The sequence below is a fragment of the Solanum dulcamara genome, chromosome 2 (assembly GCF_947179165.1).
Source record: "Solanum dulcamara chromosome 2, daSolDulc1.2, whole genome shotgun sequence".
Taxonomy (NCBI): Eukaryota; Viridiplantae; Streptophyta; class Magnoliopsida; order Solanales; family Solanaceae; genus Solanum; species Solanum dulcamara.
The window spans coordinates 72967404-73039492 of record NC_077238.1 but is presented as its reverse complement, the minus strand read 5'-3'; the positions used below and the strand labels follow the sequence as shown (position 1 = coordinate 73039492).

Genomic DNA, 72089 nt, shown 5'->3' with positions numbered 1-72089 from the left:
ATCGCTAACAGAAATCTTAAATCCTAACCAAAGGGTTTTCAAGAAAATAAATCCAAGAATTTCAAGAAAGGGTCTCTTGATTTTTCTTCTTCAAGTTAAGATTTTTTATCAAGATTTGTGAGATTTTAAGGTATGTAAGGCTAACCGTAACTTGGATTGAGTTTATCCACTTGCCCTACATCTTCAATTTTCTTAGTTGAGATGAGTCCAAAGTACCATGAATCGAGTTCTTGAATTATCTATTATTCCTATTTAGTTCGTATATAAATTTCCTTGTATTATTGTACATGTATTATGATATTCTTTGATGAGTTTCTAGAACTGAGTCTTGTTGAGAGTGTGGGTTCATGTTTGTATCCATATGAACCCTAATTGAGATTTCATTGTACATTATGCATTGATGGAGTTTTAAAGAATGAGTTGTGAACGTCTTGCATTAAATATTTTATGCATTTATTTTGAGTTAAAGAATAACAAATGCCATCTTTGATTGAGAAAGAGTTTGAGCATGAGTTAAAAAATCTCCTGAGTAGCATCTTAAGCATGAGTATTTTGAGTATAAACGAGTTGAGCAATATTTTGGTAAACGTCTATTTTGAAATTGAGTTGAGAAGTCACATTATATTTTTATTTTAAATGCATTCTTTGAGTTGAGATGAGTTGAGTTTTGAGCTAAAGTCCGAAAGAGACTAAATGAGTAAATTGAGAAATTTTCTCACTTAATATGAATATGAGCATAATGGAGTATTTTGGAAGTAATATTGAGCATCGATATGGAGTGAGCCTATAAACTACGTAGACAGCATAGGATAGAGGTCAAGCCTCTTTTGTCCCAAAAGAGGACTTTTATATTGGATCCATTGAGTTTAAGCGTCCTTTTCCCTGGTAAGGTATTGGACGGCTGCGACAATGACAACTCTTAAGCATTGTATCATCACTAGCTCGTAAGTGATGATTTTCAGTTGGAGAAACTCCCCAAGAGAAAAATATTAGATTTTTATATATTGAGTTTCATCTCTTACTACATATTATTTAAAGCAGTTGTATTATTTTACTTCATGCTTTATTGAGTTGAGTCATTTCAGAGTGAGTCCCATGAGTTGAGTTGAGTTAATTTGAGTGTCTTTGAGTAAGTTTCCTTTCAGCTATATTACGTACTCATACATTTCATGTACTGACGCCAATTGGCCTGAATCATTTTATGATGCAGATACAGGTATTAAAGATCATCAATAGGCGCACCGTTGAGGATCTACTTCTCCAGTTTTGGTGAGACCTCTTTGCATTCGGAGGAGCTCCTTTCTTTCCAGTCATTCCTTTATTATTTAGTAGTTCTTTGAGGTAGCAGTGGACTTGCCTCGTCACCTTCTTATGAGTCAGTTAGAGGCTTCATAGACAAAGTAGAGTTGACTAGAAGAATTTCTTCAGAGTCTATTTTTAAACCTTAATTTCATTATTGAGTTACATTATACTTTGAGTATTTTCAATCTATTATCTATTTATTAATGATGATGTTTCTAAATGCCCACTTGAGTTAATTATCTATTGAGTTGAGTCTTCCGCTAAGTGACTGAATGAGTGATCAGACCAAGTGGTTTGCTTGAGGCCAGCAATGATCTCCGAGAGCTAACCACGCCTAGGGTACCTTCTCGGGGCGTGACAGGTACCTTTTCATGAAAGGTACATTTTCTTATAAGTTTCCATCATGATTATAAGAAAAGGCTCATGTGTTTTAACTCATCTATAATTAAACCCATACTAATAGATATTTATATTTTAAGCGTATATATATATATATATATAATACTTTATTAGATAAAAATTATGGGTTACTTTAATGATAGAATATATATGTACAAATATCATATATTATTAAAAGTGGAAAGCTCTAAAGTACAAAATTAGATCACCATTTTACTCCTACTTTAAATAAAATATCTAATTAATTAAATATTAAATAATGTCATATATATTATACTAAATACTAAAAGTGGGAAGGTGTTAAGTCAAAAGTTGAAGAATATGATAATGAAAAAGTCATAAACACTTTGTTGCTTATTTTCACCTTCATGGGGGAGAACATACCTATTTCATCTTGTACTCCAGCTTCCTCTACTGCCACATGTCAATTGTTTCAATGTTTTAACCAACTTCTTATCGTAACAAGAGAAATATTTATATTTAAAAGTTATAACTGATATGCCACAGAATGTTCCACCAGTTATCACTTTAGTCCTAGCTCCCTGACCCCGCACCTGATTCTAAGATTTGTGCAAATGGTGTTCCTTATTGTATCTTCACAGCTCGACAGTGCCTTTTATTGGTATATGGCCCATGTTCTAGACAAAGGCCCATGGCCTAATCCTATTTGTAAAAAAATTGGAATAATTCTCCAAATTTGGTTCCCAATCCTATTTGGAAAATGATTGGAATTATAATCCTATTTGGAGTTGGTTTTGACTTTAGAAAAATGTATCACTCTATAAATAGGATGATTTGAGAGAATTATACAATTCCTTATTGGTAGTGTATTTGAGAGACATTAGGCACATAAGAGAGGTTTTGAGAGAGCTTTCAACAAGAGAGAAGAAAGAAGAAAATGGTGTTTTTCGCAGCAGTTCTGCCTCTTCGACTAGCAACCTTCAAATTGCATTTGCCGATTCAATAATTGTTGGATCGAGATGAAATATTTTTATTAAGTGTTCCTAACATCTTAGTGTTTGATTTAAATGGTGGAGATTGGATTTGGAAGTTAGAAACATCCCATTTTAGGTATCGAATAGTAGCTCTATTTTGGGTGGTTTTCTTTCTATTACTTTTGTTGGTGTAGCTTTTGCTTCTCCTTGCTTGACAATTGTTATGTAGCCATTTAAGAGAATATTTGTAACTATCTTATTGTTATAGTGGAGCAATTCGAATCTCGACTATTTTGTGGTTATTACCTTCGATTTGAAGGGTTTGTCCAAGTTAAATTTGGTGTTCTTTATTTTCTCTATTTTTGAGTTTGCGTCCTTCCGTCATAACAAGTGATATTAGAGCGAGGTAAAAAATGGGTGTTCATCTTGGCGGGTTCAGTTCTAGCACCACACTTTTTGACAGTAATAAAGATTTTTGTTGGAGAAATTTTTCAAGGAAGTTCTCTGTGTCGAGATATAGATTTTGTTGAGGAGATTTTGAAGATGGAGATTTAACCTATTGAATATTATGTAAAGAAGTGGAACAAATTTATTTTGTCATAAATTCAGGCTATGGGGGAGAATTGTTGGGATTTTGCCCTGAATGTTTTAGTATAATTGAGTTTTCTTTTTTTCTAAAAGGAAAACATAAAGTCTCCATATTTGGCTAGTCCTTTTTCTTGTAGGAAATTTTTTATGACTCTATAAATAGAGGCTCAATCCTTCAAACATAGTAGCATTCACAATGTAGTCCAATTGACTTTGAGAGTTTTGTATAGGAGGAGTTTGTAGACACAAGTATTACGTCAATACTTGTGTGAAACTCTTTTTATTCTGAGTGAATTTTGTGAGGTTATTTCTCTCGATATTTTGTACTCTCATATTTATATAGTGGATTGCTCATCTCTTCTTGTGGATATAGGTCGGTTGACCAAACCACGTTAAATATTTGTGTCTTTTTTGTATATTTTTTATTTGTCTTCTTACTCATGGTCTTTCGAGATTTGCTTTACTAGTTTTCACATGAAACTTAATTATTTTCGATCATAACAAGTGGTATCAGAGCCTTAGTAGTTTATCAAGGATTGTCGATGGAGAAAAATATGAGCAAGATGGTGTGTTTAAATGGGAGTAACTACAATATGGAAAAGTAAGATGAAAGATCTACTATTCGTGAAAAAGATGCATCTTCCCGTTTTTGCTTCTCATAAATCTGAGAATGTGGATGAAAATTGGAATTTTGAGCACCAAAAAGTATGTGGATATATATGGCAATGTGTTAACGATAATGTTCGCAACCATATTGTGAATAAGATACATGATAGAACATCGTGGAAAAGTTGGAGACGCATTACGCTTCAAAAACTGGAAATAACAAGTTGGTTTTGCTAAAACAATTGATGACCTTTAAATACAAGAAGGGCAGTCCTATTCTTGATCATATCAATGATTTTCAAGGTGTTCTTGCTCAGCTGTTAAGATTGAGTGTCAATTTTGATGATGAACTACAAGGACTTTAGCTTCTTAATACTCTACCAAATTCTTGGGAAACTCTTAGAGTTTCTTTAATAAATTCTGCTCCCCGTGGTAAGGTTACTATGAAATATGCAAAAAGTGGTGTGTTGAATGAAGAAGTTAGAAGAATATCTCTGTCACGACCCAAGCCTAGGTCCTAGATGTGACACAGCGAATGAGACACCCGGAGGTACCTCACCCAAGCCTCTTAGCATTCATTAAGCATTTCATTGCTAATGGTAAATAATAACAAGTGAAAATTAAAAATATTTTTCATTTTTGTGTCCAAACATACCTCTACTAATAGACTTGTCGGGGGCTAAGACATGTCCCTAGCTCACCCTCAAAATAAGTATCAAGAAATTTCTTAATAAAAGTCTTATTATTCTACATAACATAAGCTTAGAATAAAAAAGATGTTGTTCCCAAAACATGGGGACTCACTACAAGCAATTTTCAACTAACTCAAATTAGCCACGTGAAGGAGGTCGAGGTGCGACGTCGGTTCCTACATGGTGATATTATGTAGGTAAAAATATGCGTTCGTACTTTGAATGTACTAAGTATGTGAGTATGCTATGAAATGAAGAACATAAGAGAGACATGAGTAAGCAATATGCATAATGAATGCATGCATTGAATATAAAAAAAACTACCTTAACCGACATTTAAGACCATGCGAGGTATTACATGGAATCCGACATAACCCTCTACGTTGGCACGGGGAGTCTACTTGCCGGGTAGGACTCCATCAACTTTAACGTTCTTTAACTTTAACTTTATTGGCTAATTGTGGATCTACTAGCCTAAATAGCCTAAAATGGCTCCTATGTTGGTGCATAGTTAATGCAACACCAGACTTTACTTAAGGACCCCTTAGGTCAAGATCCCATCTACATGCTACATTCGGTGCTACGTCAATCCCACAGAATAACATTTAAGTATCATAATGACATAGGCATTGTATAATTTTAGACATCACATCTTCATCGGTGGAATAACTCATTAAAATATTTCATTTGATTCAAATATGTGAGAATTGTCCCTTTATATTGAATCCTTTCTTTGACTAAAAGACCTTTCTTCATCATTCAATAATTTCACAAGACTCCTTTAAACCTAGGCATTTGCTTCCTAAACTTTCAATTCAACTTCATTCAATTTGAGAAGACTAGGTGAGTTCAATTCATAAAGACCTTCAAATACATTTAAAGAATACTTGCATGCATAAGGGTGATGGAAATGCATCAAAATACACATCGTAAAACAACCCACTATATATGCCTTAAACCCTTTTCAAACTTTCATAGAGACATTTTAACAAATCATTCATTTGATGAAATTAAGAGTTAATATACATCAATATATGACAATAAGAATAAAATATATCATAATATATGCATTAAGAGTCATTGTGTAAAAGCCCATGAAGGTTCACCATTAGAATTTGAAATATCAAGTTGAGAAAATATTTGGGCTCCATGGGTGGAAGAAACCATGGATGAAAACCCACATACCTTGAGGAGTCAACTCTTGAATGAAAAACTTGAAAAGAAATGGAGGCTTGATCTACTTGGAGATGGAGGAAGAAAGCTTAAGAAGAACTTGAGAGGTTAGGTTTTTTTTTGTGTTTTTTGAGTGTGAGTGAGAGTGAATGAGTGTAGAAAGACTTAGGAGTCTCTTAGATAGGTGAAAATATACCTTCAAAATGATCTCACTTTGGATTAAACACAAGAAGAGACTCAAATGACCCTAAAATATGGAAAACGGGCTAAAAACCCCACAGGCGCGATAGCTGGTGCACCGCGCCAGCCCCCAAACTACTTAGGCTGGTTTCGAGCGCTATAGTGGCGCGTCGCGCCATTGGAGCACCAAGCCTAAAATTTCTGTAGTGATAGTTTTTAGTAAAATGATCTTAACTTTTTACTCCGAACTCGGAATAAGAAAATCCCAGTGGCGTTGGAGAGAGGATTCAAAGACCTTTAATTTGATAGGTACACACCTAATTCCTTATATAATACAAAATATGTGCATTTAAAGTTGACCCTATTCCGGACTCATATAAAAACTTAGCCATTGGAAATCCTTTGGACTTGGCTTGGTGTTAGAGATGTCTTATGACTCTAAACCACACCTAATATCCTTAAAATACTTAGAAATTGATCCCAACTCATATCTGAAATTATAAGTCATCGGGTTCAAGCCTATACACCTATAAAGAATGGTTTGGGTCTTGACATGGAAATTTTCAAGGCGTTACAAGATCTTCACCTTGGGAACATTCATCCTCGAATGAGATTCATTAGCATAGAAGGGGACGTGGCACGAGGACTAGTAGCCCAACATATATACAATGACACTTGTAATGCATCAAATATGAAATTATTAAATTTAAGCATAAATCATAGCTTTAAAATTAAACTTCATGAACATGCATGCATATGAGGACTTAAGAGAACCGAAACATAGGAGTCTTAAACATTGAGTGTGAGTAACTTAGTACCTTAGACTTGAGTAGAATGGGAAAGGTGAGGATAACGTTTCATCATATCCGTTTCCGCTTCTCATGTAGCACTTTCAACTTGTTGATTCCTCCGAAGGACTTTAATAGATGCAACCTCTTCGTTCCTCAACCTCTTAATTTGCCGATCCAAAATTTCAACCGGGACCTCTTCATAGGTCAAGTTTTCTTCAACATTCGCTACTTCCAAATGAACAATGGAATTAGGATCACCTACACATTTTCTCAACATAGACACATGAAATACTGGGTGAACCATGGCCATTTACAATGGTAACTCCAACTCATAAGCAACTTTGCCAACATGTCTTAAGATTTTATACGACCCTACATACCTAGGGCTCAATTTTCCTTTCTTACTAAATCGAAGCACATCCTTCATGGGTGAAACCTTCAAATACACCCAATCATCCACATTAAACTCAAGATCCCTTCTTCTAGTGTCGGAATATGACTTTTGACGACTTTGAGCCGTCTTTAACCTTTCTTTAATGAGCTTCACCTTCTCTAATGCATCAAGTACCAAATCAGGGCCCAACAAGGTCATCTCACCTACTTCAAACCAACCAACCGGGAATCTATATCATATCCCATACAAAGCCTCAAACGGCCCATTCCAATACTTGAGTGGTAACTATTATTATAGGAAAACTCGATGAGCGGTAGATGATCATCCCAATTTCCTTTAAACTCCAACACACAAGCCCTTAACATATCTTCTAGTGTTTGAATTGTCCTTCCGCCTTGTCCATTAGTTTGAGGATGGAATGAGGTGCTCAAATTTACCTTAGTACCGAGGCCTTTTTAAAACGATCTCCAAAAGTGAGAAGTGAATTGGGTACCACGATCCAAAATAATGGACAATGGCACACCATGCAACCTCACCAACTCCCGAATATACAACTTGGCATAGTCTTCAGTACTATAGGAAGTCTTAATCGGTAGAAAGTAAGCCGACTTAGTCATTCTATCAACAATTAGCCAAATTGAATCATGACGCTTCTGGGTATGAGACAAACCCACTACAAAATCCATATTCACATCTTTCCACTTCCAAGTAGGGATTTCAATGTCTTGGTCTAGGCCATCCGGCCTTTGATGTTTGGCCTTCACTTGTTGGTAATTCGGACATTCAGACACGAACCTCGCTATATCCTTCTTCATTCCACCCCACCAATAGAACTCTTTTAAGTCTCGGTACATTTTTGTTGAACCGAGGTAAATAGAGTATGAAGAATTGTGGGCCTTCTTCAAAATCAAGCTCCTTATGCCATCCACATCTGGAACACATAATCGACCTTGGTAGTATAGAACCCCACCCTCCCTTGGGAAAAGACCCCTACCTTCTTCTCCTTCACCAACTTCTTTAATTCAACAAACGTCGGGTCAAGATCTTGGGTTGAATTAACATCCATCACCAAAGAGGATTCGGACCCATTTTGAACAACCATGCCACCATTATCGGTACCACACAACTTCATCCGTAATCTAGCCAACCGGTGAACATCTCTCGCCAACTCCCTCTTTCCTTCATCAATATGGGACACACTCTCTATAGACACTCTACTAAGTTCATCGACAACTACATTGGCTTTATCTGGATGATAATGCACACTCATGTCATAGTCCTTGAGGAGTTCTATCCCCTACTTTGTCTTAGATTAAGGTCCTTTTGGGTGAACACATATTGAAGACTCTTATGATCGGTATACACATCCATATGCACCCCATAGAGGTAATGCCACCACATCTTGAAAGCAAAAACAACGGCCGCCAATTCAAGATCATGGGTAGGGTAGTTACGCTCATGTGCCTTCAGTTGCCTAGAAGCATAGGCTATGACCTTGCCATTTTTCATTAAGACACAACCCAAATGAATTTTTGAAGCATCACAATAAACCACAAAGCCTTCTAATCCTTCTGATAGAGTCAAAATAGGAGTGGAGGTAAGTCGATCCTTCAAGGTTTGGAAACTCTTTTCACACTCATTCGTCCATATGAATTTTGCTTTCTTTTGGGTTAGTTTCGTCATAGGAGACGAGATGCAAGAAAACCCTTTGATGAAACTTCTATAGTACCCGACTAGACCCAAGAAACTCCTAATGTCTGAAGGAGACAACATTCTAGGCCAATTCTTGACTGGCTCCATTTTCTTAGGATCAACCTTGATCCCATCACCTGACACTACGTGACCAAGAAATGCCACCTCCTTCAACCAAAATTCACACTTACTAAATTTTGTAAATAATTGTCTATTCCCTCAAGGTTTGAAGCACAACTCTTAAGTGATTTTTATGTTCTCCCTCACCATGAGAGTAAACCAAGATATCATCAATGAAGACCACCACAAAACTATCAAGGTAAGGTTTGAACACCCTATTCATCAAGTCCATGAACACCGTCAGCGCATTCGTCAACCCAAAACTCATCACCACAAACTCAAAGTGACCACACCTTATTTGGAAAGCTGTTTTGGGGTCATCACACTCCCTCACCCATAGTTGGTGATAGCCGGACCGAAGGTCGATCTTAGAGAAGTAACTTGCCCCTTGTAATTGATCAAACAAGTCATCTATTCTAGGGAGTGGGTATTTGTTCTTAATGGTCATCTTATTTAATTATCGATAGTCTATGGACATACGAAGCGACCCATCCTTCTTTCTCACAAATAACACGGTAGCACCCCATGGCAAAGTACATGGTCTTATGAACCCCTTTTCTAACAAGTCCTCTAATTGTTCTTTCAACTCTTTCAATTTTTCCAGGGTTATCCGATATGGAGGAATAGAGATAGGTTGGGTATCGAGGAGATCGATACCAAAATCAACTTCCCTTTTGAGAGAGACACCAGGAAGGTCATCGGGAAAGACATCAAAGAACTCATTGACTATGGGAATCGACTCAAGAGGAGGACTTTTAGAGTCGACATCTCTAACCCTCACAATGTGTTACATACAACCCTTAGAAATTAATTTTTGGGCCTTAATATAAGAAATGAACTTACCCTTCACCATCGAATCACGACCTTCCCATTCAATAAAAGACTCATTTGGAAATTCGAACTTGACTCGACGAGTTCTACAATCTATAGAAGCATAAGATGCATGTAACTAATCCATCCCAAGAATGACATAGAAATCTACCATGTCAAGCTCAATGAGATCACAAGGAATAACTTTATGTGAGATAAACACGGGACAACCCCTATAATACCTTTCTAGCAATAAAAGATTAACCATGGGAGTTGACACCAAATAAGGATCTAATAACATTTTGGGTGACACATCAAACTATTCGCTAAGAATGGGGTAACAAATGAAAAGTTTGCACCGGGATCCAACAATGCATATACATCAAAATTAAAGACCTTTAACATACCGGTAACAACATTTGGTGCTTCCTCAACCTCTTGCCTCCCTTGCAATACATAGAAACGATTGGTGCGTTGGCCACCTCCTTGAACTTGTTGGCCATGAGCAACTTGTCCTTGAGGCCTACCACCACCACCACTTCTACAATCCCGAGCATGGTGACCCAGCTTGCCACATTTGAAGCATGCATTTGAGCCCGCCAAGCACGCCCTTTGTGGGTCTTCCCACACTTCCCACATGAGGAAAAAGCTTGGGTACCAATGTTATCTCTTGGGACCAGTAAGTTAGGACCCTTGTCTTTGTTGAATTTGAGAGTAGGAGAATTTATAAAACCTTTCCCCATGAACCGTTGACCATCTTGGCCCTTGCTAATGCCACCATAACCGAACCTTTGAGGGTTGAACCCTCCACCATCCACTCTAACCTTTTTGAACCCTCTACACCTTTCCCTCAACTTCTCTTCTTCGATTTGTTTGGCATAAGTCATTAACCGAGAGATGTCCATCTCCTTGACCAACATGGCCGTTTTTCACTCTTTGGACACCAAGCTTGAAACACCAGAAACAAACTTACTCATACTTGCCCGAGAGCTGGAGACCATAAAGGGAGCATACTTGGACAACCTTGTAAATTTGAGGGCATATTCCCTTACACTCATGATTCTTTATCGGAGGTTGATGAACTCTTGGACCTTGGCCTCCCTTAACTACAATGGAAAGAAATGGTCTAAGAAAGCACTTTTGAACTCTTCCTATTCAATCGCCCCCCCTTCCTCACCCCTCTCCATAACCCATTACTTGTGCCACACTCGAGCCATACCTTTGAGTTAATAGGCCGCTAGTTCGGTCTTTTCATTTGATGGAACACCCAAGATTGCCATAATTCGATACACCTCCTCGATGAACTCCATAGGGTCCTCATCTAGTTTAAAACTATCAAAATTCAGTGGATTCATCCTTTGAAACTCCTGAATCCTAGTGGCCGGATTTTGCACTTGGGGAGGGGAAACATATTGACGCCCTTGGTTGGCCACATCTTGAGCCACCAATGTGATGACATTTCAGAACTCGGCATGGGTTACCCTTTCCTCGTAATGTGGGATATCCCAAAAAGGAGGGGGTTGGTCCTCATCGTCAACCCTTGCCCTTCAAAGTAGTACCCTTTCCCTTCAAGGTGGTCTTCCATGAGGCATAATCTAAGGAAAAACAAAACAAGTCATTAGTTAGAGGAAGACTTGGGACACTCTGAGGCACGATATAAATTTGAAATAAGTGAAAAGCTTTCCTAAACGTCTCATAGTTTCCTATTCATAATTGTGGCGCACTTCACAAACATGAACAAAACCCTATTTGACGTGTTATGTTGGACTTCGAGGACCATTTCAAAACCTTGTTCTCTGATACCAAGTTTATCACAATCCAAGCCTAGGTTCTAGACGTGACACGGCGAATGAGACACTCGAAGGTACCTCACCCAAGCCTCTTAGCATTCATTAAACATTTCATTGGTAATGGTAAATAATAACAAGTGGAAATTAAAAACATTTTTCATTTTTGTATCCAAATATACCTCTACTAATAGACTTTGCGGGGGCTAAGACATGTCCCTAGCTCACTCTCAAAATAAGTATCAAGAAATTTCTTAATAAAAGTCTTATTATTCTACATAACATAAGCTTAGAATAAAAAAGATGTTATTCCCAAAACATAAGAACTCACTACAAGCAATCTTCAACTAACTCGAATTAGCCACGTGAAGGAGGTTGAGGTGCGACGTTGGTTCCTACATGGTGATATCATGTAGGCAAAAGTATGCGTTAGTGCTTTGAATGTACTAAGTATGTAAGTATGCTATGAAATAAAGAACATAAGAGACACATGAGTAAGCAATATGCATAATGAATGCATGCATTGAACATAAAAAAAACAACCTTAAAACATTCATTTTTGTGGGGAAGTGACCTTAATTGACATTTAAGACCATGTGAGGTACATGGAATCCAACATAACCCCCTACATTGGCACGGGGAGTCTACTTGCCGGGTAGGACTCCGTCAACTTTAACGTTCTTTAACTTTAACTTTATTGGCTAATTGTGGATCCACTAGCCTAAATAGCCTACAAGGGCTCATATGTTGGCACCTAGTTAATGCAACACGAGACTTTACTTAAGGACCCCTTAGGTCGAGTTCCCATCTACATACTACATTCGGTGCTAGGTCAATCCACGGAATAACATTTAAGTATCATAATAACATAGACATTGTATAATTTTAGACATCACATCTTCATCGGTGAAATAGCTCATTAAAACTTTTCATTTGATTCAAATATGTGAGAATTGTCCCTTCACATTGAATTCTTTCTTTGACTAAATGCCCTTTCTTCATCATTCAATTATTCCACAAGACTCCTTTAAACCTAGGCATTTTCTTCCTAAACTTTCAATTCAACTTCATTCAATATGAGAAGACTAGGTGAGTTCAATTCATAAAGACCTTCAAATACATTTAAAGAATACTTGCATGCATAAGGGTGATGAAAATGCATCAAAATACACATCTTAAAACAACCCACCATATATGCCTTAAACCCTTTTCAAACTTTTATATAGGCATTTTAATAAATCATTCATTTGATGAAATTAAGAGTCAATATACTTCAATATATGTCAATAACTATAAAATATATCATAATATATATATTAAGAGTCATTGTGTAAAAGCCCATAAAGGTTCACCATTAGAATTTGAAATATCAAGTTGAGAAAATATTTGGGCTCCATGGGTGGAAGAAACCATGGATGAAAATCCACATACCTTGAAGAGTCAACTCTTGAATGAAAAACTTGAAAAGAAATGGAGGCTTGATCTTCTTGGAAATGGAGAAGAAAGCTTGAGAAGAACTTGAGAGGTTAGGGCTTTTTTGTGTTTTTTGTGTGTGAGTGAGAGTGAATGAGTGTAGAAAGACTTAGGGGTCTCTTAGATAGGTGAAAATATACCTTCAAAATAACCTCACTTTGGGTTAAACACAAGAAGAGACTAAAATGACCCTAAAATATGGAAAATGGGCTAAAAACCCTGCAGGCACGATAGCTGGCGCGCCGCACTATCCCCCAAACTACTGAGGCTGGTTTCGGGTGCTATAGTGGCGCGTCACACCTAGCCTAAAATTTCTGTAGAGATAGTTTGTAGTAAAATGATCATAACTTTTTACTACGAACTCGAAATGAGGAAATTTTGGTGGCGTTGGAAAGAGGATTCAATGAACTTTAATTTGATAGGTCATGGAACACCTAATTCCTTATATAATACGAAATATGATCATTTGAAGTTGACCATCTTCTAGCCTCATATAAAAACTTAGCCATTGGAAATCCTTTGGACTTGGCTTGGTGTTAGAGATGCCTTATGACCCTAAACCACACCTAATACCCTTAAAATACTTAGGAATTGATCCTAACTCATATATGAAATTAGAAGTCGTCAGGTTCAAGCCTATAGGCCTATGAAGAATGGTTTGGGTCTTGACATGGAAATTTTTAAGGCGTTAAAATTTTAAGGCATATCCTCACATTCAGACGTTCTCTATATAAAATATCGAGGGAGAGGTAAAACAAGAGGTTCGAGAAGTAGAGGTAAAATTAGAAGCAAGTCAAGATTCAAGTATCAAAATGTTTCATGTCATCATTGTGGAAAGAGAGAACATATTAAAAGGTTTTGCAACAAGTTGAAGCAAGACCTTAGAGAAGGAAAGAAAGAAGAAAATAATGGAGATAATGTTGTTGCTGTTGTTCGATATGACCTTGTCTTTACTTGTGATAAAAATGTCATCAATTTTGTATCTCAAGATACAAGTTGGATAGTAAATTCTGGAGCTACATCGCATGTCACACCGAGGAAAGACTTCTTTTCATCTTATACTCTTGTAAATTCCGGCATGTTAAAGATGGGTAATGCTAGTGAGGTTGAGGTGCTTGGTGTTGGCACAGTTTGTTTGAAGACAATCTTGGTACAACATTAGTCCTTTAGAATGTCAAGCATGCTCCATACATTCCTTTGAATTTGATCTCTATAGGACAACTACATTATGATGGCTACCATAATGACTTGTTCAATAGCCATTGTAAGCTCACCAAAGGCTCATTGATTATAGCTTGAGTAAGAAAGCATTCAAATTTATACATGACACAAGGATCAATTCTTGGTGACTCTATAAATTTGGATGAAAGTGAGACTTTGTTAGAATTGTGGCACAAGGCACACAGTCATATGAATGAGAGGGGGATCACATGTTTGGCTAAGAAGAATTTGCTTGCTGGTGTGAAACAAGCAAAGATGAAAAGATATGTTCATTTCTTAGCTGAAAAATAGAAAAGAGTTTCTTTACACAGTCATCCTCCTTCAAGAAAGTCTGAACTATTGGAGCTAGTACACTCTGACTTGTGTGGTCCTTTTAAAGTGAAGTCAAAACTGATGCACTTTACTTTGCAACTTTCATTGATGATCATTCTCACAAGTTGTGGGTATATCATTTAAAATCCAAAGATCAAGTACTTGATATGTTTAAGGAGTTTCAAGCCTTATCTGAAACTGGAAAGAAATTAAAATGAATTCACACCGATAGTGGCGGTGAGTATATTGGTCCATTTGATAACTACTGCAAAGCAAAAGGAATTCATCATCAGAAGACTCCTCCCAAGATGTCTCAATTGAATGGCTTGGAGGAAAGGATGAATAGAACTCTTATTGAGAAATTTAGATGCGTGCTTTCAGAGGCTAAACTTCCAAATTCCTTTTAGGCGGAAGCACTTAACACTGTTGCTTATTTTATCAATTTGTCTTCTATTATCTCTTTGGATGGTGATGTTCCAAATAGAGTTTGGTTTGCAAATGATGTTTCCTATGATCACTTGAAAGTCTTTTGGTATATAATTTGTGTGCATGTTCCAAAAGATGAGAGATCAATACTGGATGTTAAAACTAAGCAGTGCATCTTCATTGGTTATGGTCATGATGAGTTTGGATATCACTTTTATGATCCAATTGATAAGAATCTTATCAAAAGTAGTGATGCTGTGTTCTTTCAAGAACAAACAATTGAAGATATTAATAAGACTGAGAAAATACATTCTTAAATTGATGAGAGCTTGGTTGATATTGATCCAGTTCCTAGTACTGACATATCTTTTGCACATCAAGGAATCCAAGATACTAATGTCAATAGGGATAAAGATCAGAATGATCATCAGCATGTAGAACTTGAAGATGCTCCTAATAATGATGTTATGGTTGATCATCCACCAACTTATATTCAATTGACTACTCCAGATGCTCCAAAAATCTCTTATAGAAGATCTAATAGGGAGAAACTAAAGTCAACATGTTATTCTCCTAATAATTATATACTTTTGACTGACATGTGAAAACTTGAAGATTATGATGAAGTCATGTTAGATACTCATAGAGATAAGTGGATAGAAGCCATGGAAGATGAAATAAAGTCACTTCATGAGAATGACACATATGAGTTAGTGAAGTTACCAAAAGTTTAGAAAGCTTTGACAAATAAATGGATCTTCAGAGTAAAGCAAGAGCAACATACATTTGCATCTAGATATAAAACGAGGATAGTTGTCCAAAGTTTTGGCCAAAGAAAGGGAGTTGGCTTTGATGAGATTTTCTCTCTTGATGTGAAAATGTCTTCTATTCGCATGGTTCTAGTCTTAGCCGCAAGTCTAGATTTAGAGGTTGAGCAGATGGATGTCAAGATTGCTTTTCTTCATGGTGATTTAGAAGAAGAGATTTACATGGAGCAGCCTGAAGGTTTCATGGTTAAAGGAAAAGAAACCTATGTCAGCAAATTGAGAAATAACTTGTATGGCTTGAAACAATATCCAAGGCAGTGGTACTTAAAGTTTGAATCTATCATCGAAAAACAAGGATACAAAAAAACTTCTTCAGATCATTGTGTATTGTTTTAGAAGTTTTTTGGTGATAAATTTATTATCTTACTACTTTATGTGGATGATATGCTAATTGTTGGTAGAAATAAATCAAGAATTGTAGTCCTTAAGAAGAAGTTGAGCAAATAATTTGCAATGAAGGACTTCGGGCCAGCAAAGAAAATTTTAGGCATACAAATTCATAGAGACAAAAAGAAGGATTTATTATTATCCCAAAAGTAGTACATTGAGAAGGTACTCAAATGATTCAATAGACAGAAGCAAAAGTGGTTAGTACTCCTCTTGTTAAACACTTTAAGTTGAGTATGATCCAGAGTCCATATACTAATGAAGAGAAGAAGGAGATGTCATGTATTCCATACTCTTTTGCAGTTGGTAGCTTGATGTATGCTATGATTTGCACTAGACCAGATATTGCCCATACTGTTGGTATTGTTAGGAGATTTCTTTCTAATCCTAGAAAGGAACACTGGAATGCAATGAAATGGATACTAAGATATTTGAAGGGCACTTCAGATATGGAGTTGTGCTTTGGTAGAGGCAAGCCTGAACTTGTATGCTACATAGACTCTGATTTGGGAGGAAATATTGAAAATTCAAAATCCACTTTTGGTTATTTGATCACTTTTGCAGGGGGAGCTATTTCCTGGCAATCTAGACTACAGAAGTGCATAGCTCTATCCTTCACAGAAACCGAATATATTTCTATCACTGAAGATTCCAATGAATTACTTTAGATGAGGAAATTTATTAAAGATCTTGACATTGAGCAGTTAAGGTTCGTCTTATTCTGTGATAATCAGAGTGCTATTTATCTCACCAATCACTCCACCATTCATTCTAAGTCCAAGCATATTAGTAGAAGTATCATTGGATTAGAATGGCCGTGGAAGAGAAATTATTTATGGTTGAGAAGATATACATTGATGACAATCCTTCAGATATGCTTACAAAAGTAGTGATCGCAGAAAAACAAGAGTTTTGTAGAATTGCGACAGGCATGAAGCTTGTCAAGAGTTCCTCCACTTGAAGTCAATTTGGCCCCTTGGCTAGAGGGGGATTTTGTTGGTCTATGGCCCATGTTCCAGCCAAAGGCCCATGTCCTAATCCTATTTGTAAAAGGATTGGAATAATTCTCCAAATTTGGTTCCCAATCCTATTTGAAAAAGGATTGGAATTATAATACTATTTGGAGTTGATTTTGACTTTAGGAAAAAGTACCACTCTATAAATAGGATGATTTGAAAGAATTATGCAATTTCTCATTGGTAGTGTCTTTGAGAGACATTAGGCACATAAGAGAGGTTTTTGAGAGAGCTTTTAACAAGAGAGAAGAGAGAAGAAAAGGGTGTTTTCCGCAGCAGTTTTGCCTCTCCGACCAGCAATCTTCAAATTGAGCTTGCTGATTAATTAACTGTTGGATCGAGTTAAAATTTATACTGAGTATTACTGACATCGTAGTGTTTGATTGGAATGGTGGAGATTGGATTTGCGATCAGAAATATCCCATTTTAGGTCCCGAACAGTAGTTTTATTATGGGTGGTTTTCTTCCTATTACTTTTGTTGGTGTAACTATTGCTTCTCCTTGATTGAAAATTGTTGTGTATCCATTTATGAGAATATTTGTAACCCTCTTATTTTTATAGTGGAGAAATTCAGATCTCGACGATCTAGTGGTTGTTACCTTCGATTTGAAGAGATTTTCCACGTTAAGTTTGGTGTTTTTTTATTTTTTCTATTTTTTGGTTTGCGTCCTTCCGTCATAACACCTTTCTCGTTGATAGAATCCACAACCACAACACATCTCAAGAAAGAAAAACATATAATAATACATGCTTGTTAAATACTAGATCTTCTGACAAAAGAAAATATTATGTCATGCAAGTGCTGCTGCTGAACTAGATTGAGTTGCACAATGATGATTTATGTGACCTAATCCAAAGTTACATGAGAAATAAGAAACTTTGATATCTCTCACTTTTCTCCATCAAAAGTGTATTGCTATAGTTAGTGCATGATCATTACCTTTCGACAAGAAATTGTTTTTATGCAGAAGTGTCTAAAGTGAGTCATTCCACCTTTTGACAAGAAACTTCGGATTTTTCCTCAACATCTTCAAACTCTTGCCCTGTTGATCAAACCGTGAGAACTTCTGCATAAAATCCTCAGCATATGCACTGGCCTGAAAACACCACTGAATTTTATTTCATGGAGGAAAACTAGCTCTGTAACTAATGCAACACACCATTAAACGAAGAACTCACCTTAATGGTTAAGTAATAGTTGATTTATGAGTACTTTTAAGTACTAATGGAACTAGTATCGCATGATTCCAGGATTTGATCTGATCATTGAAAATGAAAATTTAAACTTGTTGTTAGCCTTAAACTCATAAGTCGAGATAAGAAGGAGAATCAATAGACGAAACTCATTGATGATACGTACCTCACCCATTGATGAGCTCCTGTCAATAGAGGAAACAAGAAAGACCACAAAAAGAAAAAAAGAAGAAAGAATGAGAAGAAAAAAAAAAATTAGATTTGGAATAAGACTTTATAGCTAATAGGAGATACTAGCGCACCAACAGATTATTTTCATTTTTAAAGTCTCCGATGGGGTGCTTGGGATTCATTTGGAACCCCTGCGCGTAAATGAACTATGCTAACCCACCAAATTCGATGTTCTGGACTCAATGATGTAATCAAAATTTCCATCTGAGGTAGTTACGACTGAATGTGGGTCCCACTCCTATGACCACTTTAACCAAAAGCCATAGAAGGGCTCGGAATGAGTCCGGAAGCCTTGAGAATCGAACATAAGGTTGTTCTAGACCAAACTCGATATTATGGAGCTAACCGCGCTATCAGAATTTTCATTCGAGCGAGTTTTCCCAAAATGTTGACCAAAGTCAACCGCTGGCCAGTTTTCAATGCTAAAATGCTAAAAATGCTTTAAACTCGCATCAAAAACCCGAGACTCGAGTCAACCACTATCCTAGCCTAATTTGTCCATTTTGGAGCTGCTGGAACTGTTAGAAATACATTTTGAGGCCGTTTTCCCACACTTTAACTCAAAAATCACTTTTCAAGTTATAAAGGCCTTCTAACACGAAAACTTGCACAAACTCCAAATGAACAACTAGGCAACCGAGCTACCGGTGCCAGCAGGTCCTAAATGACCTGGGGTCGCTATAGGAGTGTTCTAAATGATGAAATAGAAACACTATAAGGAAAATGACCTGGAGGGCCATTACACTTACACATATGATTCTGTACATTGGTATCTTTAGAAGGAACTAATATAAAATACCTTTTTTATTCGAAGAAACATGTCTTTACATATGTTTTAATCAACTAGTTGATCCTAAAACAAATGTAAGTGTTTATACATGTTCGAAATATCTATATTCTAGTATGTTTGGAACTGACTCTCATGTTAACTTGTAATATTCATAAGAAGTTTTATTTTAAACTTCCATTTCATGTCCTACCTATTAGGTTCAAGGACGTAATAAGATTGTAAAAATCCTTAATTGTTTGTCTCGTAAGTAATATTTGTTTTGTCGAGCTACTTGATAGAGTAATGAATTACGCCTTTTAATCCTTGTTATATAAGATTAACAGATGAAGGGTCTACTTTGTTAAAAGGATTAGATGAAACTATAACTTAAATTTGAGAAAGTTAAGAATATTTTAGAATGTTATTTTGCTCCTATTTGGAAACCATGTCTGTTGGACCTTACTAGAAAATGGATTGTTTTCGATAAATGCATGTTATGTGATATCTAGTGACTCTATTCTCATTAATAAAAATAGTGATATTAAAGAGGTGTAAAAGATGTATTTATCTGCTTATAGATGAAAAATGGGAACACTATTATAGAATGTTTCGTAAGTGATTTTAAGATTAGTTTGGTTTCAAATATTATACTTGGTAACATGATTACTTTTCTTGTGTTTGGAGACTACATGAAATTCTCTGAAAGTCATTTCTTTGCTGCACAAAATTAAAAAGTGATCTCTTTATTGTTTTATATATATCTCATTCTTATCCATTATTAAGAACTACATCTCTTTTCTAATTCTTATATTTTCTTCTCTTTGCATATGTATTCGGCGCAAACGAATTTGGAGTCTTAAGGATAGACTCTCCATATGGAGTCTCGAAATGAGACTCGACGCTACCTCTCATCCTAGCAAGTATTCATCGCTCTATATTCTTAAGTCACACCCGATAGCGAGAAAAGCAAGTGAAATGCTTGGGGTGCCTATGCCGTCCTCTTTCCTTTCCTTCCTTATTTGCTTAACTTCTTTATGATCTTTGATTTATTGGTTTGTTTGGATTTATTTCATGAACTTGGACAACATTTCGACCTATTTGTAACTAAGAGCTAGTAGTAAAATGTTAGTTAATCATGAAACACCTTGTTTAGCTAAATACATGATTTAATAGCCGAAATCTGATTTTGCAAATATTCGCTTTAACCTCGGATAAGGATTTTTAATGACTTATTATTTATTCCTATATTTAAATAAGCATATTTTAAATAAGACAAATTTATTATTAAATCGCAAAAGCACTTGATTAAAGAATGATACTCTATCTTATTTAAATATTAGTAAGTGTCACGACTCGATTTTTCAAGTCATGATGACGCCTACTATGATCCACCAGTAGACAAGCCGACTCATATCCCGAAACTGTGAGTAATAAGATGTCAGGGTAGAAATCCAACTATACAACTAAAAGCAACAATGAAATAATAAGAACATAACCGAACGATGGAAGCTAAACAAAATACCAATAAAAAGATCCCTCCTAAAACTTGGAAATCACCTCTACAGAGTTACTACAAAGAGAGTACATATCCCAAAAGTGGACCACAGAAATAAGGCTGTCTCAAAAAGTAAAAGACAGGCAAAATATATGTACAGAGGGAGATGGGTAACTCCAGAACTCTATGTGATCACCCTCACCTCCGATCAAGACATTAGATGGCTCGAATCAACATCGATAGCTAATACTAGGACCTGCATCATGAAAATAGATGCAAAGTATAGTATGAGTACCAAAATAATAGGTACCCAGTAGGCATCATAGGCTGAATGAGAAAGATAAACGAAAGTAAACTAAAATTCAAGAAAATAACCACAACCAGAGGCAAAGTAAGAAGTAAATGTAGGTATGAAAACGAGGTACTCAACACACAAAGAGAAAGAAAGAAACTAAATTCGCCGGGCTCCCATAAACCCGACGGGTACGCTCGTGCACAAGTCTAAGGTAAAAACCTAAACGAACTCCCATAAGCCAGACAGGAGAAAGGATAATTGAAGTAGAATGAATGGATTCAACAAAGTTCCAATAGCGCCACCAATTTCCCAGACTTGAACTAAACCATCCCGAAGACCTGAAGCCTTAACTCAAGCTGAGACTAGATAAGGACTTGAACCCAAGATTCATCAGAGGATCAGGTACCTGAATTGAGAATTTAAAGCAACCAAGGACTTGAACCTCGATGATAGATAAGCGTGGATTTGAACCATGTGTAAGAGAGACCATGGACTTGAACTGGGTAATAGTAGCTAAGGAGTCGAACCAAAGAAAGTAAGGAGCGATGGACTTGAACTAAGGTTATGTAAAGGCAGTGGGCTCAAACCACAGCAAAGTAAGGAGCGACAGACTTGAATCGAGGCATTAATACAAAGGCAAGGGTTAGAACACTGCCTGACAGAGTGAATTGGGGACTTGAACCACGAATAGAGGTGAGTCAGTAAGAATTAGGATCAATGAATAACTGAGCCTCATGGGGAGTACCCCCTAATCGAGCGCCATTAATGAATCACTCTAGCCGAACCATATCTAACTAGAACCGTTGAAAATACTTCCAGAACCAAGAACCAGGTGATACACGATCGATAGAAGAATAGGATATTATGGAGGTAAGGTGTTCAAGCTGTGTTACTGCCTAGCTAAAGCCTAGACTATCAAACCTAAGTTTGCTATATCAGTCTATAGGGAGCTAAGTTGTACGAAATGACGTCAGGGAAGTTCTAAGGCCCAACGACACCAAAATTGTGCAAGTCTAAGTCAACACTAGTCTAAGGACTAAGGCCAAACAAACTTCCTAATATATAAACAAAAGGCACAACACACACCACAAAGTAGGGATAACCACAACAACTAGAGTCATGCTTTAACAGCCTAGCAATTTCCCAAAAGTAATGCCTAGGACATGAGTTCTAGGAATTTAGCATGCTCGATGCCCAAACCCCTCTAAGCTCATACAATTCAATATACAAGTGCCAAAACATGCTTAGTCTAAAGGGAGGAAAACTGTAGCCTACCTATAGGCCGACCATGCGTGCTCCAACTCATGGAACCAGAGGTTTTCCCTTTCGAACGGCCTTCGAATAATGCCACGAAATCATTAATAGAATCACAATTTTAATACGATTATTATGACACCAAAATTGTCGAATTTAGAGACGGGCCAATTTCGGAGTTAAAAATTGGGAATTGTGGGACACGCACCGTAACTCACGTAATTAACTCCAAAATGGGGTCCAATCACTACCCCCAGCTCATGTTCCAAAAAGGAACACAATTCACTCACAACACCAGCTATAATCCAAGCATGCATCAACATTGGTATTTTAGCTTCAAGAGCACTAAACTTGCAGGGAGAAAAGGGAAATTTACCTCAAAGGAAGCCCTAAATCTTAATTATGATCACACCGCTAGAATCCCCTCGAACAATCACACAGAATAGCCCTTTGAATCGCCCAACTTACCCAAGAATTGAAGGAGAATTCATAGTTCAAAGTTATAAGAATTATGCTGGAAATTGGACTTAAACGGGCCCAAGGTTTCGCAAAAGTGAACATCCATTGGTTGCCTAAGAAACTACCTCAAAGACTCGGGCATTGATTTAGCGACACCAGGTCGCTTATCAGTTGCTTTAGTGAGAGGTCTATCGCTGAAGCAACACCCTCCCAAGAGGGTTGGTTGCTTTAGCGACCTTCTAGCCATTTTAGCGGCACTCGCTTTAGCAACCAGGAGTCCTTTTAGTGACGACACCAGACCGACTGGTGCAAAAATGAACTTAGTATGTAAAATCCTCCAATGGGGTACTCGAAATTCAATCGAAAACTAGTGCGAGAAAATGAGATATGCTACCCCACTGAATTAGACGTTACGTACTCAATGGCACATTCAAAATTTCCATACGTGGTTATTTTAACAAAAAGTGGGTTCCACACCTAAGTGCCATTTTGAGCCTAATTCCACAACGGGCCTCTGGATTAGATCAGAAGCCTCGAGAAGCGAATAAAGGGTCATTCTAGATCAAACTTGATGTTTCAGAACTAACCGCATTTTAAAAATTTTCATTTGAGCAAAATTTCCAAAGATGTTGACTAAAGTCAACCATGGGCCAAATTTCCAAAGCAAAAGCGCTAAATGGCCCCAAACTCATATTGATTGCTTCGATACTTGTGCTGACCATTCTAGTAGCCTAAGTTTTCCATTTTAGAACTGATGGAATCCTCAAAATTCTATTCTGAGGTCGTTTTCCTGAAGTTATGAACGAAGTCAACTTTTCAAGTTATAAAAGCTCCAAAGTAGGGAAACGGGCCTAAAACCCAAACAAATGACCAGGCGACCGAACAATTAATACCAGCAAGTCATAAATGACTTGGGATTGCCATAGGAATGGTCTAAATGATGAAATGAATGCTTTAATTAAAAAATGACCTGGAGGGTCATTACAACATCCACTACCAAAGGAATTTTTATCCGTGAAAGTAAGAGTCAAGATGTACCTGAAGGCTCAAATAAGTAGCGGAACTATATCCGCATCTCCTTCTCGGTCTCCTAGGTTTCCTTCTCGACTGGACGATGCCTCCAACAGAATTTAACCATAAGAATGGATCTAAATCATAACTACCTGGCATCTCAGGCCAAAATAGCAACTGACTCCTCAATATAGCTCAAACGATCATCCAAGTTAACTGCATCATACTAAAGCACATGGGACTCGTATGGCACATATCGGCTAAGTATTAAAATATGAAAGACCGAATGAATAGCTGAAAAGGTCAGAGGTAAAACTAACTCATATGCAACCTCGCCAACGGTCCTCAATATCTCCAAAGGGAAAATATACCTGGGTAAGCTTGCCCCGCCTCCCAAATCTAATCATGCCCTTCAAGGGTGATACATAGAGGAATACTCTCTCACCAATAGCAAATCTCAACGGACGACACCTACGATCCGTATAACTCTTGTGCCTACTATGAGATGCCCTATGCCTATCTTGAATCACCCTCACATTCTTTAAGGCCTCTTGCAACAAGTCTGTATAGCGTGGCCTAGGATCTGTTGACTCAAACTAATCAATCAAAGAGCGACAACGCCTACTATATAAGGCCTCAAATGGGGCCATTTGAATAATTTAGTGGTAGCTGTTGTTATATGCAAACTTTGCCAAGGGCAAAAACTGATCCCACAAACCCCTAAAATCCATAACACAAGCCCGCAACATATCTTCAAGAACTTGAATAGTGCACTCTGACTGGTCATCAGTCTATAAGTGGAAAGTTATGCTAAGTTCGACACGGGTATCCAACTATTCCTAAATATTCCTCTAAAAGCTAGATATCAATTGTGAGCCCCGGTTTGAGATGAAAGAAATAGGCAGCCCATGAAGGAAGTGTGCTGCCTTGGTCAATCGATCTACAATGACCTAAATACTATCAAGACCACAAGAAGTGCGAGGCAACCCCACAATGAAATCCATGGTGATTCGCACCCACTTCCACTTAGGAATGGGTAATATCTGAAGTTCGTCACCAAGCCTCAAATGCTCGGTTATAACTTGCTAACAACTTTAACAATGTGACACATAATTGGTAATATCTCTCCTAATGTCACTGCACCAATAATACTACCTCAAGTCACGATACATCTTAGAGGTGCCCAGATGGATAGAATATGTGGAATCATGGGGCTCGCTAAGGATAAACTGAATCAAATCTCCAAAACTTGGAACACAGAGATGATCACTAAACCACAATACCCCATCTGAATCTAAAGTATCTAGGCGGCGTCATCTCCCAAAAATCAATCTTGAAGTGCAACTAAGTCCTCATTCTCAAACTAACGTTTGCGAATCCAATCCAATAGAGATGAATGAGCTCCCATATAAGCTAACACACACTGGGAATCAAAGATGTCAAGTTGAATCATCTAGTTAGCTAAGGTCTGCATGTCCAAAGATAATAGTCGCTCTACAGTAGAAAGGAAGGATAGACTATCCATACTCATCTCCTTCCGACTCAAGGCATTTACTACTATATTCGCCTTGCCTGGATGGTAGAGAATAGAGAGGTTGTAGTCCTTGAGGAACTCAATCCAGTGGCACTGCCTCAAATTTAGATCCCTTAGAATAAAATATACCAAAGGTTCCTGTCTCGTATTGAACTCCATAAAGGTAGTGCCTCAAAATCTTAAGAGCAAAAACTATCATCGCCAACTGCAAGTCATGAGTGGGATAGTTGCACTCATGTAGCTTAAGCTACCGTGGCGCATAAATAATAACCTGACCCTGCTATATCAGTACACAACCCAAATCAACGTTGGATGCATCACAATAAATAAGGAATCCCTCGCCATCAACTAGAAGGGTCAATATAGGATCGGTGGTAAGCGACTCCTTAAGCCTCAAAAATCTCTTCTCACACTCCTCCAACCACAAAAAAGAAACATCTTGGTGAGCCAATCGATTCAGAGGTGGCTCTATAGTAGAGAACCCCTCAATAAAGTGCCTATAGTGCCCTGCCAATCCGTCGAAGCTACGAATCTCAGTCAAAGAGGTGGGCCTAGCCAAATCACGAATAGGCTCAATGTTCGCCGGATCTGCCTTAATGCTATCTTAGATACCACGTGCCCCAAGATTGCTATGGACTCAAGATAAAACTCATACTTTGAGAACTTGGCATATAGCCGCTGATCTCTCAAAGACAGGATCAAATGTTGCTCATGCTCATCCCCACTCCGCGACTATACCAGAATGTCATCGATGAAGACTAGGAAAAATTAGTCCAAGTATGGCCTAAATACTTGAGTGATCAAATCCATGAAGGCCGAAGGGGCATTAGTCAACCCAAAAGACATCACTAAGAAATCACAGTGGTCATAACGAGTCCTAAATGCGGTCTTAGGAATGTCCACTATCCTAATCCTCAACTGGTGGTAGCTGAATCTCAAATCAATCTTAGAAAATACCATGACACCCTAAAGCTGGTCAAATAGATCATCAATTCTAGGCATGGGGTAACTGTTCTTCACTGTAACTTTGTTCAAATGCCTGTAATCAATACATTTTAGCACAGTACAATCCTTCTTCTTAATGAACAAGATTGGGGCACCCCAAGGTGATACACTAGGCAGAATGAATCCCTTATCCAAGAGATCTTGAAGCTGAACACTGAGCTCCTTTAGCTTTGCAGGGGCCATACATTACGATGGGATGGAAAGAGGATGAGTACCCAGCTCTACATCAATGACAAAGTGAATATCGCGATTAGGAGTAAGGCTAGGCAGATTAGCAGGAAACAAATCTACAAACTATCAGACCATAGGTACTGAGTCAACCGTAGGGCCCTACCTACTCATATCTCTAACACAAGCTAAGTATACCAAAAAACCGCTAGCCACTGATCTTTGAGCCTGAACAAAAGAAATCATCCCAACTGGCGTGCAACTACAAAACCCTTCCATACCATCAATGGGATACTAGGCATGACTAATGTAACAGTCTTGGCATAAAAATCTTAGACCACACGGTGAATAGATAACTAGTCCATGCCCAAAAACAAATCAAAATCCACTATATCAAATAAAATGAGATCGACCCCAGTGTCTCACCTCGGAATAGACACCATAGAAGATCTAAAGACCTGATCCATTACTACAGAATCATCTACCAGGGTTAGAACACGCAATGACTCAACTAAAGTCTCCAGACTCATACTCAGTTGAGGGGAACAATATATAAATATATAGGAATAGGTGGAGCCTAGATCAGATAAAGTGGACGCAGGATAATGACATAATAAAATTGTACCTATGATCACATTGTCCAAGGCCTCAGCCTCTGCTCTAGATGGAGTTGCATAAAAGTGGGCTGGATCCTCTACTCTACTCATCAACCCTGCCTTCTGCCTCGCTTCCTCGGGAACCTCCCTGTGCACCTTGATGACCACCCTTGCTGTCCTAGCCCTAGCCTCTTCCTGTAACTGGAGGTGCTGCTACTGGTGCAGGTCTAGCAGCTTGTGGAGCTGGTAAGGCTGGCTTACAGTAAGGGCACTCACGGAACCAATGATCTAGCTCCCTACATTTATTGCACCCCTGTGATTGTCGGCTCCAAGCTGGAGGTCGACCACCTCGGCCGAAAGAACCCGTGTGTGTGCCACCTCGATTGTGACTCAAATCAAAACTAAAGCCCCCTAAAAGTGCTAGTAACCCTCTGAAGTGTGAGGGGAGGCCTGGAAAGGACGGCTGGACTGACCTAACTGATCTCAGAGCTGATCTCTAATGGTCTTGGGAATAAACCAGGCTAAAATGCTTCTGAAAACTCAGCCTATGACACTGGTGGAGACCCAACTAGCCTAGTCTACAAATATGAATTCCACTACTGTCGGGCAGGACCATTTAGCTTATAAACAGTGAAGTTGGCTCTTCTTAACTCTATTAGATGCAAAGTCTGTAGCCGTTCTCGGCAAGTAAGTAGAAACTCGTAGGCATCCTCACCCACAGCCCCATAAAACCTCAGCAATGATAGTCTAAGAGCACCCCTAGCATCTTCTGCTACCGAAGTGGCATAACGCCCTCCAGATCATCAGGCAGAGCGATAGGTGTTGGTGGCTTTTGAACAAATAGTACCTTTGGTGCATGTTGGTCCTATGGTACTCGAACAGCTGGAAATGATTCCTACTGTGTATCCCCAATAGCCGATAGTATCTGAAAAAGCATAGCCTAGAGGTCAAGAGTTGTAACTAGCATGGGAGATGGATGGGCTAGTCCCGGCTCCATCGTCTGTTAGTGTACTAGAGCTACTTATGGATCCACCTCTAGTTTAAGAGTCTTCTCTTTACCTCGGGCTGGAGCTTTAGTCTTGGTACGACCTCGGGGTCGGCCTCTACCCCTAATTTGGGCTATCACGTGTGCGAGCCATCTTTATAAAGAGTGGAGCAAGTGAGATTTCCAAAAAATGATAAGACATACTCTGTATGACAGCGATACAAAAGGGACAAGTTCCTAAAGACATCCTATAGCCTCTCGAAGATAAGTCACGGAAATCTCCGTACTATTTCTCAAGACTCTACTAGACATTAGCTTTGTATTAGTGAGCCCGGTGAACCTGGGCTTAATACCAACTTGACACGACCCAATTTCTCAGAAACGAATACATGATCATACAAGCTTACATAAAGGTTTAGAAATTTACTTGCCTTCATTTCAATCCCGAACTAAGGATTAGAAATTCACTTACCTCAATTTTAATCCCGAATAACTCCGGAATCTAAGCTTCAACCTTATGCCAATGTTCTGAATCAATATAATCTGTTCAAATATGCAATTACAATGAGAAAATGAGTGTAACTATACCCAATTCAACATTTTTGATAACCAGTCCAACCTGACCCGAACAACCTAAAATACCCACTTTTGAAATGAATAGAAAATCCAGAAATTTTTACATGAAAATGATCCTTGATGTTTTTGGATTCTATTAGTGAAAGCAGAAATGAATTTGGACCTAAAACCACTTCAAAATCATCAAAACACTAAAATATTTGGTTGTTGAAAACCCCAAGCTTCCTCAATTTAAAATCCTCAATTAGAGCTAAGAAATTCAGAAACTATCAATGTTCAAAGATGAATTCGTGATAAAGAAACTCATGCTGATGATTTCCACCAAAAAATCATCAAACGTTTGTCTCTCAAAAGCTTCCCAAGCTCCCAAAATGGTGAAATGGGGTCTAAATCACGATATGGGGTTTAAAGACAGTTCAGGGGTTTATTACCCTCTATGAATGTGGCCCATTACTATGCGAATGTGGAGGAAAACTAGTTACCCTTCACGAACGTGTTCTCTACTCTGCAAACGTGAAGAAGGAAGACCTACACTCCATGAACGCGACCAAGAGTGGCCCATGAACATGGAGACTACCCGCTCTACCCCTCGAAAATGCGGTCACCATCTCCATGAACGCAAAGGGTTAATACACAGGCACCCAGACAACAGACAAAACACAACAACACAAGAAATTCACGTCCTAGAATCGACCCTCGAGATTTGTTCGGATTCTCGAGCACATAAAATTTATATACCTCCATACTAATTTCAATGTTTTAAACTTAATGGACCCATCAGAATTCGAATTCAAATTCAAAGTCTCCTTGACCCAAAACTCAAAAAGTCACAACGAAACTAACTTAGGCACCCAAAATACCAAAACAAGCTCGGGAACTCTACAAATTCAATTAATGCTTCTCCTAGAGAAAAATCCATCCCCCAAATCCTAAGGAGTCTTCGGATTATATTCTGAGCATCAAAAACTCCAAAAGCTGAACAATGTCAAACCTTGGCTTAAAATTCATCAAATTTCCAACTCAAGACCTTAAATCTTCCTTACAACTCTAATTCCGAATCCGTAAACTCTCGTAAACCAATTTAACTATTTCGGAGCTTCTGAAATCAATAGAATTCTGTTCTGAGACTCATTGCTTTGGTGGCCCAAATACCACTTTTGAACTCTTAAAGCTTATGAAAACTCAAAATTTCCAAAACCCAATTTTTTCATAGATTCCCAAAACCAATACTCAATACTAATCAGAAACGACTCAGGGCAACTATAGGGAGGGGTAAAATGATCATTTTATGAAAAATTCCAAAAATGACCTTTAGGATCATTACATGTCACCACTCTCTAGCTGGACCATGTAGTTGAATTGTAGTGTAGAGACCCCATGTTAATCAACCAAGCCAACCATCTCAAGTAACTCTCAACACTTAGACAAGAAATTATGTGCTTCCTCACCTATTCCACCCTGAAACCGAGGTAGATCCATATTTCTAACCTTTACATAACGACGCTTATCCTTATCAGATAATACTAGCAAAGGTGCACTCTGGGCTCCATCCCCCGATAAAGGATCGCTATTATCTCTATGACCTACTGGTGGTTGTCCCACTGTACTATGAACAACTGGGACTTGATGATGATCTAGCAATCTAAGCCCTCGCTCTAGTTTGAGAACCATATGGTATGCCTGTCATACCCAACTCAGAGAAAAATACTCAAGTACACCTAAACCCCTCGGCAAGGTGTCCCATAGAAAAAGTCCAGTAGCATACTCTAAAAGGATCTAATCCCTTCTAGAATCCATGTCTAGCTTAGGAAGACACCTATGACATGGTCTTTAGTCAGTTCTTCTCATCGGGCATGTCCTCTCACCCTCACACGAGCTTCACCTTTGTCACGACCCAATTTTTCAAGCAGTGATGGCACCTGCTGACACCACCAGCTGGTAAGCCAAACCATTAACCTTTAGCCCAAAACCAGAGGCTATGGACTATCAAGTAGAAGATAAATAAATAAAGTGGAAAGTAAGAAATAATGATAAGGAAGAGAATGACTTAAACAAACACAAGAAACCACCCCAAGACATGGCATCATTCAGTAATCGAGCATCTAAATCAAAATATAAGTACAAGGCTTCTATGAATATAATATGAGTACAGACAATTTTCGAAAGCAAGTAAAGACTAGTCGTAATTCAGCATGGATGGAATTCGTCAACTCTGAACGCTAGGAGCTCACCAAATCTCTAATTAGAAGCTTTTCCGTACCAATCCAAATAAACCACAATAACCTGTACTATGATCTACAGGGGTAGATGTGTAGAATTAGTAGCAAATGAATGGTACTTAGTAGGTGTAGGCCGAGTAAGATCCATAGATAAAGCAAGTATAATTAACATATAATCAGGTAAATACTACAGAAGTAACTAATCAGGAATTATAATAATAATGACAAGAAATAAGACAAAGAGACTAGAGACGTAGATAAAGGAACAGAGTCATAGAACGCGCCTGAACTTCAATCCAACAACCTGTTAACAGGAAGAATACATCATACGAGTCTACTAATAAACATACAGTGCTAGCTGAAAACTCTAACCACATAATTACCTAGGAACTATTCTGACTGAGCCTAGCAGGAAGGACTAACCATCATCCAACTCAAATACCACGTAGACCAACTACCGAAACAACCAAAGGTACCAACAAGAGGTACAAAAAAAGATAAAAATAAGCATAATCAGACAATAACCAACCAGACGCCCATACCCCCAGAAGGTGCAAACAATGACAAACATACCTCGACCCCCATAAAACAGGGGGACCACACTATACAAGTATACTAGTGATAGGCAATGCTAATGAATGCAAGTTTGTAGTAAAATCCGCTGACATCATCGATGGCTCTCAAAGATCAGCAACAATGAGTATATAGACCCATCCAGATCCCCTTCCTGCCAAGTGGGACCCATGTGGCTCCCTCATCTAGTTTAAAAGTATACTAGCCAGAGGGGCCCAGAGGGGATGCGGGAAGTCTCTATACAATCCCTGGGCCCAAACTAGGTCTTATATAGGTATATAGAATCCCCGTAGTGGTACTAGAGAGTGAACAACCAAGTCGATATAGAAAGGGCGACGTCGTGCCAGATAATGAAGTATAGGCTAAGGCATCCTAGATACAGCCAATCATATAATAGGGCAACGCCGCGCAGGATATAATAAAAATTGAGCGCACCCTAGATGCCTCTGAAACTATCAGTATAAAAGGAGTACATCATTGATGCCTCGTAGATCTCAAAACTAGTATCCAATATCCAAGTGGTACGTCTCCCTCTAAAACCAGTTTAAAAATGGTAAAAGTGTGAGAAATCCTTCCCAAAAACACTAGTTAAAAATCAATGAAATACCAGGATCATACCACAAAATGAGTGAATATGCTAAATCAATGCAAGCATGCCATCACCAGCATCTAAATAAAAAACACACAATAAAAGAAGTAACATCAAGCTAAACTACACTATTAGGGCAAAAAGGGACTAACCCGGGATCCAATCACTCCGAGAGCATGCCCTCGATCCCAATCAACAAGTAATAGATAAAGAGGCATTCTAAGCCTATCGCTAAACAAAAGCAAATCAATCGAGACATGGCTCAAAATCAGTTAGGGGGAGAAATATCTCTAGGATTGACGTCTTACCCCAAAATATGCCACCTTAGCTCCCAATAAGCATAGCTAAGACAAACCTATAACTACGATGAGCCCCAAAGGTCTCAGGCACCAGCATAAAGGGTATTATATCCATAATAAGCCCTACAGAAAGCTATGCCTAGCTTAGAGGGCAATAATATCTGATAAAGCACCTAAGGCTCAAACCTAGTCTAAGGTCACCAATATAACTCCTAAATGGGATAATAATGCTAAGTCCAAGCCATAACTAAGGCCCACAATCTAATCTAAGGGACTATTCTAACCTAAAGCTTACTCGGGAACAAGAAAATAGAATTAGATGAAAAGAATACTAATCTCAGAAAATACTCACCTAAGTCATATGTAAAAAATACTACACAATATCTAATAGCGTTCAGTCAAAAAGGGGAGACTGTATCCTACCTTGTAGTTGAACACGCATGCTCTGAATCCTTCTATTTGAAGTTCCCCACCTACAAAACACCTCCAATTTCCACCACACTAACAAAATAGTAACCAGCTTGTCAATATAGATGTTTTGACACCAAGAACATAATTTTTAGAGTTAGACCAAAATTGGGTCTAAAATGAGATTATGGGACCCGCATCGAGAATCCTGAATTCGACTATTTGAAAAGGTATGTTTGAGCTTAATCAACTTGTGTTCCAATTCACAACACATTTCAATGCTCAAGACTAAGGAAAACAACCCATGCCTAATTTTCACCATAAATTGAGAATTCAAGAAAGAAGACAGTCCCGCAGGGACAGAATTTACCTCAAATTGCTTCAACAGATGAAACTAATCACACAATGACGTTCCATGCAAAAACCCCACAACTTAGCCCCAAGAATTGATAAAAACGAAGTTAAAACAATCAAAAAATTAAACTCCAAATTTCATAGGAAATCTTGCTCGAAAATGATAACAACTGATAAATTCATGATTTTACCTCACACGAAATTAGGCATTGGCCAATGGATTCCTCACAAAACTCTCTTGAAGTTAGACTCTTAAGTCACCTAATTTAAGCTAGGAATGAGTGATATAAAGCCCTATGAATTTTTGTACAAAGCTGAAAAAGTGAGGTCTTTTTTATCAAAGTGACAAGCCACCATTGGCCTTCGCAAATGCAGCCCAAGTGGCCTGCGAATGCGGAGATCAACAAAATTGACCATTGCGAATGCAACCATAGGTCTACGAATGTGGAGGAAAATGATACAAAGCTCCGAGAATGGGGCCCCTAGCCCGCGAACGCAGAGGATTACTCCCTTGAACCCCGCAAACACAACCCTATGCCCATGAACACGAAGGGTAAAATTCCCCTCCACCAGCAAGGTGTTGCATCAGCTGTTTTGGCAAGTGCCAAATATCGTACAGAGTGCTCCTAATTCATTCAAAATCCTGTGGACGCAAATGAGATATGCTACCCCATGATGTTTAAGACTCTACGACATAGTCAAAATTTCCATAGGAGGTCATTACAAATGAAAATGGATCCCACACGTAAGTGTCAATTTGAGCCTAGTTCAACAATAAGCCTCATGAAGAAAATGAAGGATTGTTCTAGACCAAACTCGACATTTTGGAGCTAATTGTGCTGAAGAATTTCAGTTTGAGTACGTTTTTCAAGAATGTTGACCAAAGTCAACCATAGGCAAAATTTCGAAGGCAAAAGTATCAAATGGTCCCAAACTTGTATCAATTGCTTCGATACTCATGCCGACCATGCTAATAGCCTAATTTAGATATTTCAAAGATGATGGATCCGTCAAAAAATCGTTCAAAGGTCATTTAGCAGAAGTTATGATCGAAGTCAACTTTTCAAGTTATAAAAGCTCTAAAACATAAAAATGGGCTTAAAACTCAAACTAGCGACTAGACAATCGAACTGTTAGTGCCAGCAAGTCATAAATGACTTGTGGTCGCTGTAGAAAATCTCTAAGTGTTGAAAGATTAGAGAATAAAGAAAATGATCTAGAGGATCATTACAACATCCACTACTAAAAAAACTTTTGTTCGCAAAAATAAAAGTACTGTCATAGTCTGGAGGCACGAAATAACGATGGTACCGGAACCACATGTTCCACCAGATCATTAGACATCCTTTTGGATCAAACAACGCCATCATAGAACTCGGGTTAAGAGGAAAATCCTCAAATTCCATTCAAACTCCTAAAACTCTCCAAATCTCTTTATGGGCTCCAACTCTCACTCGCTTAGCCCAAACTTGAGCAAAACACCGAGTTTTAAGTAAAGTCTACCAAACTAAATCGAAACCACCGATATGAGCAATATAGGGCCATGGAAGATACAACTTACTCAAAATTCCAAATGCTCGTCATATACTTCCATAGCCCTTTCTCCAAGCCACCAAGGGCATCCTGCCAATCCTTAACTATCCTGAGTACTACCAATATCATTTGAAACTTGCTTACCAAACCACACCACATAACCTCAGGGAAGTCACATAACTCACCTAGACCTCAAGGGATGACAACAACAAAAACAAGGAAACTCCGGGGGAAAGCCTAAAATTCCAATCTCAACTTTCAAATCCAAAACCCCAACTAAAACTCACCTTCTAAAACTGAACACTCCACTCTAAAAGACCAATTAACCTCACGAAGGGCAAGGCTATGCTGAGTCCAGCTCCTCCGACTTACTCCTATTATAGGAACTTTCAGAACACCGACACTAGGTGTCCACAAACCACTCTACCACCTCAAGTCTGAGCCAACCATCCTAGTCCAAGGATACCAAGCCGATAGCCGACGTGCAAACATGGACAACCGATCGGTAATGGTCCAAGGGCATCTACCCTCACTCAAAAACCCGCAATGTAATGAATATGCTGAAATCAAGCCTTTCATCCTGAACCAATTCAAAATTCCACACTCCACGAATTACTTTGACTCCATCATGAGGAGATTCATTTGAGAATTCCATTCCCCCATGGAAGCAAGGGTCTGAGTTAGTCAAAACACGCCACAATAGAAGACTCAATTCAATAATCTGACTCTTTGAACTATCGAGTCACCCACTGTAGCTTATCGGTAGAACCAAGACATGACTTGGAATCACCGAAATTGATGGTAGTCCTAGTTGTAACGTACAACAATCCTGTGACTCAGATTTTCAGAATAGATTGACTAATCACCTAAAAGTCTAATAATCATAATAGTACAATAAGGCAATTCTAATAAACTACGGATCATCAATATGAATTCTCTCGCTTGTTGGTCGGTCACCAAAGTAATTAACTAAGCTCAACATCCACAATGTATAACTCTACAGCTACTGCAGCATAACTGTAAAACCAAAATAATCCACTGCTAAAAGAAATAAAGTACAGAGCTAAAAGATAGAGATAGAGCACCCAAAATAGTTAGAAGGCAACTATCAAGACAAATAGACACGTACGAGTGTAAAAACCCCAAACCCACTCCAAATGAACAATATAAAGAAAAATAAGGAAATCAAGTGAATATCACTGATACCTGGATCCTCAACCTTAGAATGACTCGTGGAAGCATGGAATGGATTATGACCGACCTCGTCCCGAATAATTAAAGCATCACAAACAACCCTCTGAGCTCTACCTCTAAATTGAGGTGGCATAAAACCCTGATACTGACCTGGCTAAGAAAATAGGGCATAGGTCCCATGCTAGGGATAATCTCTAGGTCAATGGCCAAGCACTCCACAAGTATAACAAGACCTAACAACTCTGTTCTGTGAGTACGAGGAGTTTGAAATATCAAATCTCGCCTAATACAAATAATGACAAACATACCTCTGCCCTCATAAAACTGGGTGACTACACCATACAAGTATACTGGTGATAGGCGATGCTAATGAATGCAAGTTTGTAGTAAAATTCAGTGATATCATTGGTGGGTCTTAGAGATCAACAAAAACAATAAGTTTATAGACCCACCCCGACCCTCGGCCTACTAGGTGGGACTTATGCGGATCCTTCATCTAATTTAAAGGTGTGTTGGCCAGAGGGACCTATAAGGGATGCGGGAAGTTCGTATACACTGCTTGGGTCCTAACCAGGTCTTATATAGACATATATAATCCTCATAGTAGTACTAGAGAGTGATTAACCAAGTTGATACAGAAAGGGCAACGCCACGCCGGATAATTAAGTACAGGCTAAGGCATCCCGAATGCAGCCAATAGTATAATAGGGCGATGCTTCACTAGATATCAATAAAAACTGAGTGCATCCTCGATGCCTCTGAAACTGTCTGTATAAAAAGAGCACGTCCTCGATGCCTTGTAGATCTCAAAAATAGTAACCAATATCTCAGGTGGTACGACTCCCTCTAAAACCAGTTTAAAAGTGGTAAAAGTATGAGAAATCCTTTCCAAAAATAGTAGTTAAAAAGCAATGAAATACAAGTATCGTACCATAAAATGAGTGAATATGCTCAGTGAATACAAGCATGCCATCACCAGCATCCAAATAAGCAAACACACAATAAAAGCAGTAACATCGAGCTAAACCACACTGTCAGGGCAAAAAAGGACTAACCTGGGATCTAATCGCTCGTCGAGCATGGTCTCAGGCCCAATCAATTGGTAATAGATAAAGAGGCATCCTCAGCCTACCATTAAACAAAAGTAAAACAATCAAGACATGGATCAAAATCGGTTAGGGGGAGAAATATTGCTACGATCGATGCCTTACCCCAAAATATGCCACCACAGTTCCCAACAAGAACAACTAAGCCAAACCTATGGCTACAACGATCCCCAGACATCTCAGGCACCAGTATAAAAGATATTATATCCATAATAAGCCCTATCAAAAGCTACGCCTAGCACAAAGTTAAACACCTCATAAAGCACATAAGGCTCAAACTTAGTCTAAAGATACCAATATCACTCCTAAAGAGGATAATAATGCTAAGTCAACGCCACAGCCAAGGCCCACAACCTAATCTAAGGATTTCATGGGACTATTCTAGCTTAAAGCTCACTCAGGAATAAGAAATGGGAATAGGATAAGAAGAATACTATCTCGGAAAATACTCACCTAAGTCAAATGTAAAATATACTACACAATATATAATAGAGTTTAATAAAAAATGGGAGACCATAACCTACCTCAAAGCTGAACATGTGCACTCTGAATCCTCTAATTTGAAGTTCCCGACCTCCAAAACACCTCCAATTTCCAGCACACTAATAAAATATTAACCACCTCATCAATATGGACATTTTGACACCACGAACATAATTTTAAGAGTCAAACCCAACATTGGGTCTAAAATGGGATTGTGGACTAGCATTGGAAATCCTAAATTTGACTCCGTGCAAAGGTGTATTTGAGATTAACAAACTTGTGTTCCAAATCACACCACATTTCAATGCTCAAAACAAAGAAAAACAGCCCATGCCTAATTTCCACCATAAATGGCGAATTCAAGAAAGAGGGCAGTCCCATAAGGACAAAATTTACCTCAAATGATGCTTCAATGGACAAAACTAATCACACTACAACGTTCCTTGCAAAAATCCCCAAAACTTAGCCCCAACAACAACGGATAAATTTGATATTTTACCTCACACAAAAATCTCCCCTCAAGATTATGAGCTCAACAACGGATTCCTTATGAAAATATCTTGAAGTTATACGCTTAAATAACCTAACTTGAGCTAGGAATGAATGATATAAAGTCCTTTGAATTTTGGTACAAAGATAAAAATGTGAGGTTTTTTTAATCAAAGTGATAGGCCACCAGTGGCCTTCGCGAATGCAGCCGACTCAAGTGGCTGCGAATGCGGTGGAAAGAAAAATTGACCATCGTGAATGCGACCAGAGGTACGCAAACTTAGAGGGAAAGGATAAAAGCTCCGCGAATGTGGCCCCTGGCATGCGAATACAAAGGCTTACTCCCTTGAACCCCGCAAAAGTGGCAAGGGTCCCGGGAATGTGAAGACTAGTTTATTTGGCCTCTGCGAATACGGAGATATGCCTATGAATGCAAAGAGTAAAATACCCTTGCACCAGCAAGGTGCTGCATCTACTATTTTGGCAAGTTTAAAATCCCGTACGAGGTTTTTGGAATTCATTCGGAATCCCATGCACGCAAATAAGATATGTTACCCCACCAAATTCAATATTTTGGACTCTACGAAGCAGTCAAAATTTCCATATGAGGTCATTAAGACTGAAAGTTGTTCCCACACCCAAGTGCCAATTTGAGTCTAGTTCCATAACAGGCCTCGTGATTATCCTAGAAGCCGCGGGAAGTAAACATAGGGTCGTTCTAGGCCAAACTCGATATTTTGGAGCTAACCGCACTGACAAAATTTCAATTTGAGCATATTTTCCAAGAATATTGACCAAAGTCAACCATTGGCCAAATTTTGAAGGAAAAAGAGTCAAATTGTCCCAAACTCATACTGATTACCTCGATACTCCTGCTGACCATGCTACTTGCCTAATTTGATATTTTAGAGATGATGGAACCGTTAGAAATTGGTTCTGAGGTTGTTTACATGAAGTTATGACCGAAGTCAACTTTTTAAGTTATAAAAGATCCAAAATAGGAAATGGGCATAAAACCCAAACGAGCAATCAGGTGACCGAAATGTGAATGCCAGTAAGTCATAAATGACATAAGGTCACTGCAGGAAAGCTCTAAACTCTGAAAGATCGAAGAATGATGAAAATGACCTGTAGGGTCATTACTACCTTTACACCTAGCTTGGGTCTCAACAACACGCTCGAGGACTGCCTCCCCTTTTCTACCATCAGCATCAACTCTCATTCTAGCCATCCGACAAAAGAATATGCGATAACTCAATCCTCACGGAAGTAATCACGCACAATGAGTATGAATGAACAAAATGGAGATTTTTTAACATTCCTCGTAGCCTCTCGATGATAAGAAACAGACGACTCCACATCAATCATCCAAACTCTACTAGACTTGGCTTATAAATATATGAGACCTAAGAACCTACGTATCTAATACTAATTTGTCACGATCAAAAAAACTGGGTGTGGTAGCACTTGTCTTATCCCACCTAAATAGGTAAGCCTAAACAACACTCAACAAGGGTAAATGTAGAATAAGAAGAGTAAGTAAAGAACTGATAAAACACTACACAAAGTTTATAATATATATAGATATAAAACCTTCTCCAGAACCTGGTGTCACTTGTAGAAGCCACTAGATAATAATACAGATTCAAAGAAAATACATGTCTGTATGTTTCATCTTCTAGAATAGAATAAATACATAAATAAAGGGTATTTGACATCTGCTGAAGAAACTAGTAGCTACCTCACATACTCAAAAGTGCAAGCCTCAAACACTAATATGGGAAGGAGATCCGGATGTACCGGGCACGTGACCTATACAAGAGTAGAAAGTCAAGAGAATAAGCACCAAAATAACAACGGGTACTCAGCAATATTCCTAGATGACCCTTACCAAAGGAAAACAAATCATCAATCAAGACATCATAGAATATACAATAGCAACTAAGGATATAAGGTATTAGAAGTAACTCAGTGAATAAGTAATACCATTTGATTCCCAACAATGTCAATAATAGGGAAAAGGGGAATTCAAGTAGCACCTACAAGAGGAGTCAATCACCAATATTAATAGATCATTCACAAACATCAACCAATGATAATGAGGTGCCATTGCAATGCAATGATATAGAGAGTGATGCATGTTTGACCTACTGATACACAACCGTAACTTAGTGGCCAGTAAGGACTTGTGAGGGACATATCAGTCCATGTACTTACCTCGGTATGGGGCACGTCCCTTGAAATCACATAAATAAATCATCCCAGATGTACAGATCGTCTCTTAAAATGATATTTGTATATAATTGTCACGATCTAAACCCGTAGGCTGTGATGGGTGCCCAACCTGGACACTCGCGTGTACCCTTGCTAACTATAAGTAAACTTGTTTCCTATTTAAATCATAGTGTGCCAACAGACAAGATAATATATAAGCCGACAAGGCTATTGTAACATATAGGCACAATTATGTCCACGTACATATACAACTCACACACATATCTACAGAACTCTAAGGGCATAACGATAGCATAAGTTGGGACAGGTCCCCTTCCGTACCCGTGAATAAATAAATATATACATCAAGGTCTAGTACCAAACTAGGCTCCGGCATAATGGAGTGCTCTGAACTACTGAGTGGGACTCCTACGCTGGCGGGTCTCCTAGTGTATATTTGTACCTGCGGGAATGAACGCAGCCCCTCAAAGAAAGAGGGGTCAGTACGAAATATATACTGAATATATAAAGCATAACTGAAAGCATATCTGAAATAAAGAGAGTCAGGGAATAAATATGATACTTAAGAAAATACTGTACCTGTACCTTGTGAATCATAAAAACAAACATGCATGCTCATATCATACAATATAGCCAGCCCTTTTAGGGACTCGGTGAATCATATCTGTTAGACCATCATAGGCCCAACGTCATCATCCCCTTATCAAATCACATCATCATCACACACATATATATATATATATATATATATATATATATATATATATATATATATATATATATACATACATTGCTGTCCCTCTAGTGAGAGACTCGGTGAGTTGATCATATCATTGCATTATCATGTCTTCATATAGCGTACCCGGCCCTTTAGTGAGGGACTTGGTAGATAATGCAATGAACTGCGCATTATTATGTTGCCGGCCCGGGACTCGGTGTTGGAAGGGTTACAGTATGCACGAGTAGAGTAGTGAGCAACCATATACAATTTTTCTACTTTCAACCTCATTTAAGATATGTAATATACCTCATAAACAAATCATAAACTCCAATTTGAAAGAGAAACCTTACCTTGCTCGAAACTCACCAAAATTCACCTCGGAAACCTTTTTGACGCGACTAAAACTTTGTGGCTGCTTGTTGTCCTTTTGGTGCTGCTCCAAATCAAAATTTTACGTTACTAACTCCTTCATATCATCATGGTATACCTTAGGTAATTTATTTATAGAATGAAATAGGAGCCTTACCTTTAGCCCTTTTTTTTCTATTGTTGGCCGCCCCTCCTTTCTCCTTAATTCTAGGGTTTCTTTTTTATTATTGGGTCTTGAGTTTTCTAGAGAAATGTAGAGCTTAATGAGTCATAAGACATGTATATATAGGCTACTTTAGGGGTGACACATGTCATATCCTAAGTGGTGACACGTGTCAAGCCCTTATTGGGCCAACACACCATGTCTTCCCATCACGGGCTACCACATAGCGGTGGAGCCCACCCCTACTTGCTCCAGCTGCTGCCATATGAACCATCCATCTTCTGCCATGTGGCACACTCCATTGCTACCACGTGTTGCTTCCTTCTCCCTCTTGTGGTTTTATAATCTCGTCTTATTTTACGAACCTATGTAATCCTTGCTACGTAAGCTTAGTATGTACTCAAGTAGCTTAAGTATGTAAGATTTCCAAGTTGGTAGATTACGTATATAACACATCCAAAGTAATAGCTTGCACAAGTAAGGTGAGTCCTACGACTCACTACTTGGCCTCCAATTCCTTCTGGATTTCTATGATTCCATTTCCAATCTTCTCTACTATGGGGTATTACATTCTCCTTTCCTTAGAGTTGTTTGGTAGCATTATAGATTATCCGGCTCACATGAAAACTCTTCAGAAGCTTAAGAGTTCTTAAGAAGTCTTAAGAATCTTTAAAAAACTTAAGAGGCTTACGATCCTTTCAAGAAACTCAAGAGCCTTTCAAACTACTTAAGAACGCGTTCCAAGGTACAAAAGTACGGGGTGTAACAATAATCCCGGTGTGGGGTACGTCCCTCTAATCATATACTCTTTGTCTTTCTTTTTCACATAGATTCATCCATTTGTCATAGAGTTATCTCATATCAGTGTATCAGTGATATAGAAAGTAAGCAAGATCATATCTATAATGAGAGGATGACAATTTTCACTCAATGAATAAATAGGGCCACTCATAGGCATAACACAAACAAGGAACCATAATACCCATCCCAAGCCATACATAATATCATATACAATAGGTGACTCAATAAGTACAAATAACCCCATATGCTTGACTCTAGTGTGCGGGTGAATACTAGTCACTTTATCCACATGCGCAACCCCATTATTTCTCATTACTCCCAATCACAAAGATTCAACACATAGAGTCTAAAGCCCTTTGTAAAAGAGTCAACTAGGTCCACTTACCTCAGAAAATAGAAAATTGGGTCAACTCTGAGCCTTTCCTTATGCCGAGCCTCCGATTCTACACAATATATTCAAATATAAGATCTCTATAAGAAATCATGAACAATGATACCCATATTGTCATTTCTTGAAACGGTGTCTATATTTACCCCAAAAAGTCAAGCCTGAGGGACAAGGGTAAATCTAGAATTTGTATTGAAAAACATATTACACATGAATTTAGGAACTCACACATGAAATCGCATCGATAATTGAATTAGAAATCATCTCGAAAAACATAAAAAACAATATCAAAGTTCTTGAAAAAAACCCCAATTTTTGGATTTGAAATCATGAGATTTTGAGTTAAAATAGATAGATAAACAATGGGTAATGAAGATTCAATAATAAAATTACTTTCCCAATACTTTAAGTCTTGAAATTTCTCCTTGAATCACCTAGGGGTGAGTTCTAAGGGTCTACAATGGAGAAAAGGGAAGAAATCACGATTTTAAGGAATTAAAATCTGGCCATGTATTTTGTTCTATGCGATCGTGGCACCCTCCATGCAATCGCGACACCCCTCATGCAATAGCAAAGAAGGAATTAAGTCAACCCCACTTTTGACTTATGCAATCGAGCTAAGAGCCACACAATTATGATGCATAATGATTTTAAGCTATGCAATCTCGCCTAAGGGATCCCGATTGCTAAGACAGAAGTCATCAAACACCAGAAACCAACAGTGACAGCTAACATAGGAACCAGAATGATTTTGAATGGACCCTCGGAATTTGTTCAGAATTCCATGCACACAACAAAATATGTAAACCCACTATGTTCAACCTTCCAAACTCATTTGAATGGTTGAAATAAAGATTCGAGGTCTCCTGTCATGACCTAATTTCTCAGATCAAGATGGCACATGCTAACACCTACCAATAGGTAAGCCTAACCCTTAACCCTTAGCCTAGAACTAGAGGCAATGGGCTATCATGAAAAATATGAACCAAATAAGCCAAAAGTAAATTTCTATGAGAAGAAAGAGCACATCTGAAGTAAAACACAAGAAACCACCCTAAGACCTGACATCAGTTAGTAATCGAGCATCTAAATCAAAATAGGAGAACAAGGCTTTTAAAATACAAATATAAGTACAGAAAGTCTTCGAAAGAAAGTAAAGACTAGTCCAAGCCAAAAAGAATGGAAATCGTCAACTCCAAATGCCAGGAGATCACCCAATCTCAGAATCAACAGTTGCTCCGCACCAGTCCAAATCAATGGTGATAATTTGTAGTATGATATGTAGGGTGCAGAAGTGTAGTATGAGTACCAATGAATGGTGCTTAGTAGGCATAAGTCGATTGAGCTCCACAGATAAAGAAAGTATAGATTACATATAACAAGGTAAATACAGCACAAGTAACTAATCAGGAACTAAAATAATATAGACAAGAAACAAGGCGAAGGGTATATTGCGAAAAGAGAACAGTCAAGAAATGCACCTGAAAGCACCATCCAACAACCTATTTACGATAAGAAGGAACCATAGGAGCCAACTACTCAAGAATGGAATACTAAATATCACCGCTAATACAAATAGCCACCTACGGACTAATCTGATAGAACCTAGCAGAAAAATACAAAGCACAAGTCCAAACTAGGACACCCTATAGATTCACTACAATACAACAAGATGTAAGTACAAGTATAATGAAATAAAACTGATCGGACGCCCATATCCCCAGAATGTACAAATAATGGCAAACATACCCCAACCCCTATAAAATCGGGTTACCAAACAGCAAACAAGTGTATTAGTGATTGGTGATGCTGATGAATGCGTGTCCATAGTAAAAATTAGTGACATCATTAGTGGCTCTGAAGATCAACAAAAACAAGTATATAGACCTACTCTAGCCCTTGGCCTGCCAGGTGGGGCCCATGTAGGTCCCTCATTTAGTTTAGTGGTGCACTGGCCAGCGAGGCCCATAGGGGACACAGGAAGTCCATATACACTGCTTTGGCCTAAACCAAGTCTTACATAAACATATAGTATCCCCACAGTGATATTGGAGACTAAGAAGCCAAGTCGATATAGAAAGGGGCGACACCGCGCTGGATAATCAAGTACATGCTAAAGGCATCCCAGATGCAGCCAAAGTGTAAAAAAGGCGATACCGCACCAGATATCAATAAAAACTGAGGGCATCCTCGATGCCTCTAAAACTGTTTGTCTAAAAAGGAGCACGTCCTCGATGCCTTGTAAATCTCAAAACCTATTTATCAAAGTAGTCCAGGTGGTATGACTCCTCTTAAAACCAATTTAGAAAGTAGTGAAAAGTGTGAGAATGTCCACTTAAAATAGTATTGACAATCCAATGACAATACCAGGATCGTACCACAAAATGAATGACTTTTCTCAATCAATGCATTCATGCCATCACCAATATTCAAACAAGACACATACACAGTCTGCATAATAAATCAAGTCATATCTTGCTATCAAGGAAAATAAACTATTCTGGGATCCAATCACTAATCGGATATGAACTTGGCCCCATCAATAGGTAATAGATATAATGGCATCACAACACTACTGCTAAACAAAAAGTGAAGTAATCGGGGAATAACTTAGTATCAGGTAAGGGAGAAACTATCTCTAGGATTGACGCCTTAACCCAAAATATGCAATCTTAGCTCCCAACGAGCATGGCTATGTCAAACCTACGGCTAGGATGAGCTACAAAGGTCTAGGAATTAGCAAAATGGCACACCCACTGTAACTGCCCCTATCGAAAGCTACACCTAGCTATAAGGTCAATGAAACACAACTGAATCATCTAAGGCTCCAACCTAGTCTAAGGCCATCAATACCAATCCTAAGAAGGATAATCTCGCCAATCTAACATGCAACTAAAGCCACAGACCTAAGATAAGGATTTCAAGAGACTACGCTAGTCTGAGGCTCACTTGGAGTCAAGAAAAATGGAATAGAAGGAGAAAAGTCCTAAACTCGGCAACTACAAACCTAAATCATATGAAATAAATACTAGACAATATCTACTAAAGCTTAGTAAAGTGGGAGACTGTAGCCTACCTCAAAGCCGATCACGCACACTGTAATTCCACTAATTTGAGCTTTCCACCACAGAATCACCTCCAATATCCTCCACGCTAAAAAAATATCGATCACAATGTCAATACGAATATTTTGACACCAAAATTCACATTTTACGGAGATAGACTCAAATCAAGACTAAAATGGGATTATGGGACCTGCACCAGAAACCCCAAATTCGACTCCATGAAAAGGTTCATTCGATCTTAATGAACTTTTGTTTCAAATTACAACAAAATTTGATACTCGAAATTAGGGTAAAATAGCCCATGCAAATAAATGGCCATTAAAGCTAACATGGACAGCAGGTAGTTTATGAAATTTACATCAAATAGATATTACCCAACTATTTCCAAACACTCCACTATGTAGCCACACTAATTTCGGACTCCTAGGACTTTGAATCACCCAAAACGGAGGTCTAGAGCTCAATATATGGAACTTTGAAGTTTGGAGAAGACTACCAAAAATGGGTTTGGTCTTATTTAAAGACCAGGAAACAATTGCCATTCGTGAACACAGAGAAAAGGTCCTGCGAACGCGGAAGAGGATTCTTACAGTCCTTTGCGAATGCGGTGCCTAGCCCACGAACATGAAAGGCAGCCACCACTGACCTTTGCGAACATAGCTGGGGGCCCGCCAATGCGATGCCCAAGATGCCAAGGTTGCACTCACATGTCCCTAGGCTCGCGAAGGAGAAGAAGACTAGGTGGCACCAGCCCAAGATTAAGGTTTGATAAACTATAACAGGGTGCTCGAGATTCATTCGGAACCCTTCAGGCAAACAAACTATGCTACCCTACTAAATTTGACATTCTAGACTCATAGGAGCACTCAGAATTTTCATCTGAGATCATCTCGACAAAAAGTAGGTCCCACACCCAAGGGTCATTTTAATCCAAAATAAACAAGTAGGATTGGAATGGGACTGGATGCCTCAGAAACCGTATAAAAGGTTATTCTAGACCAAACTCAACATTTCAAACAAAATGTCAATCTGAGTCCGTTTACTAAGAATGTTGACCAAAGTCAACCTTACGTCAATTTTCAAATTCTAAAGCGCCAAATATCCCCAAACTCGCATCGAAAGCCTTGAAACTTGTGTCGACCATGCTACTAGCCTAATTTGGTCATTCTGAAGCTGATGGAACCATTAGAATTTAGTTTTAAGGCCATTTTATGGACTTTCGACTGAAGTCCTCCATTTAAACTCTAAGAGATCCAAAATAAGGAAACAAACATAAAACTGAAATGAATGGCCAGGAGACCGAACTATCAGTGCTAGCAAGCCATAAATGACTTGGGGTCATTACAGAAATGCTTTAAACATTGAAAATATCAGAAAAATGGAGGAAATGACCTGGAGGGTCATTACATCTTCTTAAAGCTTCCAAATATATAAACATTTTGACCCGATTTCAATTCTAACCTCATCTACTGATCAAACAAGAGTCGAGCATCTTTCGAGAGGGGTAAAATGATAATTTTCCAAAAATTTATAAAAATGACTTCCAGAGTCATTACAATCGATACATGGACACTTTGAAAAGAGTCAAAAAACGTTTCAACATGCCTAAAACAAAGCTTGAAAAATAAATTTATCACCTTGCCCTTCCATAGAGCTTAGGAACAATCTCAATTTGGTAAACTACATAATCTAGGTGATAAATGAATGTGTAGACACCCACATTGTTATACTTCTATCCTGGGCGAAACAAGTCAACCCTGAGCTCCAAATGAAAAAATAATGATTTTCTTTAAAAATTAGATTACCCCTATAGTAGGTACTCAAATCTAAAATTTTGTCAAGAGTGAGTTAAAATAGACCCTCAAATCATACAAATGTGATTTCTTAACGTTGGCTCAAACTTCCCATTTTCATGCTCTTACATAGTTTAAACTATGAAATAATCGATAAATAAGAAATTTGATACGAAAATCGGTTTACCCATAATATAAGTACCTCAATATGAAATTACATCAAAACCGAGTCTTTATCAGCTCTAAATAAAAGTAGTACAATTTTTAAATGTAAAGCACAGTTTACCCATAATATAAGTACCTCAATATGAAATTACATCAAAACTGAGTCTTTATTAGCTCCAAATAAAAGTAGTACAATTTTTAAATGTAAAGCGAAAATTCTCAATTTTCTTTGTCAAAAATCACTCAATTTTTGGCTCTAGAACTCCATATATACTCAAAATACCAAGTAAACATGGTTTGAGATTTAATACAATGTTCAGGCTTTAAAAAAAATTGGTCTCTAAAGTTCATTTTCCATCACTAAAAGTAGAATAGTCTAGTCAGTATAAGGTCTACACCAACACCTTTTTGCACCGACAAATTAATTTTTACTAAAATGACCGTAATGTCCTTATACAACCTTCGAAATGCACTATTCTTTTTACTATCAGTCCTAAATAATTATATGAATCTCCTCATTTAATTGAAACTCTTTTTTTTGCTCAGATTCCCAAGGAAATATCATTTTTGCAAGTTAAAGAATTATTTTGTGTTTTGAGATAAAACCTCAATCTCGACTTACTGAAATTATGTCACACCCCGGGAAGGTATCCTAGATGTAGCTGGTACTCGAAGACCATTTGTCATGCCCCGGGAGGGTACCCTAGACGTAGCCGACACTTGAAGACTATTATTGGTCCCCAAGCGAACCACTTGATCCAATCACGTATCCATTCATATCAATTAATTAGCGGAAAGTTTAAAATAACAAAATAATTTAGTGGCAACTCAAATAATAAAGGCCATGGGCCAACAAATTGAACTCTAATCTATGTTGTTAAATAGTTTGACAAGAATTATTCAAGAAAATAAAATACTCAATCGACCCATCACTATCTAGTCTATGAAGCCTCTATCACTACTATCTAATTGGTACCAATGACATATTCATGGCTACCTCAAATTAGAATGAAAAGGACTAAACTCAACGCAAGAAGAACATAAGTGGTGTCCTCCGAATGTAGGGGAGGACTCACCATTAAACTGAGTGCGAATAGATCCTCAATGGTACTCCTATTGACGATCTCTTAAACCTGTTTCTGCATCATGAAATGATGCAGGTCCAAATGGACGTCAGTACATGAAATGTACGAGTATGTAATATGGCAGAATGAAACATACCTCAAGGTAGAATAATATCAGTTCGGATATCTCAAATCAAAAGATAAGAGAGACTCAATCAAGGTGTCATAAGTCTAAAGTAAGAACACAGTTTAGACAGAGAGAAATCATAAATCATCCAATCCAATCTATCATGTACAATACAATTCAATCAACTCATTCATTCCAATCCAATCATATACAATCCGATCCAATCCAATCATATACCATCCGATCCAATCCAATCATATATAATCGATCCAATCCAATCATATACAATCCGATCCAGTCCAATCATATACGATCCGATCCGATCCAATCTAATCATATACAATCCGATCTAATCCAATCACATACCATCCAATCCAATCCAATCATATGCAATCCAATCATATACCATCAACTCCAATCCAATCATATTTCATCAGATACAATCCAATCACATATCATCTAATCCAATCCAACCATATACAATCAACTCAACAATCACGTCAAAGGACTCAATTCAATAGATATGCAAATTAAAATTTAACAATGTTTTACTATTTAACTCAATCAGATACAATCTCAATCAAACCAATCATATCAAGCACAATCCACTCAATTGGGAGTTTCTCTAACCGACAAACATCACCTATGAGCCAGTGATGTGCAACAAGCTGACGTTATTGCCACGTCCATCTATACTTTGCCAGGGTATGAATGAATCAACCAATCATGGATTCATTGATCAATCAAGTCCTATCATTTCAAGATAATTAAATGGGAAACATCTGACTTTAATAGTCTAGTCCCTTCCTACATTGGCTACGTAGTTCATGAGATTCGAGTATGGACTATACTCTTACCCAATTCGGTGCTCAATACTCCTTCCAAAACTCAATATGCTCATAACTATCAAGTGAGTAAAATACTCATTTAGTCTCATTGGACTCTTTCAAATCAACTCATTTAGTCTCATTGGACTCTTTTAAAAACTCAATCAAATATGGCCTCATTGGACCTTCTTTCAAATCAACTCATCTCAATTATCAAACTCTTCTCTTTAAAATTAATACCATCTCAACACAATGAATGCCAAAAATATTAGATGCATTTAAAACATAATTTCAACTCATCAACTCAAACTCAAAATAGATATTTTTATATAAAAATGCTCAACTCATTTATACTCAAAATACTCATGTTCAAAATGATACTTAAGAGACTTCTCAAACTCAACTCATGCTTAAACTCTTTTAAATCAAAGATGAAAATAATCATTCTTTAAACTCAAAATAGTGTATAAATATTTTATGCAAAAATATTCACAAATTATTTATTTAAAACTCCTTCTCAAACAATCATTTATACTCATATGACTCCAATAAAATCACATTATGCAAATCACATATCATGTAGTCACATTAGACTCCAATCCATTTCATATCAAAATATCATCCTTAACATAACCTCTTCATCAATCATTTTCCTTAGTTAAATAAACATCATTCACCTTATCATCAAACCTCATCATTCACATCATCATCAAACATCTTGCTCCGAAATCCTTATTTAATTCTATGTTCAATTTATAGAGACAAAAGGACATTCTAGCTCTACAAGGGTTTCGTTCCTTTTTATGCCATTCACACTCATAACTATCCCAATTCATTCCAATCAATACATATATACAAAAACCATCAATCTCAACCTCAAGACAATTATGACAAAAAAATGAAATCTCATCTTGATTTCATGTGAATAAAAACATGAATCCATACTCTCAACAAAACTCAACTCGAGAACACCATCGATACGTATGAATTTATATACAAAAATTTATTGTAGTCAATATGTAACTACGGTTTGTGAAATAAATATGAAAGATAATTAATCAAGAATTAAAGTCATGAAAATCATCAATCAATTAATAGTATATAAAAATATTCTAGAGTTTAGGAAATTTCAAGAAAACCTTCATGGAAGGTTCAAGCCTTTCACAATCTTCATCCAACACATCTATGGGGCATATGGAAGAACTCAATCCATATTTTAAGTCAGCCTTACATACCTGGAAATCGGAGGAAATCAAGACTTGAAGAAATGCCTTGAAACCTCACTCTTTTTCTTCTTCTCCAATTCTTCCTCTCAACATTCTTGGGTGTTCTATGAGAAAAAAACCATAGAAATTGATGTGAGGGGCGGAAATGGTGAATCCTAGTGTATTAGGTTTAATATAGGATGGGTGGGAAAGGTCCAAGTTTCCCTTCATCAAAATATGGAGAAACAAATGGGCTAAAACCCTGTCGCGCCACTGCAGCGCCAAGCCTGAAATTTCTGAAATCTGGAAAATGGGCTTAAAATCCCTGCAAGTGCTTTAGTGGCGCATCGCACCATGGACCAAACTACTGAGGCTAGTTTTGGGCGCTATAGTGGCGCCGGGCGCCACTGGAGCGCCATGCCTAAAATTTCTACAGTAATAGTCTGTAGTAAAATGGTCATAACTTTCGACTCCAACTCCAAAAATGCAATCTTGGTGGCATTGGAAAGAAGACTCAAAGAACTTTAATTTGATAGGTCATGGGACACATAACTCTTAGTATACCGAAAGTTATGGTCGTTTAAAGTTGACCCTTACACAAACTCATTCGGAAACTTAATCGATAGAAACTCCTTAGACTTGGTTTGGTGTTAGAGATCCCTTATGATCGTAAAACACATCCAATACACTTCAAATACTTAGGAATTTATCCTAACTCATATATAAAAATTACAAGTCATTCGGGTCGATTCTACACACATGTGAAGAACGGTTTGAGTTTTTGGCAAAAAAAAATCCGGAGTGTTACAATTATACTAAACTTTTTCGATCAGTCTTATAATTCATGATCAAAATTTAGAAGTCTTAAAATAAATTATCTATATCTATAATTAAAAATGGATCTTATAGTCATCGTATTTTTATGCTTAAACAAGGCTAAAACACCTAAAATGTTCAAAATTCATTGAAATTAAATCAAAATTTGTGGACAAGTTTGTCACGCCCCGAGAGGGTACCCTGAGCATGGCCAGCACTCAAAGACCATTTTTCACCTCCGAGCGAACCACCTGGTTCAGTCCCACATTCATTCCATCACATTCTCTTAGCGGAAAACTCAATTAATGATATACTCATCATAAATTAGGGCCAAAGGCCAAACAACCATCGACTCGACAAGAAGTTTTAAAAAGGGTCTACTCAAAAGAACAGTTCAACATTTATACACTCCGTTATGAAGCCTCTATCTACAATCTAGAAGGTGCCCATGACAAGCCCATGGCTACCAACAATCAAAACAAAGTAAATAACATCAAAACTATACAAGAAGGGCTTAACATCCTCCGTAACTAGGAGGACTCACCGCTAGCTGGGAGTGGATTTGGATTTTCAACGGAGCGCCAGTTGATGATCTCTGATACTTATCTCTGCATCATGAAACGATGCAGGCCAAATGGCGTCAGTACGTGGAATATACTGGTATGTAAAATGGCCGAATGAAATGACATAAAGGAAACATCAAACCCACTCGGAACTCAACTCAAGAGAAATAACAACTCAATCAAGTGTTCTAGGTATAAACAAGAATATGATTTAGACGGGACTAATCACATACCATTCAACTCAATCCAACTCAGAGTACTATCAAGACTTATGTGGGAGTTTCTCTTATCCGACAACCATCACTTATGAGCCAGTAACAGTACAACAAGCCGACGTTGTTGCCGCGTCTGTTCATGCTTTTCCAGGGCATGAACGAGTCAACCAATCATGGATCCAATCCAACCAAGTCCTATAATGTCAGGACAAACATTTTGGGGAAACATCCGACTTTAATGGTTCAATCTCCTCCTACGTTTGGCGACGTAGTTATTGGGTTTGAGTATGAACTTTACTCTTACCCAATTCGGTGCTCGATACTTCTCCCAAGAATCAATGCTCATAAAACTCCATCCAATCGATTCAATCAAATCATATCGACAAGTCTCATTTAAACCTTGTCAACTCATCCACTCTAGCACAATCAATCATCTCCAAATCATATCTTTCAAGAGAAATTTAAATCCACATTTATAGCAATATGTAAACATAACCAATCATTTCCTCTATCCATTTAATCAATCTTTGAAACTCATCACAACTCCAAGTCTTTGAATCAACAATTCAAGATAAGCAATATTTTTTTTAGAAAATAGCATCCTTTATCATAATCCACATACCTAAGAAAATCAATAAAGCATATTTAACAATTCATCTTCATCAACTCATACTCACATAAAGACTCTTTTTGAAAGTTTCTTGACTAAACCTCATCAACATAGCAAGAATCACTTTAATAGACAACAAAACTCATTTGAACACAACCCTAGCAAGAAACTCCATTTCTATGGACATTTATCCTCAAAGAAGGTATAGGGCACATGGGTGGACTCAACCCATGTTTTAGATAGCCTTACATATCTTAGTGAAGACTTGAAGAAAACCTTGATGTTGGGTCTTCAATAGAGAACTCGAATCTTGAAACTCTTGGAAGCAATTCCTTGTTAGAAATGGAGAAGAAGAAGAAAAGAGAGAGAGAGAGGCTCCTAGGGCTTTTTAGAGAGAGAGAAAGGCTGCAAAAATGTGTTCCCAAATGACCAAGGGTGATACATATATAATTTGAGTAAGTTCCCAAATTGCCCCTTCTCAAAAGTTCTGAAAATAGGCTAAAATGCTCCTGGCATGATAATGGCACATCGCGCCATTGCAGCGCCAGGCTGATTACGCCTAAAAACCTGCACACCTCGTAGTGGCGTGTCGCGCCAGGGACCAAACTACTGAGGCATGTTTCTGGCGCGATAGTGGCGCATTGCGCCCTTATAGCGCCAAGGCCATTTTCCTGGGTTCTGGAAATTAGGCTTGAAAAAACCTGCACAACTTTTAGTGGCGCATCGCGCCAAGGACCAAACTACTGAGGAATGTTTTTGGCGCGATAGTGGCGCGTCGCGCCCTTACAGCGCCAAGGACATTTCCCCAGCAGTTGCAACCCAGGCCTAAAAATAAAATTCCTGCTGTGCTAGTTCGTCTTAGGATCGTCATATCTTTCGACTCTGAACTCCAAAATTCACGTTCTTGGTGGCGTTGGAAAGAAGACTCGACGATCTTTAATTTGATAGGTCGTGGGCCACTCAAATTGTCGTCTTTCAAAAGATAGGGTCGTTAAAAGTCGATCCCTTATACGAACTCATCCTAAGACTTAGCCACGACGAATCTCTTGGATTTAATTTGGTCCTAGGGGCCCCTTGTGACCCCACATCACCTCCAACATCCTTAAATTTCTCGGGGACTCATCCTAGCTCATGCATACGCTCCTCAATACTCGGATTTGATCCTACCCGTATACAAGAAGGGTCCGAATCTTAGGGAAAATTTTTGAGGGGTGTTACAAAGTCCTAACCATCATACAAACCTATTGGAACTTTCACATCAAATCTATGTTGGTTAAGTCAATTATTTTACCAAGGTCAACTCTTAACTTTAAATTTAACTAGATGCAACTCGAGCATCCGAAACCCATCCAGAACCTCTGAGACACAAACTAAATATACAAATCAATTTTAAAACATACGCGAATCTATTGAAATCATCAAATCACCGATATGGAAAATTCCTGACCGTTGTCAAATTTAGAATAGACAGAAGATCGATAATATTATATTTCAGTAAATGTTGGGCATCTATAAATCAAAGTATCCATAAAATCATTGACGTTAAGATATAAATCTGAGATGCATGTGTTGTCATACCTAATTAGCCAAAGACCAAAATGACTAAATTCGACAAAGATGTAAGTAGCTCATTACTAGAGGCATTTGACATGCTTGTTGTTTTGAAATGGGAGTGCTCTTAAGGGTGTCTTGTGGAGGTAACTTGAATAATAATTGACAACTCCAACAAATGATGATAAAGTTAAGGCTGATGCAAAACCAACATCAAGAGTATTGACTTTCCTACTATAAATAAACAACAACACTAGGGACAAAATTCGAGAAAGAAACTAAACAAAGATCCAATGATCTTTCTTGTTAAACCAACTAACATAACAAAATCTAATTTAGGTTACAAACAAGAACTTCAACTCTGCCTCTGTTAGTTTCCCCAAGGCTTCGGAAGCACCACCAATCGTCCTGCACAAAACATCAATATTGGGTAATCAGCACACAAGAGAGAGAAGGGATGAGTGTCACAGTAAAGGAAGAAAATTAAAAGTCAAGCGTAAAACAGAATAGGCCAATAGTAATATATGTATAAATCATATTTAAGGGGAGAAGCATTTAAGTGTTTATAGTAGCGACATATAACAAAAATAAAAACCTATATGAATGAGAAACCCTAAACAACCTATTTGAGCTCTCCATGTATGATCATGTTCCCCTTTTAAAAAAGAAAAAGAAGAAGATAAAAAAGCGCATTACCCTACTTCATTTCCTAGCCCAACTGTCATAATTTTTAGTTGTAAACATCTAGTCAACAACAACTAAGTCTCTGACAATATCACTCTATATAAAGCTCATCTCAGCCCTATATTATATATTCTAGAGAACAAAAAATATACTTGATTCTCTTAGTTTATCTTGAAATTATCTCTGGAAAGAAACATATCAAAATTACTCAAAGTTTCAAGCCATCAAATTATTTTCTCTGAACACTCGTGCAACTAGCACAATGAACTTGGAGAACTTACCCGTCAAAAAGTAGTTTCTTCTTCTCTTGCAACTCTAAGATCCTCTCCTCGATTGTATTCTCAATCACAAATCTCACAATCCTAGAAATGATAAAATAACAATAAATTCCCTTCATTGGTATAGTTGGTTGAAGAAATACAAGCACGCACCTGATTGGTTTATACTGCCCTATTCGATGGACTCTATCTTGGGCTTGCCTCTCCACAGCATCATTCCACCAAGGATCCATCAAGAAAACCTAGCAAAGTGCAAAAGGAGAATGACACGTCAAGGAAAGTACTCTACGCCATTCAACGAAATATTAGTAGTTCAAATTGTATCTATTGTTTAGGTGCACATAGATGAAGTTAAAACATCCTAAACAAAATAAATATTTTTAGCCTAAAGAAATGAAGAATATGCATTGACAATCACATGAAAGGATAACATTACTTGTGATGCCACTGTAAGATTCAAGGAAAGACCTCCGGCTTTCAGGCTCATAAGAAATATAATGCAATCTGGATCGTTGGTAAATCTTGTAATTGCAGAATCTCTTGCAGACATAGTCATTGATCCATCTAATTGAACACAACTGATGCCCGACTGCCAAATGCATACGAGACATGTTTTTTATTGTGACTACTGATAGAAACAATTAATAGGGCTAGGTGTGAAGGGGATAAAGAAAACATGTCTTACCTTCTGTAGAGAATAATGTATCAGATCCAAAAATGATGTGAATTGGCTGAAGACTATTGCCTTTGTGGAATCATCTCTTTCAATCATGAACCTTATTTCTTCTCTCTTGGACCAATAAAACAAGCAATGAGAACACTCTTACTAACATAATAGAGATATTCACAAGAATACGATTAGGCATGTTTAATCCATAATGTTAAAGGATATAAATAAGATTGAGACCACAACAACAATTTGTTATTCCTCAATTAGTTTTCACTCAATTAGGTATGCAGCCCCTTTCAGTCAAAACGATTAGCGATGTTTAAGAAACAATTATGCAGTATTGCTGCCCCTTGACTCTTTGTGAGAAGGAAATAAAACCAGAACGCAAACTATAAAGGCAAGATAAGATATAGTTATTGATTGAAAAGAAATTGTATACCAAAGCTTCAATTTTTGTGCTTGTCCGGAAATTATCAAGATGAATTCTGTTCAGTATACTTGAGGACTTAAACCCTTTGATAGTTGCTCTAGTTTTCTGATCATTTGCAGTGAAATCCACTGTAATTAATTTAGAGCATGAAGGACATGAAAGTTGTTCCACAGTTGCAGAAAAATCTATCAGATATAGCTTGCAAAAGACATGTATGCAAGAAGTAACCTGCAATAATCAAAAGAGATTCACATTTTTATAGGAGAGTCAATTTAAAATTCAAATGATAAAGGAATTCATTGCATATTTCTTAGGTTGTCAAGAAATGAGGTATGAAAATTTAAATCATCAAGTCCACAAGTTTCATGGAAGTCATTTTAGGAGTCAAACGACATTCCTAGTAAAAACAATTGAGATCTTTCGTATGGTGATGAAAAAGAATTTGCAGAAGATCATGCACTTAAAGAAGGCTTGAGAAGCTATTCAAAATATATTTTTAATAGACATCATAGATGTAAATGTGGAAATATATGGCCATATTAAGATTTGAAGTACCATCATATAATATACGAAATATTAATGTAGTGCGAGTAGGAACTCCATCAAATTCAATTTTCATAAAGTATCCAATTTCCTGAATGAGCTTATTCCTTTGTTTTATACTTTTCATTCCTTTTCTTAGGAAGGGGGAGAGGATGCAACTCACAACTGGATCTTCTACTGGATTGTGACATAAACCATATGGTTGTTCAACATAGCCAACATTATTTGTGCTTCCACTTCTATCCAAAGTAGTACTTGAGTACTCCACTAGGTAAGGATGATTAACTGCCTGTGTTCAGATAAAAATAAAATAAATTAATTATAAGCAAAAGTTTTCTAGCTATTACGTTTGAGGTAGAATCGTGCATAGATCATAGAAAGTCAAATTGTGTGCCTTAGTAAAAGAAGTTTGAATTGTTTGATTCTTTAAGGACCTAAAATTATAAAGGAAGTTCAAGAGATGCAACAGGAGAGTCAAGGCATGCTAAAACCAGAAAATAAGCAGATGCAACAATATAAAATAGGCACTTCTATTTTGGCATCCAAATATTGCATCCACCTTTAAGCCATCTTAAATTCAATAAGATATCGTAATTTAAATACATCTACAAAAAAACATAAGGATGGGAACTAAGTCAACTTCCAAATCATATGAGTGTGGATTTGATTGACCCAGGAAACATAGTATGAAGGCTCATTGTCGGACTTTGGTAGGGGGTTCTGATGGGTAGAGTTTACACTTCATCATATAGAAAGAATCGCAATGAATATTACAACAACAACAATAACATACATAGTGTAATCCCACAAGTAGTAAATATTACAAGTGAAAAAAATTAAATAGTACAGAAAAAATGAAGAAAAAAAGATTAGTCAAATTGAAAGAAGTGCATGCTAGTACAAAATCGATCAAGGATAGGAAAAAAAAGGTAAAAAATTACTGAAGAAAAAATATATGCGGTAAAGGAAAAACTTATAATGAAAAAGGTTATAGAAAAATGGCTTAAGGGAGGATATCTAAGGAAAAAGCAAGCCAAGAAATTACTGAAGGAATTATTATCTTTGAGTTTTGCAATATTGAAAGATATAACCCATTAACAACATTAAATATTTCATTTCCATGGTTTAGTAATTTTACCACAATTGATGTAGAAACATTGATATATTTCTTCTTAAGAAAAAAATTACATTTGATCCATAGTTTGAAGGTTAACAATGAACCGATAGTAGCAACCCAAACTTTTATTCCCAAATAAAACCAAATAAAACCAGGAACCTATACATTATTAAGAACGATTCAGATTGAAAGCATGATCTTCATACCTTTCGCATGCGTGTGAGTAGATAAAAAATGTGAGCATAGTTATTCATCAAAATACCAGCTTGAATGTATCTGCACCAATACGTCAGGAAGAAACAATATAGTGAAAAGAAGAAGAATAATACACCTATTACTTTGGCTCTCATTATTTACTTTTTCACAAGGTGAAATAGCTAGTGTTGAGCATTTTTCTACGAAAAATGATGTAAAATGGTCATTTTTCAGGATTTCCAAGAAAGGAATGTCTGTATGTTTTAAGGATGACTTAACACATAGCAATTAGATAAAAAAAAAATACCATGCAGACAGTTGATACAAAGACCAGACAAAAATATTACATAAGAAAAAGACCATGAGCTGTCCCATTTAAAATAAATTTAAGAAGAACATCACGATGAGTAGAAAATGGAGAGAAACAAAAAGGCAAAGATGACTTTCAAATAAGTAAGGGTCTAGTTGCATAAGTATTAACAAAAAAGATTACATACGCAAAAATTTTTGCCCGGGTTTTATCGACTAGTGATGTGTAGTAGTCTTCTTCTTTAACATCAAAAGAATCTTTGCGCAAGGTAACCTGAATGTGAAAGTAAACAACAGGCTAAAGAGGAGAGAAAAGAATTAATAACTCTAGCACTATGTTAATGTGAAAAAAAAAAAAACTTACAATCCTTGGAGGAAGTGCAAGATCAGCAGCCCTTCCCTTTTTAGTACGTCTTAGCATTATAGTTTTTAAAATTGTGTGTTTCAACAATACCATCGCATTTCTTTAGCCTAATTCGATCCCAACTCTATTTTTATAGGTTTTTCAACTACGAGGTCCTTATTACTCATAGAATGGGATTTTTTCATAAATATCCTGATTTGACTATTTTTCAGAATTAATCGATTTTTGGACCATTTTACCCAAATTCTGAAATCTATCAATATGAGTGTCATTGGACTCCTTATGATGTGTATATTTCATTCATGATTGTGGGTGGTCAATTCAGATGTAGTGGGATAATTAATTAATCCTATGTTATAGACTTTGGGATGAGGTTGTAGTGGAGTTTGGGACTGTTTAATTACTTATGATGCTCGTGTGAGGGCTTAATTGCTATGTTATATGTGTTGGAACAGTCTAATCCATGACTTAACCATGTTAGAGATGTGAAAAAGGTTATTTGACTTGAATTGCATTGAGTTGGGGGGTTTGAGCACAATGAAGTACCGAGTTGTATCTAAAATAGGGTGAACATTCATTTTAGTAAAAAATTTGTTCCCATCGCTATTTATTGAGGGTGATTATTAGGATTAGGTTGAATTTAGACAACTTGAACCTTGTGTATACATGTTGAATAGAATACTGCTTTCGTGTCATGTGTATTATGATGCATTCATCGTCACTCACTACAACATTGATCATGAGAAGTGGAGAATTGTGAAAGTCTTTTTGAGAAAGAAAATATGACACCTTATTGGTCCTTGACCATGATCTAGGGGGCAAGTTGATGAGATTTTGAGATGTGATACAGTATATGGCCTGCGAGTCCCCCATGGGTCTTTGTTTGGAAGCCTTAGCTGGACAGGTGTGTTCAATAGGTTGTGCGACAACCTTGATTCCACCGTACCACCATATCTTTGTATCATCATATTGCATTGCATTGCATTAATTTTTGATGTAGTTGACCTATCTGATTAACTGTGATATTGTACTGTACTTATATTTTTACTTTAATGACGTTATTCTATATAAATTGGTGGCAACATAGTCGGAGTGGGAATTTTCTATATGCAGGTGGAAGTGTTCCTTAGTTTATTTCATAGGTTTGACTAATTTCTTATACTCAGTCGGCTTAACCTATTGAGTACATGTGGATTGTACTCACCCCTACTTCTGTGTCCCTTTTGATGTAGATTCTAGCAAGGGAGTTCTTTGCGACAATTGATTTTCTTGTGGTCTTGTATCTACAAATTAGTGTTAGATCTGGAGATTTCATATCATCACTACTCTATCCTTAGTTTTCAGTCTTTAGTTCTCTTAAAGGGACGTATGTGTATTTTCGCATTCAACTATTGTATTAGATTCTATTACACTTATGAAATCAGGATTTGGGATACTTTCTGTGTTGCCTTTGTTATTTCGTTTATTTATGGCCTGACTTTCCTTTGAGAGTCTCATATGGTTTTCATTTTAGCTGACACATCGAAATGGGATTTAGAATGTGTGCTATCATGACTTCGGTCATTGGGTCTTGACAAATTACCGGGGAGGCGATTTGAGAAGACGGTTTCAAAGAAAATTGTGGGGTAAGTAAATTTTGACCTAAAATCTTCCTTTTTCATGAATTATATTGTGATTTCAACCTTATTTTTCTGTTTCAAACTCCAAATTTCTCGGTTACTTACATAATCTGAATTTAAGAAAAATGGTGATTTCTAATTCGATTTCTATTCTATTTTTATGGGTTTTTCAATCATGAGTTACTTATTACAAGTAGAATGAGATTTTCCCATAAATATTCTGATTTGACTCTCTTCAGAATTAATCAATTTTTGAACCATTTTACCCCCAATTTCGAAACCTATCAATATGGGTGTAATTGGACTCCTTGTGACATGTTAATTTTATTCATGATAGTGGGTAGTCAATTCTGACGTTGAATTCGAGTTTGATTATTCAGTAGAAGTATTCGAGTGTGGTTTCAACAATTGAGGTAGGTTAGGCTATCTTTCTTGAGACTAAGTTGGGGTAATTAGTTAATCCTATGTTATAGACTTTGGGATGGGATTGTAGTGGAGTTTGGAACTGTTTAATTACATGCGATGCCCGTGTGGGGGCTTATTTGTGATGTGTAGCCCGTGTGGGTGCCAAAATTTCTATCATATTTGTGTTGGGACTGTGTAATCCATGACTTAATCATGTTAGAGATGTGGATAGGTTATTTGACTTGAATTGTCCGCCTTAGGAGTTGAGTTGGGGGTTTGAGCACAATTGAGTACTGAGTTGTATCTAAAAGAGGGTGAACCTTTATTTTAGTAAAATTTCCTTCCCATCACTATCTATTGAGGGTGATTATCGTGCTTAGATTGAGTTTAGAGAACTTGAACCTTTTGCATAACATGTTGAATAGAATATTGCTTCCGTGTCATATTTATTATGATGCATTAATCCTCATTTATTATAGCATTGATCTTGGAAAGTGGTGAATTGTGAAAGTCTTTTTGAGAGAGAAAATGTTGCACTTTATTGATCCTTGACCATGAGCTAGGTAGAAAGTTGATGAGATTTTGAGATGTGATACAATATATGGACCTCGAGTCCCCAATGGGTCCTTTTCTGGAAGCCTTAGCTCGACAAGTGTATACATCAGGTTATCGACTAACCTTGATTTCACTGTATCATCATATCATTGCATCATCATATTGCATTGCATTGCATTGATATTTGAGATACTTGACCTATCTGATTAACTGTGATATTGAATTGTACTTATGTGTTTACTTTAATCGCATTGTTCTATATAAATTGACAGGAATGCAGTTGGAGTGGGACTTTTTTGTCTGCAGGTGGAAGCGTTCCTTAGTTTATTTCATAGGTTTGATTAATTCCTTATACTCGGTCAGCTTAACTTACTAAGTACATGTGGATTGTACCCACCCCTACTTCTGTGTCCCTTTTGATGCAGATTCTAGCCAGGGAGTTCCTAGCGACAACTAATTTTCTAGCGGTCTGGTAGCTCCAGATTAGTGGTGAGATCCCGATATTTCAGACCATCACTAGTCTATCCTTAGTTTTCAGTCTCTTGTTCTTTTCAAGAGACTTATGTGTATTTTCGGATTCAAATATTGTACTAGATGCTCTTATACTTATGACACCCCGTTTTGGGATACTTTCTTTGTTGCCCTTTTATTTTGTTTATTTGTGGCTTGACTTCCCTTTAGGAGTCTCGTATGATTTTCTTTTTGGCTTACTCATCGGGATGGGGTTTGGGATGTGTGCCCTCATGATCTTAGTTTTTGGGTCGTGCCATAAAGGTAAAATTAATGTTATCCACTTTTGTTAGACAAAAGCGTATATCTAGGTCATTTGTGTAATAGTATATGTGAGCCACTTTTGTAACGAAAGGATATGACAGCTCTAAATCGCAAAGTTTAAGAGTATATCAGGACCTTTTCCTTATATTTGTATAGTCAAACTCGAGGTTTAATTTATAAACTTATCTACAGGTAAGATCAATTTGGTATTTTATTTATGAGTTACATTTTTACCTTTAACTAATTGGTAAGTCATTAATCATTTTCATTTCTTATGAATAAATGTAGTTATCTATAAAGACAAAATCAAAATTTAATTTTTACAAACTAATCTATGAAGGTGGGAGGGGGGAAGCATGCAAATAAATATTACTATCAGGAACATGTTGATATAAAATTTTTTATTTGATATGCCCGAAAAAGTAGGTTAATGTTATGAAGAAGCAAGAACTCACGGGACAAGATATCTCTACTTGGTATTATTAGTCTATAAAAACTAAATGTGAGCAGAATAATCATTGAATAAGGACCTAAGGGGGAGAAATACTATAATTTCGGAGATATACACCCACATAATTGCATATATGTGTGAGGTTTGAAAAACTAAAAATGGTGGTATAAAGATAAATGACATGATTCTTTCATTTAGTTTTGTGAAAATAGGGTATATCAGGGTAAGTTGTAAAAGTATACCACCATCAAGAACTAACTATTTAAGGTATTTGGCTAATAAATAGGACATAAATTCTACATGGAGAACTTATATCTGGAAATAAACTTCATAAAGGTAACAAAGTAGTTTGAAAGTATTGCCTATAAGGTATTTGATTGCTAAATATTTACTGTACGTGCTATTTTTTTGATAGACTAGTGCAGTGTAATCAGATATAACACAAATTTTCAAGTAAATATTTGCTCTACTATTTTGTTTCAAAACTATTATACGGGTCCAAAACTGAAACATTTGATGGCTTAAATTTACAATATGTAATATTGTATAACAAGATATAATTGAATTTTGATTTCTTTGATTATATCATTCTTAGAATTAATAATATAAATTTATTTTTATTAATTTTGACAAAAATATAATTGAAATAGCTTTATAAAAAAATGTATTCATGAGATCCTGTTCAGAAATAATAACTCATACCTAACGAAAAAAATGTTATATGTATTTATTTTTTATGTGTTAAAATAGAAAGTGATTATACTGCTTAATTTCATATGTTGGTATTATATCTCACACAGTTAACCTCCCCCCCCCCCCCCCCACAAAACATAAAAGAATAAGGGCGAAACTGTTTTATTCGAATAGTTTAAGGAAAAATTGATTTATTTTCCCTTGTTTTAGAACCGGGGGCGGATCTAGCATGTAATTAGGGGGTTCATCCGAACCCCCTTCGGCGAAAAATTATACTATTTATACATGGTTAAAATATTTTTTTATGTATAAATAGTAGATGTCGAACCCCCTTCGGCTAGTTCGTGTGTCTACTTTTTCAGATTTTGAACCCCCTTATTAAAAATCCTGGGTCCGCCACTGTTTAGAACTATCATTATTAGGAAGAGTATTTTTAGCACACTGTTTAACCAAAAACATAACGAATAACAAAATTGATCTATTTTGAATAGTTCAGAGATATTTTATCCTTCCACTCCCTAATTTTTACAGCAAAGAAAGCCTCCATGCAAGCATTTCCAGATAATTTACATGAATTCCCTATGTGAAAATTTAGAAGCACAATTGACACATCAAAAGCTTGAGTTACGTATTTTTAATGAACTCCATTTTTTATTTCCACATCTCTTTAGTGGTATTTTAAATCTGAAAGTCGCTATAATAATTTAGCTTTTATTTGTTATATTGTTGTAGATAATCATAGATTATGTCACATTTGTTTTTGGTGTTAATCGCTTTACGACCTATATTATTGGAAACAAACTAAGTTTTGGTGATGCTTCTGATAGATAGCTTTTACCAATAAAAATTGGAAAAATTATTGAAAATAAAATGTTTTATGATGGTTTAATTTTTTTTCTAAAATCTGAGTTCATTATAAAAAATAATCATTGATATTAGATATTGTTTTATAACTTCTCCTTGTCGATTACAGGTGTTTGCAAATGGCAATGGAGCCAAAATTGGAAAAACAATGCATTTCTATAAATAAATGATATTCAGCTAAAAAGTATATATTTCAAGTATATTATAGCCTCATTTCTTAATTATAGTGATGCATTTATGTATTATTGGGTTATTTTGAGCTCATTACGCATCTTATGTGTGTAGGAAGTGTATAGGATGAAAACGAACAAAAAAATGAGTTGGAAAGAGATTTTATCAAGAAAGTTAAAGTAGGCGAAAAAGGAGAAGGTCAACCTGCTTGCTTTGCAAGAAATAAAAGTCTGCCAATGAAAGCAGTGAGAAAAATAGTGAATTTTCGCCAAAAGCATCCTCCATCTCGAGCTATTGTTGCACATTGGCGAGGAGTGCTTGCAGTACGAGCTCACAAGCCTGCGTTCACCTAATCACATGCGAACATGGATTGCATTGGGGAAGCTCCTACACATACTAGATCATATATAAACCCCAGGAATGACTTTTGGAGGAGGCACACTTAACTTTGGAGGTAGACACAAGAAGCAAAGAAACTAGAATTCAACAATGAATTTCAATTTGTTCTCTTTTTTTTCAAATTGCTCATCATGGAATTCTATGCTATGCTTTCACAACATATTATGAGTAGCTAGATTTTTCTCTAGGATTTTAATGAAACCATTTGTTTGATGAATTTTCATGGTGTTTAAATACCAAGATAAAAAATTCAGGAACATGATGTGTAATGACCCGGTCTGTCATTTTTGAAAATTTGTATAAAATTATTATTTACTCGAGTAGTTGTTCCGGGTCATATTTGATCCATTTATGGGGTTGGTTTTGGAAATTCTTTGAAAAGTTGAATTTTTGGAAAGTTTTGATTTTTAAAGGTTTAAGTTGCCAAATTGTGATTTTCGTTGTCTTTTGGAGTTTCGATTCTCGAAATATAATTTCATCAGTTTCAAAATGCGGAAATTGGTCTAGAAGAATTGTCTGAATCAAATATCGTGGAATTGGGGTCCTATGTAGGAAATTGTTGAATTTTAGCTTTGAGCTGACTTTATGTAATTACCCTCCAGGTCATTTTCTTCATTCTCCGATATTTTGAGAGTTTAGAGATTTCCTGCAATGACCCCAAGTCATTTATTACTTACTGGCACTAACAGTTCGGTCGCTTAGTCGTTCATTTGGGTTTATGTCCATTTTCCAATTCTGAAGATTTAATAACTTGAAAGGTTGACTTCGGTCATAACTTCAGGTAATCGACCTCAGAACGAAATTCTAATGATTCCATCAACTCAGAAATGGCCAAATTAGGCTAGTAGCATAGTCACATGAGTATCGAGCCAAATTGATACAGGTTTGGGGCCATTCGTCGCTTTTGCTTTAGAAATTTGGCCTATGGTTAACTTTGGTCAACATTATTTGAAAATGTGCTCGGATTAAAATTGTTTTTAGTGCGGTTGGCTTCGTAATGTCGTGTTTGGTTTAGAACGACCCTTCGTTCACTTTCTAAGGCATCCGGTCTAATCCCGAGGCCTATTGTGAAATTAGGCTCAAAATGCTACTTGGGTGTGGGACTCAACTTTTCATTAAAATGACCTCGCATGGGAATTTCGAATACGCCATTGAGTCTGAAATATCAAATTTGATGGGGTAGCATATCTCATTTGCGCGCATGGGGATTTTGAATAAATTACGAGCACCCTGTCAGAGCTTTTTCAAAGATTAAGTTTGAGTTGGTGTAGTCCTTCCTGGTGCACTCTGAGTTGCCCTCCGCGATCGCGGACCTGGTCCCCGCGTTCGCGGAGAAGAGGAGGTTTTTTCTCCGTGTTGGCAGACCTAGTCCCCGTGTTCGCGGAGAATAGGGAGCCAAACCTCTTTGTTCGCGGACCTAATCCCCCCATTCGCGGAGAAGGATGAGATTAACACTCCGCATTCGCGAACCTGGTCCTCTCGTTCGCGGAGGTCCTTTGAGTGGTCTTTTAATTAAGACGATCAACTATTTTTCAACTTAACTTCATATTTTGTGCATGCGATTTTGGGAGCTAAGAAGATCCAAATTGAGTGATTCAAAGGTCTAAACTCAAGAGAATTTCGTGAGGAATCCGGTGGTGAGCTTAGAATCTTAAGGGGAGGCGTTGTGTGTGGTAAAATTTTAAAATTAGCTACTGATTTGGTCATTTTCAGAATGAGATTTTGTTGAACTTTGAGAGATTGTATCTTGATCATTTGAACTCCATTTTTAGTTTTTGAGGCTAGATTATGGGGTTTTTCACAAGGAACGTCATGGTATAGTTTCTTTTGATTGGGATGGTGTCATTTGTTAGAAATAACTGCGTAAAGAAGCTTCCATTTTTATCCTCTTTAGCTTTAAATTATGGGAATTTTGTTGCATGCTCGTCTTGCAATGTTTTCCACGACAAATTATGTTATAATTTTTATACTTGTGTATGGGGTGCTGTTTATAACCTATTTTTGGGGTCAATTTCGGAATTTTGGATGTGGGTCCCACATTGTCTGCTTTAGACCCCAAAATTGGTCCATCTCCGAATTTGATAATTTTAGTATCTAAATGATCGTATTGATGATGTGATTAACATTTTGCTAGCTTGGCGGCGATTGGAGACGATTCGGAGGATGAGAACTTCATTGTGATGGATTCGAAGTGCGCGTGATCAGATTCGAGGTTAGCTACAATCTCCTTCTTTTTGACTGAACTGTAATAGGATAGGATCGGTATACCCGATTAGGGTCACCCACGAGGGTAGAAATATTAACTAGTATAGGTGTAACACCCGATCCTAGACCTTGACATGGCCAGCACCCAGAACCGTTATTGGTCTTGAGCTGTAACACCCCTCAAAATGTTTCCCTAAGATTCGGACCTTTCTTATACACGGGTAGGGTCAACCGTATTTATTTCGAGGTATGTACTTGAGTTAAGATAAGTCCCTGAGAAATTGAAGAGTGTTGGAGGTGATGTGGGTCACAGAGGACCCCTAGCACCAAGCTAAGTCCAAAAGATTCATCGTGGTTAAGTTTTAGGATGATTTCGTATATAGGGTCGACTTCTAATGACCCTATCTTTTGAAAGACGACAATCTGGATGGCCTACAACCTACAAAATTAAAGATCGTCGAGTCTTCTTTCCAACGCCACCAAGAATGTAATTTTTGGAGTTCAGAGTCAAAAGATATGATGATCCTAAGATGAACTAGTACAGTAGAGATTTTCAGGCTTGGGTTGCAATTGCTAGGAAAACTAGGCTTGGTGCCGCAGTGGTGTGACGCGCCACTATCGCGCCAGAAACATGCCTCAGTAGTTTGGGCTCTGGTGCGGCACGCCACTAAAAGGTGTGTAGGGTCTTTCAATCCAATTTCCAGAACCTAGAAAATATTGGCCTTGGCGCTATAAGGGCGCGACACGCCACTATCGCGCCAAGAATGTGCCTCAATAGTTTGGTCCTTGGCGTGACGCGCCACTACGAGGTGTGCAGGTTTTAGGCGTAATCAGCCTGGCGCTGCAAGGGCGCAATGCGCCACTATCACGCCAGGTGAATTTTTAGTCTATTTTCAGAACTTTTGAGGAGGGGTAATTTGGGAACTTACCCAAATTATATATGTATCAGCCCTAACACATTTTGGGATCATTTTCAATCCCTTACTCTCTCTCTAAAAGCCCTAGAAACCTATCTCTCTCTCTCTTCTTCTTCTTCTCTATTTCCAACAAGAAGAGTTCCAAGAGCTTCAAGGTTTGAGTCCTCCATTGAAGACCCAACCACAAGGTTTTCTTCAAAGTCTTCAAACAAGGTATGTAAGGCTAACCAAAAATATGGATTGAGTTCTTTCATATGCCCATAGATGTGTTGGTTAGGAGTTGTGAAAGAGTTGCACCTTCTAGAAATGTTTTCTTGAAAGTTTTCCCTAAACTATGGAATGTTTTTAGATACAATTGGTTGATTGATGATTTTAATGACTTGAGTTGCTAAATAGTTATTTTTCATATTATTAACTACAAATGTATCTTTGTATATAGATTTATAGGTATTGACGATATTCTTGAGTTGAGTTTTGTTGGGAGTATGGGTTCATGTTTTATTCACATGAACCCAAGATGAGATTTCTTGTCATAAATGTCTTAAGGTTGAGATGGATAGTTGTGTGTATATATATGTATTGATTGGAATGAAAAGAATGAATTGATTAGTTAAGAATGTCCCTTTGCTGCTATAAAATGAACATAGGACAAAAATAAGTTTTGCACACATCTTGACTGTCTCTTGGCACTTGTTATCTCCAATCAACATAAATACCAGGAAACCTATCATGCCCCGGGAGGGTACCCTAGATGTGGCCGGCACTCGAAAACCATTTCTGGCCTTCAAGCAAACCACTTGGTCCAATTACACTTTCATTCAGTCACATTCTATCAGCGGAAGACTCAATCACAAGAAAACTATTCATAATTTAGGGCCAAAGGCCAAACATATATCCAATCAACAACTAGCAAGAATAAAACTAGTCAAAATAAACAATTCAACATTTTCCACACTCTAGTCTATGAAGACTCTATCAACAATCCAAGAGGTGCCGATGACAGGTCTATGGCTACCAAAATCAAAATAAAAGAAACCTAATCAAAGCTAAAAAAAAAGATATTTCAGCATCCTCCGGAAATAGGGAGGACTCACCAACTAGCTGGAAGTAAATAGATCTTCAAATGTGCGTCGGTTGATAATCTCTAGTAACTATCTCTGCATCATGAAATGATATAGGCCAAACGGCATCAGTACGTGGAATGTACGAGTATGTAAAATGGCTGAAAAAAACAAATATCAAGGAAGAATTTGAAGTATCCTTACATGCTTTGAGTAGCCTTACATACCTTGGTGAAGATTTTGAAGGAACCTTGATGTTAGGTATTCAATGAAAAGCTTGAATCCTTGAAATTTTTGAAGATAAATCTTGTTGGAGATGAATTGAAAGAGAAGAGGGTGGATTCTAGGGTTTCTTTGGAGAGCAAAGGACTGAAAATAAATGGTCCAAAATGTTCCAAGTTAGTGAATATATGTTTAGGGAAAATGTCTAATTTGCCCTTCCTCAGAAATCTGGAAATTTGGGCTAAAATCCTGTTGGCGCTATATTGGCGCGTCGCACCACTGCAGCGCCAAGCCAAAATGGGCTTAAAACCCTACACACTTAATAGCTGCACGTCGCTCCAAGGACCAAACTACTGAGGCCGTTTTCTGGCGCTATAGTGGCACCGGGCGCCACTCCAGCACTAAGCCTAAACTTTCTGCAGTTATAGTCTGTCGTAAATTAGTCATAACTTGTGACTCCGAACTCCAACAATTGTAATCTTGGTGGAGTTGGAAATAAGACTCAAAGACCTTTAATTTTATAGGTCGTGGTCCACCCATTTCGTTATATTCAAAGAGATATGGTCGTTGGAAGTTGACCCTTATACGAACTCATTCGGAAACTTAGCTGAGATGAATTCTTCGGACTTGGCTTGCGTTTAGGGATCCCTTATGACCCTAAATCACATATAATACCCTTAAATTACTTAAGAATTGATCCTAACTCATGAATTCACTTTAAAATCATCGAGTACGATCCTATACATACCTGAAGAATGATCCGAATCTTAGCGAAAATTTTTGGGGTGTTACATTATCTCCCCCTTAGGATTATTCATCCTCGAATGATGAGTAAACTAAGGAAAGACTCGTGGTACAATTAACAATCAAGACTTAATCATACAACCAATCAAATTCTTAAAATAATTTACTATTCCAACTCAATAATGGACATACCAATTCAAATCAAGAAAATGGACATTATCTCCAACATTCTCATCGATAGGCACGAATAGATGCGGATATTTAGCTTTCATATCTTCCTTAGCTTCCCATGTGGATTCCTCAACAAATTGATTTCTCCATAAGACTTTGACTGAGGCAATCTCTTTGTTCCTCAATTTGCGAACCTGACGATCAAGAATTTGGATCGAAACCTCTTCATAGGATAAGCTATCCTTAACTCCAATACTATCAATTGGGACTACCAATGAAGGGTCTCCCAAGCACTTCTTTAACATTGAGATGTGAAATACCGGATGAATAACGGCTAGCTCAAAAGGTAACTCTAACTTATAAGCGACACTCCCAATCCTCCTCATAATTTGGTAAGGACCAATGTATCGAGGACTAAGTTTTCCCTTCCTTCCAAACATCATGACGCCCTTCATGGGTGACACTTTCAAGTATACCCAATCATCCACCTCAAACTCTAAGTCTCTCCTCCTCATATCGGTGTAAGATTTTTGATGGTTTTGGCCTGTCTTTAGCCTATCTTGAATAACTCTCACCTTCTCTATAGCTTGGTGAATAAAATCAGGCCCAATCAACTCAACTTCACCAACCTCAAACCACCCAATTGGTGATCTACACATCCTCTCATACAAAGCTTCATAGGGAGCTATTTAAATACTTGCATGATAACTATTATTGTATGCAAACTCTATGAGAGGTAAGTGATCATCCCAATATTCTTTGAAGTCAAGTACACATGACCTCAATATATCCTCCAATGTCTGGATGGTACGCTCCGTTTGGCCCTCTGTCTAGGGATGAAAGGTTGTACTAAGATTCATCTTTGAACCCAGTCCCATCTAAAAGGATCTCCAAAATTGGGAAGTGAATTGAGATCCTCTATCTAAGATGATAGACAAGGGAACCCCATGCAATCTGATGATCTCCTGATTATATAATTTTGCATAATCATCTGCGGTGTCAATAGTCTTAACTACCAAGAAGTGAGCTGATTTTGTCATTCTATCCACAATTACCCAAATTGAATCATGTTGTTTTTGGGACCTCGGCAAACCTATAATAAATCCATATTGATCATCTCCCACTTTCATTCTAAAATCTCTATATTTTGCGCTAACTTGCATGGCCTTTGATGTTCAACTTTAACCTGTTGGCAATTCGGGCACTTGGAAACAAATTCAGTGATATCTCTCTTCATTCCACTCCACCAATAGACCTCCCTCAAGTCATGATACATCTTTGTAAAACCAGGATGAATAGAGTATTTAGAACTATGCGCTTCGGCCATAATCCTTTCTCGAACATCATCAACATCTAGGACACACAATCTATTTTGGTACCTCAACACACCATCTCCCCCTTTGGAGAAAACCATCACCTTTTATTTGTGAACAACCTCTTTCAACTGAAGGAGGATGGGATCTTAGTCTTGCTTCTCTTTTACCTCTGTCATGAGTGAGGATGCGGACCCATACTGAATATTAACTCCACTTTTATTATTCTCTTCAAGCTGAACTCCTAATCGAGCTAATCTATGCACCTCTTTAGCCAATTCTTTCCTTCCCTCCTCTATATAGGTA

The 72089-nt window shown here is 37.4% G+C and overlaps 1 protein-coding gene across 1 annotated transcript; it reads right to left on the bottom strand.

Annotated features, from left to right (window-relative positions):
• Positions 1-27327: 27327 nt before the first annotated feature.
• LOC129872853 (ATP-dependent helicase rhp16-like) lies at positions 27328-59312 on the bottom strand. Its single transcript, XM_055947794.1, has 15 exons — positions 59220-59312; positions 59044-59129; positions 58558-58627; positions 57398-57523; positions 56701-56919; positions 56277-56381; positions 56028-56180; positions 55745-55833; positions 55595-55675; positions 54978-55037; positions 30570-30639; positions 30193-30384; positions 28601-28671; positions 27991-28068; positions 27328-27439 (listed from the first exon to the last, which is right to left on the bottom strand). The coding sequence occupies exons 1-15, from the start codon at positions 59310-59312 to the stop codon at positions 27328-27330; spliced, it is 1605 nt and encodes a 534-aa protein (XP_055803769.1).
• Positions 59313-72089: the final 12777 nt, after the last annotated feature.

Coding starts and splice junctions, on each gene's coding strand:
- LOC129872853 (XM_055947794.1), bottom strand. CDS start 59,312: ATGGTATTGTTGAAACACACAATTTTAAAAACTATAATGCTAAGACGT. Junction 55,038..55,594: donor AAGAAACTACTTTTTGACGG/GTAAGTTCTCCA, acceptor TGTTTTGTGCAG/GACGATTGGTGGTGCTTCCG. Junction 28,672..30,192: donor ATAAGCGTCGTTATGTAAAG/GTTAGAAATATG, acceptor ATATTTGAACAG/ATTATATTGATTCAGAACAT.